We start from the raw sequence: 72,089 nt of genomic DNA on the forward strand, positions 1-72,089 counted from the left end.
TGGGCTGGAGGCCAGACGACCCACATTGGCCTTCAATCCAAGATGGAGTCCTCCTCATTCAACATCAGAACAGCTGTTGCTGTCCTCCATAGGGTAGTCTCTTCCTTTGCCTGTAGAGCACCATCTCTGGTCCTATGCATATGCAAAACATGGGGCAAAGAGACATTACGCAATAACACAAACTGCCATCACACACACACACTCAGATGCCTTTAGCTCATGCTAATCGCCCTCACACACACTGTTGGTGAGACTCTCATGCTGGCCTGCTGTTCAGGTGTGTGTGTGGCTGCTGGAATACACTGACATAAACAGCATGTGTGTGTGTGTGTGTGTGTGTGTGTGTGTGTGTGTATGTGTGTGGAGGAGATATTTCACAGAACAGCAGCACAAAGGACTGAACAGCATCTACTGCAGGCATTTCTCGTCCTTCACAACCACCCTCTCTCTTTCTCTCTCTCTCTCTTTCTTTCACTGTGTCTGTCTGTCTTTTTCACATAATTACTGAAGCTACAGCTGCCAGCCCTGTTGTCTCCACCTCTCTGTCCTCCTCTCCTGTGTGTGTGTGTGTGTGTGTGTGTGTAAGAACTTGACAGGTTGGGTTTCTCACCACCTTTGCCAACCTGCTTCATGAGATTCCACACGAGGTGAGCAAACAGACAAACAAACAAACAAACAAACAAACAATGTCCAACCTCTTGCTCTCTCTCTCTATCTCTCTCTCTCCCCCCCTACCTCTCTCCCTCTCTGCGCTCATGGACTGAATGACTGAGTGGAGCCGGAAGTGTTGTGAGTGAGTGTGGAGCGTGGCCGCTGTGCCACTAACAATTGTGCTCTTTGCTCCATCTTTTTTCTATTTCTATGCTTATTCGTTTTCTGTGTTTTAGTTTTCTTGTGTGCTTTAATTTCTAGTACATAGAGTAGGGTAAGATCATATATTGCCTACCTGGGAGTGCCCATGGATGGATGGATGGATGGATGGATGGATGGATGGATGGATGACTTAAGTTTTCTTACACGGCGTCATGCTGTTAAAGTAGCATCAACTGCCAGCGTTGGGGACTGTAGTCTTGCAATTGGGGAGATAATTGGCCATGTGGCACGAATGAACAATGCCACTGTTATTTTTCTGAGATCGGTGGAAATGGCAAATTCTGTGGTTGAAATGAATGGCGACCATAAACCCATCCTGCCCTTGTCAACACCTTCAAAAAAGTTACCCTAATGTGCAACCCTTCATCAATGATTAGGTTTTGGTTGAGACCCCTTTCTTGGAATGGTAAATTAGTTTCGCCAATGAATCACCGCTTTTGAAGCATATAGTGTCTTTCGGACCTTCTGTCTTCATGATACTAAAAATTATTAATTAGATCTGACCTTAAAGTTGATAACTTCAACAATGTAATCTATGTTATGACAAACATGATTAAATGTTTTGGCTGTGGACAAATGGGATATGTCTAAAGAGCATGTCCTAAAACACGAAAAGACCCTGATAGTTTAGGTGCAACAGAGAAGAAGGGATTATGCTAAATCTGGTGTAGCCACGAAGGGTGAGAAAGTAGAAACAAGTCATGCCCAGACCACAGCAGTGGAAGATGATGTGCCGAAGGACAAAAGTGTTAATGACGATCAAGACACTGTGGAAGAGTCAGTGGGTGATGAGACATCTGGTGCTGATGAGACAGATGAGTGCATGCAAAACACCCCAAACAGCACTAACTCAATAGCTGATATTGAAAATGTTTTGGTCAATGTTGATGAAGAGAGAAGTTTTTTTTAATGGTAACTGAGGAGACTCTCTTCAAAGTACCGCAAAAGAAGGAGATCTCTTGCTAAGGATATTGTCACAAACTGGAAACTTGAAACAAAGAAATAGGATGCAAACGCTCAAGGCGTGTTTTACCGAGATAAATCAAAGTGCCACGATGGGCAAACAAGGCCGCGATCACAGGACTGGAGAACAGCACTTCTTGCTGATCACAAACAATTACACACAAAGACAAAGGAAAAAACCCAAGGCTTACATAGGAGTTCAGTGAATACATTGGCTACAGGTGAGAACTAAACTTAATTAACACACAGGCTACAGGTGAGAACTAAACTCAATTAACACACAGGCTACAGGTGAGAACTAAACTCAATTAACACATTGACTACAGGTGAGAACCAAACATGGAGGGAAAACTAAGTGAGGGAAATACTAAAACACAGGAGAGGATGAACGGACTGGAGTAGCATATGGAGCAAGAGCAGGAACAGGAACAGAGAAGTGAGCAGCAGAGGTTGTGACAGATATTAAGTCCTTTCTCACAAAAACCAAACATACTCATCATGTTCTTATTGATGATCATTTTCCCGATGTTGAAAAAGATTGATATTTTTTTTGCAACAAACAAATACTGACATTATGAAGTCTGCTGATTGTACAAGAGAATTTAACAGAATCCATTCTGTATGATCAGCAGACTTCATAATATCAGTATTTGTTTCTTCTAATACAGAGACTAATGGTGGGGTTGCCATACTTTTTTGTGAGGATGAGTCGAGGAGGTTTTATTAGGTAGACATTTAAAAGTCAAAGCACAGTTTTGTTTTTAGAAGTTTTAAAGTAATGTAAAACAGATATTTTTGTAATAAAATTCAACAATGATCTGCCTCTCTCTCTGTCTGTCTGTCTTTCTCTCTGTGCCTCCCCCTCTCTCTCTCTCTTCCTCCCTGTCTGTCTGTCTCTCTGTGCCTCTCCCTCTCTCTCCCTCCCTGTCTGTCTGTCTCTCGGTGTCTGTCTCTCTGTGTCTGTTTCTCTGTGTCTCCCTCTCTCTGCCCTTCTCACTGTTTGCTCTTCCCCCATGCTCTCTTGCTTCCTCTTTCAGAAGTTGTGCCTTCACCTGTGTGTGTGTGTGTGTGTGTGTGTGTGTGTGTGTGTGTGTGTGTGTGTGTGTGTGTGTGAGAGAGAGAGAGAGAGCAATGCTATTGAGATGTTAAGTGAGATGTAAACTCTTGTTGCTAGTTTTGGTAAATATGACTGATGAGACATGTTGATCAGTTGTCTGCTCTGAATTCATGATTGCATTTTTTTCTTCTGTGTCTACGTGTGTGGGTGTGCATGGTTAGCACTGGAGAGTGACTCTGAAGCTCATCTAAAGCCCTTTAACCGTATTGGATTTATTCAAGGGAACTGGCTGCGAGTCAGACAGACCTGCACCCGCACTCCCCAGGTGGTAACCACAGAAGGGGTTATAGGAAAAACCAGAGTATTTATATATATATATATATATATATATATATATATATATATATATATATATATATATATTGCCACTACACTTATCACCATATCCATTAAGTACATATACATGTATTGGCAGTCAAACTCTACCCACTCACTTTGTCTCTTGAAATTCTCAGTTGATGTGTATTTTGGTAGGTAGCGAAAGTGTCAATCTTGTCAAATGAATGCAATTAAAATGCAAACATCCAGCAATGATGCTTCTAAAGACTGGTCTCAGGCGGTCATTACGGTTCAAAAGGCTTGTTGGCTAAACAATCCAGAACAACTTCACTCAGAAACAGAACTCAGCATGTTACAATGGAAAGTTTTAGTTGACAGTTGTGAACTACTGTCAAAGGTAACATGATGTCATTTCTTTTTCAGCAAGACAACGTCAACATCGTCAGAACTTCATAGTTGTGTTGGGCAGACAGTGGAGAGATGGACGTTCGGACCCAAAACCACCTCAGTGCCTGAAAGAGCAGATCAACAACACTTTAATCATCAGCACCCCAGACGTTTTAAAACTGAAAGGCGAACACATGTTAGACCTCATGGCCCTCACCAACCCTGGCCCTCACCTCTTCCTGGTGGTGCTGGAGGAGGGCAAGCAGCCAGAGGAAGAATTGAGAAAGTAGAACGAGGTTTTTGGAGAGGACATCTCTCACAACATGATATACATCACAGATGGACCTTAAGATGATAATAGACTTTCTGGTAAATGCAAAGAACACATAATAGAAGGCTGTGAACATATCATCAACAAAGACAATCATACTACATACAGTTTTGGAAAATTTCTAAACAGGAGGAGGAAGCAGATTGAAAACAAAATGTAAGACCAAAATATTAATTTAAGCACATAATCAAAATTGCCAGTGTTCCCATTTCCATACCGGTGATATTAAATTAAATCAACTATATTTCTATGGCAGCAGAGATGGAAACAGACCAAACCAGTAGTCCTCAGGTTTCTCCCAGTCCTGTTCCAGGTATGTCTTACTGTGGTTTCTTCCAGTCAGAAGTTTTATTTTACTGTCATTATTGTAGATAACGACATTCTGACTGTCAGACTCTGTCAGTGTAAGAAACATTATTATTAGCCTAGAATTATTGCATTGTCTTTGGTTTAGAATTCAAATATTATGGATTGTCAGACATTGTCATGACATGTGGACAGGATAGTTTTTTATTTGCTATACAGAAGGCCTATGTTCATCATTAATAATTTACTGATCAAGAGAAAATGTATTTCAAAACAGGAAACATTACATGCAAGGTTATTCCCAATGCGAGGTAGGCTTAGCCTAACATGGCATTCGAACAGGTCATCATGCTTTGAAAAAAGATTTTTCCCCACATTTGAATGAATGATAAAAATTGACCGCCTTAGAATGGGTCTTAAAGGACAAAACTTTACAGAGAGCAGAGAGTTTTTCACAGTGATGTTCCTCTGCACAGGTGGCCCACGGAAGAGGCCACAGCTGACCCAGGTGCTTCTTGGGGAATCGGGCTCTGGGAAGAGGAAGCAGATTGAATGCGAAATGTAAGACCAAAACATTCATTTTTGCGGATAATTAAAATAGCCAGTGTTTCCATTTCCATATCCGTGATATTAAATTAAATAAAGTATATTTCTAGGCCAGCAGAGATGGAAACAGACCAATCCAGTAGTCCTCAGGATGTTCCAAGTCCTGTTCCAGGTATGTCTTACTGTGGTTTTATTTTACTGTCATTATTGTAGATGACATTCTGACTGTCAGACATTATCAGTGTTAGAAACATTATTATTAACCTAGAATTATACCATTGTCTTTGGTTTAGAAGAAAAATATTATGGATTAATGAATATGATTTCAGCCCTCTGTCAGTACTGACCAGAGGCTCAGGCTTTGAAAGATAAAATGTCCTACAAATAGTGCAAATCTCTGAAGAATGGGTTACAGCTGACACTTTTGCCAAATGTCAAGTTTGAAAGAATTAGAAAAAAAATCCATAAATCACCAAATGAATTCAAATGCAACCTTAGCCACACACACATAGAGACAAATGGCTGAAATGTTATACATTTAGAAAGTTACAAATTCTTCGTTGTTCTCTGATCTTGTACACTCGACAGCAGTAAAAAGTGCTAGGACAACGATCTCGTAAAGTTAGGGCACATTAGCGATGTACAGGATAGTTTATGTTCGTCATGAACAATTTACTGATCAAGAGAACATTTATTTCAAAATAGGAAACGTTTGACATAAGGTTATTCATAAAGCGAGGTAGGCTTAGCCGAACATGTCATTCAAACAGGTCATAATACTAAGTAATTTTTCCCCACATTTGAATGAATGACTGAATTTCAAATAAAAAGCGACAGTCTTAGAATGGGTCTTTAAGGACAAAACTTTACAGAGAGCAGAGAGGTTTTCACAGTGATGTTCCTCTGTGCAGGTGGCCAACTGAAGAGCCAACAGCTGACCCTGGTGCTTCTCGGTGAGCCGGGCTCTGGGAAGAGTGCCAGTGGGAACACCATCAGAGCCCAGCTCCATGCCTGTCACCACTGAGTGTGAGACGCAGACAAGGTCTATCTGTGGTACAGAGGTGACAGTCATCGACACTCCAGACTTCTTTGATGACACTCTTAAGGAGAAAAGCACAAAGCACATTCTGAGATGCAGAGAGCTGTGTGAGGGTGGTCTGTCTGTGTGTGAACTTGCTGGTCATTCAGATTGGTCGCTTCACTGAGGGAGAGAGAGGCATTTTAGAGAGGTTAGAGAAAGCACTGGAGACCACAGTAAGGGACAGAGCCATCTTCCTCTTCACACGTGGGGATGATCGGAAAGAGGGTAGTATTGACAGTTATCTCAAGAACACAAATGCTGACCTTCAGGAGCTCACTAATCATTGTGGTAACAGATATCAGCTGATGAACAATAAATCAGCTGCTGCTGTGCAGGTCAAAGAGCTGAGAGAGAAGATAGCTAAACGGATACTGGACCTTGATAAGGCCACAGTCTTCGATGATAGGAGAACTCCTAATAGTTGCACCATCGCTTAATAAATGTTAAATGTAGTCAGGAATCATATATTGCATTTTTCCAATATGTTAGGGATTGTGAATTTTACTAACAAAACTCTAAGTATGTTAAGCAGGGTGTCTGGCATTAGGGCTAGATTAATGTTTTAACAACAAAATGATATGCACAAAAACATGCTTAAATATGATTATGATTAAATGTATTTAACTTGGCTTATTAGCAAACTTGTTTGTATTGTACAGTACACTAAGAGTGACAGCTGGCCAAAGTTGCAAACAACTGATGAATAAAGGGCGTTCTACTCACTTGCAGTAGCACCCTAAATATGTGGAAAATGGTATAGATATTATTATCATTACAACCTGTAGATATTACTACACCTTCTTTATGAGAACGGTTCAAAACTAATGCAATACATGGTAAAAAAAAAAAAAAAGAAAAAGGATCGGAAAACGAATTATTCCTTTCCTAGAAGGGCCGCAAAAGCCAAATACCATATCGCAACGTTAGCAAAAGTGAATCTAATTTCGTCGAGCTAACCCTTTACAGTGCCGCCGCTCCCATAACGAGAACTACGCGCTGTGCGTAGGGCACCAAGTCCTGAGGGGGCACCAAAAAATAGGCAACAAAAAAATCATCATAGTTATAATAATTATAATGCCGATATTATTTCAGTAGTTCAGTATTATTTTAGGCAGGTATATCACAAAACAGGCAGAACAAGATATATTTAATTGCTCAAAAAAAGTTACGATGGTCCCCCCCCCCCAAAAAAATGTAAACACACACTCAACTTCCCAAGCTCGCCGTGGGTGCCCTTTCCTATCTCAGTGGCCTGACGAATTTTGACAGTAGGCTAACTTTTCGAAAATAGCCTCAAAAAGACAACAGGAGTCAGGGGCACAAAAAAAGAAAGAGAAAGAAACTGCGAGATGATCTTGTGCATCACTTTCAGGTAAGTCCATGTTTAATCATTGTTAAATACGGGAAATGTGCTGCTAATTTAATGGTTAGTCTATGCATACACCCATTATAATTGTAGAAGTTAAATCGAGGAGACTATAACATTAGCTAGATAACTAGCTATCATTTCCTGCAAACGGAAATCTTCCATTTAAATAGTTTAAGGTTATTAAAAGTTTCCTTAGCTAGCTAGCTAGCACGTTTGCATTTTGCACATCCCAATACTTGTGTGTATGTATGTTTTGGCTGTTCTGTGTACTGTGTTTACAAAGTAGATTTTCCTTTTTCGTGTTAATGTTAAACTGGCAGAAACAAACGGTTTTTTTTTCTCGGGGGGGGGGGGGGGGGGGGGGGGGCATCATAAAGGAGTTATGCTTAGGGCATTAAAATGGCTAGCAGCGGCACTGAGGATAGCAAAACAGATTGATAAGCATAGAATGAGAACGGCAGAAACGCAGGCAGGACGTCAGACGACGAAACAGATCACAGTGACACAGGCTGTTTTTTTTCCGTTTTATGTGAAGGCTGAGATATTCATAACATTTTATTCAGTCTTAATTGTGGTCCTTTTGTAATACCAACAGGTGCACTTCGTTGTGGATAAGTAAATCCTATGTACTGTTCCCGCTACGTGTTTAGCATAACATGGCATAACTAGCTATGTTTCTAGATAACTGTCTAACAGCTGTTGCCATTCCCACGAGATGAACATTTGAATGATGTCAAAGTGAAATCCTATACTATACTGTGTTCGTTTCCATAACAACAATACAAGCAATATACGTACATTTTCTGACCTAAATAAGCAGAGGGCAGAACAGCCTGTTTTGCTACATTTTTGTAGTTCTGGTAATCTTTTGTTTGGCATGTTGGTAAGGTTATTTAGAGGACCATTTCTCAATGGTTTTGTTCTTTAAAGAATGTTTGTTTATTAATTATTTATTTTTCAACAAATAACTCAATTATAATTACAAAGAGGGAAATTCGCAACTTTTATCGCAACTTTCACTTTCAATTTCATCGCAACAAACACCTAAAAAACACAGCAACTTTCACCGCAAAATCATTAATTTCAGGCCGCAACTATCACAAAAAAGGCCCACGAAATCCTGGGGGGACTGGGCTATGGTAAGATGCTATGCAGTGTACAGCCAGTGATTTTATCCATTTTTTTTTTGTGGGGGGGGGGGTATATTTCAGCCTTCTTGAATATCTCTCTCTCTCTGTCCTCCAGGAGGCGAAGGATGACTATGATGGCTTTGTCATCCTCCATGGGACCGATACAATGGCCTACACATCCTCTGCTCTGTCCTTCATCCTGTGGGACCTGAAGAAGCCGGTCATCCTGACAGAATCCCAGGTGAGACCGCCATACCCAGTCTGGTACAACACTGTAATGAACAAGCACTACCTGAGCTGGGATGGCCCACAGAGCCAGAGCGTCTCCCTATTTCTGTGGTGTGAGGAGTGTGATATACAAGTATACCCCTTAGACAGGACACCAGTCTATCAGAGGACCGTCACCCACAGCGCTGAGCACTAGGCACTAGGCAATCATTTTTAAAGTCTTCAGTTTGACTCCACTAGGAACTGACCCAACAACCTTCCAGCATCAGTGCATCTGCCCCGGCTACAAGACCCATGAAAGCGTTTAGCTGGCCATTTAAGGTCTTCTGAGTTTATAGTTTACACCTATAGAATATTACAGGATGTAATTAAATGTTGCTGTTGCTGTTGTTCCTTATGTATCATTGCTCTGCCCTCCTACATCCTGTTCGTTTGTCTGTCGTTCTGTCCATGCAGACGCCGTTATTTCACCCACGCAGCAATGCTGAAGACAACTTCATCTGAGCTTTACTGATGGCCAGCTGCTACTCAAAAAATCTATTTCTGCAACAGGTCAGCAGAGGGCGCTCCAACAGGACTTTTCCCTCTACCTCCTATCTAAGATGCATCTGTCGGTAGGAAAACTGTATGATCAGGGAAAGTGTATTAAAACCGGATGTCGTCACTTTAAGCCGGTCTCTGGTTGGATAAAGCTTTTCAGCAGAAATGGACAAGGACCTTTACTTTTTAGTTGAGAAGTTGTGTTGATCGCCTGGCATGCAAACGATCGGTTTTCTTTAAATTATTATTATTTTTGTGAAGTTATACGGCTTATGTGAATAAAGCTATCTACACAACTTTTCATATGTCTACATTGACTCGTTTAGTTGTTCATGTGGTACACGTAGGTCTTAACTGAAGCTAACGCTTAGACCAACAATCCATTGGAACACATAGTAGCTAGCTAGCCTCGCTGCTAATAAGTTTAACGTTAGCATGCTGATATGAATAGACCCATTATAGTCAGGTGGCTTAATGCTCAATTGACTTGTTAACCGAACTTTTACGAAGTCATACAACTAAACACACAAGTGACTTGTTAACCTATGTCTACATTGACTCGGTTAGTTGTCCATGTGGTACACGAATGTTGCAGAGTATTGTCCTATTGTAGGACTTAACTGAAGCTAACGCTTAGACCAACAATCCATTGGAACACATAGTAGCTAGCTAGCCTCGCTGCTAATAAGTCTAACGTTAGCATGCTAATATGAATAGACCCATTATAGTCAGGTGGCTTAATGCTCAATTGACTTGTTAACCGAACTTTTACGAAGTCATACAACTAAACACACAAGTGACTTGTTAACCGAACTTTTACGAAGCTATATGACCAAACACAAAGCACTGTTAATTCCGCTATAGCTAGCCAGGTCAATTAGCTCGCCTGAGATACTGCAATTTAAGCTAACCAATTACCTCATTTCCCCCAAAACCCATCGATTACATGTGTTTGTGATGTGTAACATATATCCTTAATCAGTCATTCAAGTTATTAACTTTTATTTACCGCTAGCGATTACACGACACAAGGGTAATTCAATCGCTATTAATGTTGAACTTGAACTTCAACAACGTCACACAATATTAAAAGTCAGGCATCGGCATGGTTCCTACAGAATAAATCAAAGGTCCTTGTCCATTTCTGCTGAAAAGCTTTATCCAACCAGAGACCGGCTTAAAGTGACGACATCCGGTTTTAATACACTTTCCCTGATCATACAGTTTTCCTACCGACATCATCACTGCCATGTCTCCCTCTCCTTTCTCTCTCATCACTCCCTCCTGTTTTCTGACACTCTCCACTTGAGTTTTGTTGCCATTTTGTTTTATTTTTGTCATTCATGCTGCTGAAAAACGCACTGCAGGATTAAAGGGCAGTGTCTTACTGGAATAATTTACCGCAGGATGAAAAGGCAGTGTATTAGCTGAATAATTTACTGCAGGATGAAAGAGCAGTGTCCTGCCTTTGATTCAAATTCTAGATCTGAGCGCAGTCATGTTCCCTTCTCATGTCATGTCTATGAAGTGCTGTTCTGGTAACTTCTCCAAACTGCTACCCTGACCTCTTTGTTTCTTTATGCCTGGACAGGTGATGATCTATGATGACACCAAGCTGTATCAAGGCAACAGGGTGTGCAAGTACGACTGTGACTCCTTCAGTGTGTACGACAGCCCCAACGCTGAACCTCTGGCCAGGCTGGAGACTCGGATCAAGGGTAAGTTTCTGCCAGGTAGTGTACGAACAATAAAGATTAACCCTGAGTTGAATCTGTAATGCTTTACTTGAAAAGCAGAGCGAGTGAGTTTCAGATTGATTTAACATTGATTCACTGTGTAGCTATCGTTGTATTGTTTTCAGGAATTACTAAATAACACTGTTATAAATAATGTCATTTCTCACTTCTCTGTCCTGAAGTGCGAGAATGCAAGCCCATTTCGGAGCCCAAAGAGCTCAGAGTCAGAGCCTCCATATCTGGATTCCCCGATGTAAGGTTGCTGAAGGTCTTCCCAGGGATTAAGGCTGAATATGTAAGTGTACCTGGATTCTGCATGGGAAGTGACATGAACTTGTAGGGGGAGAGTGGAGTATGTTGAGCCAGTGGGTAAGATGAACCACCTCTTGTTTCGAGGAAATTAACCACAAATTTGGTCAATTAACCACAGATGTGGGAAGAGATCATTTCACTCTCACCATGAAGTTTTCAAGCACATAAAATAAGTAATAAGTACGCCTACATTAATCAAACATTTTTGCTGTCCAGAGTGAATTTTTGATGTTGTGATGCCTGTGTAGATGTAAAAGTAGATACGTCTGAGAATATATTACAAATGTGTTTATGCATCATAAAACTCAGAGCTCAAATCATGCCACACAAAACAAACACAGCTGCAAATCCACTCAGGGCTAAATTGCAGAAGGTAATATCTTAAGGTAACTATGTTAATTACGTTTAAGAGATACTTAAAAAATAACGCTGGTTAACCTTACCGGTGTTGCAGGTAAACTATCATTAACTGTTACCTTTGTACCAGGTTAACTCTTGCTTACTCTTACCTGAATTCCAGGTGAGGTCTCCCTAACTCTTTCCTCTGTTCCAGGTCACATCTATTCTGAATGGAGCAGATGGTCTCATCCTTGAAACCTTTGGTTCAGGCAATGCGCCGGATGACCCCCATCTGATCGCTGCCCTGAAGGATGCCGATGAGAGGGGTGTGGTCATTCTGAACTGTACCCAGGTCTACAAGGGCACTGTGCTGCCCATCTATGATGTTTCCTCTGTGAAGTTCCCAGTGCACATGCTCATAAGCTGCTCCCCTTCTCTCTCTGTCCCTCACCTTCACTCTCCATCTCTTTCCAAGAGCAGCAGTGAGCACGTCAGATTACCTGGCTTTATCTAGTACTTAACTTGCACTTACAGCAGTTACATTTCTCCACTTTTTCTCTATTCTTAAGTAAAATAGTATTTATTGATACACTAGGTCTCTATTGCTCGTAGCTTGATTGTTCTCTCCCTTGTACGCATGGACGGATTAAGAAACCACGGGCCCCTGGGCCTGGACATGCTGAAGGCCCCCCCCGCGAAAAAAAAAATTGTGCGCCCGCAAAACAGGCACGCACACACAAACACAACCAATGTGTTGGATTTTACGGTCGAAATTAGATACTTTGGCTAATGTATTGGGAAAGTAAACAGGTCAAAGTTTAACATCCACCTTCGGTGAGGTGTGCACTGCCCCGCTATTGTTTCTGACATTACATGTGACAGGGCAACAGCCGAGTGATTCTTTTCCAAATTGAAACTGATTAAGACCTACCTGAGGGGCAGCATGGGGCAGGAGAGGCTGAATGGGCTGGCTATCCTGTCCATTGAAAAATCAAATAATGCATCACCACTTTTATGTTTGAAAGGCGTAGTTCGGCAGGTGTAGCCTACTGTGCCTGCTTGTAGGTCTTGACTTTCAGATTCTGCGCCTAAACTAGCTATATCGTATCGTCTCATCACATGATCAAATAGAGACTTGACATTGGACAACAAGATACATATGACCCAGCAATCATCATTGCATATCTGTATATGACAAAAATATCAAAGAAAATAAGAAATGATTCATTTAATTGAATCGGTTTTTTAATAGCCTAGTTTCTATAGTGCATGTACGATAAGCATATATTTTTGATATAGATTGCTACTGACGATTTCCCCCTAAAAATGATGAAAACCATGACAGAGACAGGTTTGCCATTTTGAGGGGATATATAACATAAGGTATCTTTAACAGTCCCAAAAAGGTCATGCGTGATCACTGTCGCGTTGATCTGGCTTTTTCTAACACAGCACAGGTACACTCGATTAAAGCCATTAGCAAATGAATAAAATACACCTTTTTCAACCACAAATAAGAGATACATAACAGCGACTTCACGCAGAGGCTCTGGCCTAGGGGCCCCCTGAGCTCATGGGCCCCTGGGCCTGGGCCCGGTAGGCCCGTTCGTTAATCCATCCCTGCTTGTACGTCGCTTTGGATAAAAGCGTCTGCTAAATGACCAAATGTAAATGTAGATCACACTGCAGAGTGCACAGTGTCTCTGTCCCTCACCTTCACTCCTCATCTCTTTCCAAGAGCAGCAGTGGGCACATCAGATTACCTGGCGTTATCTGGCAGAGATCCCACTGCAGAGTGCAGGTGAAGTCTGTCTCCCCTCTCTGTACTGACTCCTTTCCTTCCCTCTCTTTCCCCGTGTCTCAGGAACTGAGGGAGGCAGTTGTGTCTGGGTATGACATCACCCCTGACCACCCCTGGCCAAAATGGTCTGGACCCTGAGAACTTTCCCCGACCAAAAGACAAGGAAGGCGGTTGGTGACTTTTGTCCTCCTTGTTGGAATGTTCTATTGTGTTCTATATGAACTATTAAAGGTAGGGTAGCGATCTTGGAGAAACCAGCGAGGGTAAGCTAGATTTAACAGTATTCAACCAAAAAAATCCCTTCTCCAAAGCCACTCCTCCAAAACACATGGACGTACAGTGTCAACTTTGTACGTCGCTTTGGATAAAAGCGTCTGGTAAATGACTAAATGTATGTATATAAATGTATGTAACTGGAGCACTACTAGAGTGCTCCTAGACTAGAGCGTTGAGGAGAGGAGAGCAGCAAATTGTCATCCTTGCTACATCAGTAGCTATCCACATTGGCTGTATAGTTCAGGGAAATTACATATCCCCCAAAAACAAATCAGATAATTACCTGACCAACAGACACAGCAACCATGGCTAGTTATGCTAACTGCAACACCACCAACTACAAACCAACAACGGCCTGGCTTCCTGTCCCTATGGTGGGTGCTTTTACTGAACTGGCTTCTAGAACCCTTCGTCCTTATCTCCTTTGCTGCCCACAGGCTTCTGTGGCTGAGTGGTCGGTCTACTGTCAGCTAGACTGAGAGGAGGCAGCATGTTGGGAAGTTTCTTGTCACAGAGTTGGTGTTTCTGAACTATGGAGGCCTTTTGGTTCACAGCCCTTGAAAATTGTGGTTCTCCTCCACCAAGCTGTGGGAATGTGGTGAACCTGGGTTCAATTCCTGTCCATAGTAAGCTTTTGTAAATTGCTTTAGATGGTGCCATGGTGTGGATCTGTACAGAAGTGTGTGTGTGTGTGTGTTTCTGTTCTTTCCCTTTAACTATCTCGCTAGCTTGAGCAATATGTCTGCCTTGTAGGTAGGTAGAAAGGCACATAGGCCATCCGATCATTTAATTTCGGGCTAAATAAATTGATTGGACGAGCATTTTACAGCACTGCAAAGGCCACAGATGATGGTTTCTCTCTGTTTTTATTGCATTTGACTTATTCTGTGCTGTCGATGTAAAGAGAATTTCAAGAAATAGAAGAAAAAACACTTCTAAAAAAATAGCATGTAAGCATGGCATTGAGGGGGACAATGCAAAGGTTTTTCTGTGGCATGGTTAACCCTGGCCATCTGTACAGAGCTCCTTGTGGTCAGACATATAATAGGTGGATATGTGTCATATATGGTTTCGTTGTTGATTTAACATCATTTTGACAATGGTGTCATTTTGATTCTATGTTTTCTCTTCACAGGTGTTGGAAGCCAGTATCTGTGGAGAGACGAGTGCACCTCCAGTCAAAGTGAGTAAAACAGAACATCACAGAACCCCTGTCATCCCCTTTCACTCTTCATTCACCTTACCTGCTGACCTGTACCTTACCTGTATCTTACCTGCTGACCTGTATCTTACCTGTATCTCACCTACTGACCTGTATCTTACCTATTGATCTTTATCTTACCTGTATCTTACCTACTGACCTGTATCTTACCTATTGATCTTTATCTTACCTGTATCTTACCTACTGACCTGTATCTTACCTACTGACCTGTACCTTACCTACTGACCTGTATCTTACCTATTGATCTTTATCTTACCTGTATCTTACCTACTGACCTGTATCTTACCTACTGACCTGTACCTTACCTACTGACCTGTATCTTACCTATTGATCTTTATCTTACCTGTATCTTACCTACTGACCTGTATCTTACCTACTGACCTGTATCTTACCTGCTGACCTGTATCTTACCTATTGTACTGATAGTATCTTTATCTGCCACATATTTATCCGCCCCTTGACTGACATGTTTTCTCTTCCCTTCAGCTGATATTTGAGTAGAATCTGAAGATTGACAACCTGGATCCCACACACATCCTTCCGGCATTTATCTCACTGAGGTCACTCTTTAACCTAGAATGAAATACTCTGATCTTACCTGTATGCAAAATACTGCTTTCTCTCTCTCTCTCTCTCTCTCTCTCTCTCTCTCTCTCTCTCTCTCTCTCTTTCTGTGCAATCACAGACACATCAGCCGTCCTGCTGAAACGCAAAAATAGACAGTGAAAAGATCACAATAATCTTAATAATGATATTGACATCATACCAGCAACATTACATAAACTGACACATTTCACTGCAGTTTTGATATTTTTGTTAGTGCTTGTTAAATATAATATGTTTTTAACCATTTTAGCAATTGAAAAGTGGAGGCTACATGTGTACTATATAATAACCCAACGTAGGCTTTGATTACATTATATTGATAAGTTAGAAGTTTCCCATTGTGCTCTCTCCCTCTCACCCTGATTCTGAACGAGGGTATTAAAAGTCATGTGACTGATTCCTGGTTACAACTGGTCAACTTTCTGGTCTTCACTTTTTACTTTTTTCATCCATCAATGATGGATGATACCAAACTGATTGTGTATTGATGCAGTGTGTGCAGTGTGTATTGAACTCAATGCAGAAAGACAGGGTTGGCAGTAGCAGCGCCGCAGCAGAAACATCAGTGGTGTGAATACACACACGCAACTGAGACGCAGCAGTACCGCAACGCAACAGCCAGGCATACGCAACGCAGACAGTGTGACACAGGCCTTACCTGCTGACTTCAAGTTACACTGAATTTCTGTTATGAAAAGTGAATGATATGAAAGATTAGAAGGACAAACCCAGTGTCACAGACCTCAAGAGACACCAGGATGTAGAATAAGTAATAGTTTATTTGGAAAACCAAAGCCGAGGGAACGGTGAGATAATTGGGAATAAAACAAAATTACTGGATACTAAAACACGAGATCTAAGCACAAATCAGGTAAAGCACAGAAGATAATGTCCACAAAACGTGAAAACGCACAGACACACATACATGCACACACACACACATATCAAGTGAGAATACTCACATACACAGACACACGCACATATCTCACAAAACACTCATTCTCGCTCTCTCTCTCTTGTTCAGAACCATATGATTTTGTCCAGAACTCTCAGAAGCATGTACTTGTATCTAGGCCTTTCAGAACCATATGATTGTGTCCAAACTATTCAGAACCACAGTAGTGTGTCCAGAACCGTCAGAACCGAACAGCAGCTGTATCCCATGCCCCTGACACATCACCTGATGTCATTCCCAGCACTCATAGGTGGGCACTGGCAGCCGTGTGCATCCTAATTCACATTCTGTGTGTTCTTTACTTCATATAATCATTTTGAAATGAGAAATGAAATGTATAACTCCAAGCAGAGCCCTTGTGAACTCTGAGTGGATTTGAAACTAATCGTCCCTGAGCCTGACCCATGAGTCCAGCATGTGTGGGGACACCATCAGGCACCATGGCATGTGTCACTATGGAGAGTGTCACTATGGAGAGTGTCAGCCAGGCGAGTGTCACGAATAGAGAGTCACACCAGTGGAAATCACAAGGAAGCTAATCTAATTTTAGCTAAGCTAAACAAGTCCAGTATGAGCCGTGTGCAGGAAGTGTGAGTGCCAATGGAGATTAGCTGTCATTCTCACTCTGATCCTGAGGTCTGTGGACGTGAGCAAACATGACCACTTCCTGCTGTGTGCCACCAATCTGATGGCCACTAGATGACGGTAGAGAGAGAGAAATGAGATTGCCTGTGAGGCCTGCAGTTCAAAATGCTAGATAGAATACATACCAGTTCCAAAAGTTTCTATGTTTTGCGTATAGAGCACTTTAAACATCATGGACATAGGGTAATTTCTATGTGTTTCTCTATAGAGCACTTTAAGCATCATGGACATAGGGTCATTTCTATGTGTTTCTCTATAGAGCACTTTGGAATACTGGGTAGGCAAATGCTGTAAAAAGACTTTGATGTTCGGCTTGAAATGATAAGTCTCATACCTATGCTGCAGTAATGAAGACCTAGTTATGATCAGTCATGCTGCATCAGATCTGTTCGTCTGGTAGCAGACTAGCCGGCTGAAAAAAAAGTTTTAAAAAAAGAATTAAAAAGTTAAACGTAAACTAAACTAACTAACTAAACCAGCTAACATACAGCACAGAAATGTCAATATGTTTCAGCTGTTGGGAGTAAAGTGTTCTTTGTGTACCATTACGCTTACATGCACATTCTAAGGCATCGCTTTGGACACACTGGACACTTTTTAAAGTTTTTTGAGATTGCTTTACACACATTTTCTGAAATTAGGTCATTTTTTTCCAAAACCCCTTGCTCTTTTACGCCTATAACCTGTCCCCAAACTTATCCAAGAAAAGCAAAACTAAGCCACTATTTCTCATCCGCACCTGCCCTGCCTCATCCGCACCTGTAGGCAGCCTCATCTCCAGCCAGGGCCGGAGTGGGGCCACTTTTCAGCCCGGGAATTTCAGGCCCAAGACCGGCCCACTTTTTCCATGGTAGTGGAAATTGGATAAATGAAGCAACAGTTCAGCTCTTATTATCCTGTAGTTTTCTCTTTATTAATACCATGGTTCAACAAATAATGTAAAGGTTAAATAATAATCCACTTAAGCTGAGAAGTATAAAAATATTCCACTATTCCACAAGGATAGGTTGATAAATTAACAAAAGCAGAAATTAATAAATAAAGCATTTGAAACGTATCCCACTCTTCAACAAAGAGGCATATCGAACTAATGTTTACAGTTCAACTCACAGTACAGTATACAGTTACATTGCGAATAGCACCAACAGCATCTACAGCATCAGTTACCGCCTAAGCAGTGCACTGGTTTCAGCCACTTTATCTATAACTGTGTCGTTGCTTATAGACATGAGGATTTCCTTCTCTGTGCACATTAACATGAAAGCCTCCAAGTTGTCCTGACTCAATGAGCTTCGTAGCCTATTCTTCACAAATTTTAAGGTTGAGAAGCTTCTCTCACATGCAACCTGTGTGATGGACAAAGTCAACAGAAACTTATATGCTAACCCAATGACATGATAAGCATCTGTGAGGAGGTTGTACTGTGAAAGTATTAAATGGACACAAATGGCACAGTTTTTGCAGGAGGAACAGGTCCTGCTTTCAAGCTCCATCTCTGGTAATATTTTGCTTGCGAATAGGTTGAGAAGGCTACAACGATATTAACCAACGCTACAACGTTAGCCTAATAGTTACGTTGCTAATCATTAGGCCTATGTCTCTCTTTACCAGTTGCCAGGCCCGGGGTGGGTAATCGGGAGAATCGGGAGAGTTCCCGGTGGGCCGCTCCACTTCTGGGCCGGTCGAGAATGACATTTTTTGACATTTGTCACGTTAGTCCATCTTCTCTTAAAGTAGGCTACACACGTTCCGCATTCTGACAGCGCAGCCTCTGCATGGGTTGTACCATGCGAGGAAGTTCTCCCCTCCCAAATAGAGTTGGTTGGGTCCATAGCCCGTCTTTTCCCAAAAAAGTTTTCTCAGATAGGCTACCGACGATAGCCGGGCCGGCCCTACCGCAACGATACGCGTCAGGGTGGATGGATGGGAGGAAGGGGCCAGGAGGGGCTGGAAAAGCCAGGTTGAAAAAAAGAAAGGCATTGGAGGAGGATGCTGCCAAATGTGCCAAGCTTACCGATTTATTTTCAAGAGGACAAACACAAGTGGCAACTGGTAAAGAGAGACATAGGCATAATGATTAGCAACGTAACTATTCGGCTAACGTTGTAGCGTTGGTTAATATCGTTATCAACCTATTCGCAAGCAAAATAATAAATTGAATTAAAATATTAGCCTTTTTATATCACCCAATATATGGCGATCCATAGACTATGCAAATATTGATAACAAAACTCAAACTTGATCTGTGTATGCAGTAAAATGACTCTACAGTAAAATGACTTTTCTTTGTAGCTTCTGAGCAGCAGATAATCCAGTATCCTGCTGAAAATGAGGAGCCCGACATTTGCAATGAGGAGGCCATGACTTTAGGGACAGGTAGAGAGGATAACAGAGTAAACAATATGAATTAAAGTTATTTAATGTAAGAAAGAGCAGTATATGGCAGTACTTGATGAACCAATATGCATTGTTTGCTCAGAAGTGGGTGTAGTAAAGGAGTAAATCACCACAATATAATACCCATGCAGAAAAATGATAATGACCATGACGGCCCGGATGAGGTCTCATTCCAACAAATCTGGCCTACTACCTAATCTGAGTCTGACACCCCTGCTATATGCCCTTCTGCCATTTAATACTCTCACAGTACAACCTCCTCACAGATGCTTATCATATCATTGGGTTAGCATATAAGTTTCTGGTGACTTTGTCCATCACACAGGTTGCATCTGAGAGAAGCTTCTCAACCTTAAAATTTGTGATGAATAGGCTACGAAGCTCATTGAGTCAGGACAACTTGGAGGCTTTCATGTTAATGTGCACAGAGAAGAAAATCCTCATTTCTATAAGCAACGACACAGTTATAGATAAGTGGCTGAAACCAGTGCACTGCTTAGGCGGTTACTGATGCTGTAGATGCTGTTGGTGCTATTCGCAATGTAACTGTATACTGTACTGTGAGTTGAACTGTAAACATTAGTTCAATATGCCTCTTTGTTGAAGAGTGGGATACGTTTCAAATGCTTTATTTAGTTATTTCTGCTTTTGTTAATTTATCAACCTATCCTTGTGGAATAGTGGAATATTTTTTGTTAACTTCTCAGTTTAAGTGGATTATTATTTAACCTTTACATTATTTGTTGAACCATGGTATTAATTTTAAAAAAAACTACAGAATAGTAAGAGCTGAACTGTTGCTTCATTTATCCAATTTCCACTACCATAGAAAAAGTGGGCCGGTCTTGGGCCTGAAATTCCCGGGCTGAAAAGTGGCCCCACTCCGGCCCTGCCAGTTGCCACTTGTGTTTGTCCTCTTGAAAATAAATCGGTAAGCTTGGCACATTTGGCAGCATCCTCCTCCAATGCCTTTCTTTTTTTCAACCTGGCTTTTTCAGCCCCTCTTCCTCCCATCCATCCTCTCTGACGCGTATCGTTGGGGTAGGGCCGGCCAAGCTATCGGTAGTCTGAGAAAACTTTTAGGAAAAGACGGGCTATGGACCCAACCAACTCTATTTGGGAGGGGAGAATTCCCTCGCATGGTACAACCCATGCAGAGGCTGAGGTGTCAGAATGCGGAACGTGTGTAGCCTACTTTAAGAGAAGATGGACTAACGTGACAAATGTCAAAAAATAAAATTCTCGACCGGCCCAGTAGTGAAGCGGCCCACCGGGAACTCTCCCGATTCTCCCGATTACCCACCCCGGGCCTGTCTCCAGCAGTAGGCAGCCTCATCCCCACCTGTAAGCAGCCTCATCCCCACCAGAGATGACCCCTATGAGGGTGGTATAGTCATGCAAACTGCAGCCAAAACTAGTCGTAAGCAAACAGAAAATATTGGAAGACCAAGGGATATTTTGACACTTGTATTTTTCAGCAGGTCCGGGATGATGGTGTTGAATGCGGAGCTAAAACCCACACATAATCAGTCAGCACTAGTTAGCACAAAACCTGTTACTTATCGGTTAGCACTAGTTCGCATAAAGCCTACAATTTCTTCTCTACCTCTTCACAGCGACCGGCATGTACTTGAATCATAACCATTCCACAACCATTAAAGGGACAGAAAGCATATATATCTGACAGTTTGTTGCATTTTTTTTTATAAGCAACTAGTACTGATATCATCTTTAAAATAATGTCCATGGTATATGTGGAGGACAGATAAATACACCCGTCGTTCCTAGGCTTAGGCTATGAACTACGCAGTTCTGTAACCACCTCACCACAGACATTTTATAACAGACATCACCAACTATATCACCAAAAGACACGAGTTGGCATGCTAGCAAGCGTTTTATTAGTGACAGCTGTGCTGTTGCTGGTGTTTGTAAGGTTTTAGCATGATTTTTCAGTGGTTAAAATGACACTTTCGCGTTAACAGCCATAAATCGAAATCGTCACTTAATCATAATTTAAGTAACTGGCACATTTCTGTCTTGCAGTTGATGAAAAATGCACACATGTCCCCTTGTCTTGTCTAATCTAGTCACTCGATTTGCAAAGGACCACCCCGTTTTCATACTATAAATAAGCAAGGTGTAGGTCGTCAAAAGTAAAAGCTGTTGAAGGCTGGCTGCCGTTTCTTCAGCTCCCACTGAAGGAGTAGCGTAAATTGTCTGCTGCGGAGAATGTCACAACGTAAGTGTTGGCATACTTTTTTTTACCCTTTATGATTCATTCATCTGTTAATTATGTGATTTCAGATTCTGTTAGTATTTGCTGTCTGGCCTAGATACAATGGTCATTATTGTAGACTTATACAGGTAATCAAATTGCGGCATGGTAATAGTGTAATCGTTGAAGGAGTTGGAAAAAGATTACCATTGGACATGCACATAAACAAATAACAATGGACCTAATTCCTGAACGAAGTTAAGAAAAAGTAAAGAAGTTAACTGGAGTGCGCCCATGTTCTTAAGGGCTGAATCTGTGAGAAATCAATTCTACAGACATCCTCGGATTTAGATAATTATAATAATAATAAATATGAGAATATTTTTACCATTAACAATTACTTTCCACGTGTATAGTGACGATTCTACGTGGCGTCGTGATGTCCTAAAATAAATAGGATGTTGAATAGCGCAAAGCGGGCACGACAGGGAGACAGAAGCAATGTGGTCAGTGAATGTTAGTTGGTCATCGATAAAGACACCTAGATTTCTTGCTGTTTTGGAAGGAGCAAGAGATAGAGTCAATTTTGATACCGATGTTGCGGTGTATGGCCTGTTTGGCTGGCAAGACCAACGTGTTCCGTTTTAGTCATTATTAAAGCAACATTATGCAACTATTTGTCATTTTCGAGGTATTTATAAAAGGCAATTAGTTTTTGTATTATCCAAATTCTTTTTGATGGCACATGGTCAATGACAGATACAAACATGTGTTGTTCCCAATATGCATTCAGCTGCAAAATGATAAGAAATGCTTTCACAGTGTGGGATATGTGAGGTGGCATGGAATGACCTTTACATTATACTGTGATGTTTTTTTCTCCTTTTGCACTCAAGAGAGCATCATCAAGACATTACCACAGACTCCAGCCATGCTCACAAAAAAACCTTTTCCAAGGCCAAACGTCCGTTACATGCAGGTACATTACATTAAAATCATACTTTACTTATTATATTATCTTGGAAGTACATATAGACTGTATTTATTTAACATATTTGTCATAAAGACAACAAAGTGACACTTAGTCCTATTGCAGCTATTGACTTTGCAGACAAGTGCAATATCTCTCTATATATCTATCCTTCTCTCTATCTATTTATCTCTCTATCTACCTATCTCTCTATCTATTTATCTCTCTATCTATCTCTCTATCCATCTCTATCTATTTATCTCTATATCTATCTATCTATCAATCTGTCTATCTATATATCTAGATCTGTCAGGCTGGAGTCAGGCATTGAACCCGGGCCACTGGATTTCTAAAACAATGTTGAAAACGCTGAGCAAAGGTAGGACCCAAGTGCAGACCTTTAGGGCAGATAGGGTGGATGTAAGCTCCAGAACGAGTGAAAAAAAAAAAAAACATCTAACTGCTAAACAATAAAGAAAGAAACAGGAACATCCACATAAAAAAGAGACAAGCTGTAACTTCAGCATGGTGACTTCAGATACACAGACCACTAAGACTCAGTGATGAGTCTGCCACAGGGCCAGGTATAAATACTAGGGTCATTGGTCATTGGTCACTTATCACTGGGAACAGAAATCACTGATCACTGGGAACAGAAAATGGCGCGAAAAACAAACAGACTAGAAGTAAACACAAAAGGTGTAAGGTCAGAACTAAAGCACACAGAGTTCTTTGGCCTATATATATATATATAGTACTATGCAAAAGTATTAGGCATGTTTGAAGCAATGCTGTACTGTAAAGCAATGATTATTTCAAAATGACATGAATAGTTTTTACTTATCAATTAACAACATACAAAGTGTGGACCCTCCATGTGACAAGCGGAATGGAAGAGGGTTGGCGTGTCAAGCTTAGTTTCTTAGTTCGTTTTCCTTGTGTTGTCATTTGTTCTTCGGTTTTGTGTTTGTTTACCCATGTCTCCTTGTGTCAGACTCCTCATGCCCTGCCCTTGTGTGTCCCCCGCCTTGTTGATTGTGTGCCCCGCCCTGATTGTCCCAGCGGTCCCTCTTTACCCATTGTATTTAGTTTGTGTGTTCTGGTGTCTTGCGTTCTCGTCATTGTTTTTTACCAGTGTTTCTAGTGATCATTGTTATCATTGTATTGTCATGGTTATTACCCCTGTGTTCCTTGCGTTTCTAGCGATAAGCGATTTCTCCATGTTAATTGATTTATTTGTGTTGCCGACCTCTGCCTGTATTACGGATTACCCTCTTACCTCTTCTCTTTGGGATTGTTTGCCTATATATGTTGATTGTCTACCCGTGCACCGTACCCCTTGTCACTAAAATGTATTGTTTTAATTCTATCTTTGTGGCCGAGTTAGTTGTGAATTTAACTGCTCAGTAAACTTGCAAGCTTGTGAATTAAACTAAGTGTCAGGTGTACATCGAATACTCCCAGAACCCAGGCAGCTGTGATAATTGTATTTTTTTTAACACGTGTTAAAAATATTTCAAATTAATTGCAAAAATGTGCATGTTCATTTTGAAAGCACTTAAACATATACACACATACAACACACACAACCACTCAAAAGGTTGGAATCACCCTGTGAGACGAACCATATGCAAGTACAGACAGAACACTAATCATTTTGATGAGGACTGGCAGAGAAAGTGGATTATTAAAACGCGGAAATATACTGCCAACATAAACAGCAATATTCTGACCAATCTTTTCTCATATTTTTTATCTGGAAGATTAGACATTGTGATAGTATTAGATTTGCATTGCTTAGTCAGTGACCTGTGTAAGCCCTCATTTTTATTCTTTCAGGCCACAGGTCCAGCAAACCATCACTGAATATCATTCTTTTGGGAGAGTCGGGCTCTGGGAAGAGTGCCAGTGGGAACACCATCCTGGGATGGAAGGCTTTCACATCAGAGCCCAGCTCCAAGCCTGTCACCACTGAGTGTAAGATGATGAAAAAGCGCATCCGTAGAACACGTGTTAAAATTATCGACACTCCATACTTCTTTGATGACACTCTTAAGGAGAAAAGCACAGACATTCTGAGGTGCAGAGAGCTGTGCAGAGAGGGTAGTCTGTGTGTGTACCTGCTGGTCATTCAGATTGGCCGCTTCACTGAGGGAGAGAGAGACATTTTAGAGAGGTTAGAGAAAGCACTGCAGACCACAGTAAGGGACAGAGCCATCATCCTCTTCACACGTGGGGATGACCTGAAAGAGGGTAGTATTGACAGTTATCTCAAGAACACAAATGCTGACCTTCAGGAGCTCACTAAGCATTGCGGTAACAGATATCAGGTGATGAACAATACTGATCAATCAGCTGCTGCTGGGCAGGCCAAAGAGCTGCTGGAGAAGATAGCTAAACTGATACTGGACCTTGATAAAGCCAGAGTCTTCAATGGTAATAGTTGCATCATTGCTTAAAAAACATGTTAAAGACCGCAATAATAATTGTGCATGTAGTCAGGAATCATATATATAAAAAATGTGTATGTACGATTAAATATATTTTGGTTGGCTTTTTAGCAAACTCGTTTATATTGTACAGTACAGTAAGAGTGACAGCTGGCCAAAGTTGCAAAAAACTGATAAAGGGTGGTGTTTGTTCTAAAGCACGCAGTGTTTACTCTTTCAAATGTAAACATATATTGAATGTTTATATATATGGGGATAATGTTACATCTGTGTAAATTACTTGATAATCAGCAACCGTGCAGTGAGAACCTACATTTGCTAATTTCTTTCACACAACAGGGTGCAATCAAGCATAAATGGGTTCAGCAATTAATGGATGTGGCAATAAAGTATTTTTTTATCAGCCAATCACAATGATTCAACCATACCTCATTGATCTTTGCATGGAGCTCAGTAATTGATCTACAATAGAGCAAACCACACAGTTTACACCAGAGACAACGGAAGTTCTTGTGTGGGAAGTCTGCCCGACATGAAATAATTTAGAAGTTTCACAGAAAAACTACAAAATGTTGTGTATGATGTGTGTCCTTACTGAACAGCGAAGTTCTACATTCTAGCACTTAAAATACAATGTGCAATTCTTCGGTCCACTGTTTCGGAAACCTTTAGAAAAGCGTGTGGTATTGTAATTGTGTATTTATATATTCAGTCTGTTGTGACCAGTTTTTTCAGATTGCTCTCTGAGGTGCACTGTAACACCGTAAACTCTAAAGGCATAAGCCAAACAAATACAGGAGGGCTTTTGAACGTTTGTCAAGAGCAATTCCAGAGGGGGAATACTTTACAAGTAGCACCAAAAGTAGCTGTCATGATAGCTTTAAAACACCTTTCAAGCAGTGCTGGACACCGACTCTTGCCATGGTAATGTAATGATCTGGTGGAGTCAGGTGTATCTTTGGCTTACCTGCCGTTTATTAACCAAAGTCAGAGGCATTCTAATACAGAATGGTAAATGGAGAGGGCATATACACACACACATTTTACAGGCTCAGGGTAGACGAAGACGCTACACCAGTGAAATCATACTACATCATTTATACACACTGACTCCCAATCACCAAACAAAAACACACCAATCACCACCACACCACATTATAACATCAACATTCGCGCATGGAACCCTGGGAGACACCCCATAACAAACACAACAAGGTAGTACACAGTTATTCACACATCATCTGCTACACGTTCCACGCTACACACCTTTCAAGCATTGCTGAACACATACTCTCTCCATTATAGCATTAAACACATACACTCCTAACAAGTGATTCTATTACCACATATTACCACACTATTATCACTAGACTGTAGTAACATTACTGAAATGACATGCTTGTGCTTGCAGTGATATATTGGAGGGGGGGGGGGGGGGGGGGGGGTCACTTCATAGCCCCAAGGATTGGGGGCATCCCAACCCCTGTCCACACCTCTCCCCATACAACCATCCCACCCATAAAAATACAAATGTTTGATTATTCCTCTTTTATCATTACAGTAAATAAGATGCATAAACCTATAAAACCAGCATCAGTAAAATATTGGATATTTCAAGTCCTTCTTTCCAGCATGGTATCTCTTAAGGCTGCAGAGATGTCTGCATTTCAAGTTTTTTTTTTTCTTTTTTTAACATTGTTTTTCTCTGATCATCAGTTGATCTAGACTAGGACTTTCCTGTGATGAGATGCATGACTTGCAGATATACTGGAATGTCCAGAATGTCTTTCAGGGTTGGGTAGGCTAATCAGATGAGAACTCAGACAGGCAAGTGAACTCTGTCCAACTCCTCAATACCAGCATGTCTTTATGCACGAATGCCTCTGAACTGCCTGAACTGCTATTTCCTTGCTGACAACAACTAGTGGCACGCAGTGGCGTCACAGAGACAGGGGGAGGTGTCACACCCCCAGTAAAAATGTTAATCCCCACTTCACCCATGCCCCACACCCTGCTCCCTACAGATAAGTGGGGAAATAAAATAAACAAACTCAGAACTCAAAAAGCAAACATGACCCAACAGCGCAGATTCAGAGAAACACACTCACACTACATGTGTGCAAAACTGGACATGACTAAGCTTTCGATCTTTATTTGTTAATCAATGCGTACAGACTGGGTTTGCTTGGAGGATTTTCTCCTGATATCCTCCCATGAGGTTGTAGGGATGCAGTCCATCTTTTGATTATCAAATGCAGCACATGGTTTTCTGAACCTTTCCAATGACATGACACACATTCACATCATGATGGCCGCTTCATAATCAAATATTAAACAGTGACAGCAGAGTAAAAGGAACATGACATTCTTCTGTATGACAGATGAGTAGAAGTTAACCATAAGCTACCAAGAAATGTGTTTCTCTTTCAATATTTCTTTCTGAATTATTGGTGTTTCACAGTTTCTCTCTCTCTCTCTGCATTATATTAACTTTGGGGGCAGGCAGCAGGCCGGTTTATGAAATAGCTGTATGTAATTTAAAGCAACATTATGCAACACATTTGACACTTTTTGAGGTTCATTGTTCTGAGCAACTACATTTGGTATCACTTTCAAATGAATGTTGATTGTATGTGGTCATGTGAAGGACAGATAAAGACACCTGTCGTTCCCACTAGCTATCCAGGCTGTGAACTACGTAGTTTCATTGTTCGGGTCGGAACATCCCGCATAAATGTGAGAAAAGACATGGAGGCCCTAATCCAACTGCAGCAGCTCATTAAACAACAGATCAATTATAGTGGGTCTTGGTAAATGGATTACCAAATTGATATACCAAATAATCAATCACTCTGCTGCTTGTTTATAAGTAACTAAATCGGACTAAATTACCTCTCATGAATGTTTCAGCAGTATACACCTGCCAGATCTCTTAGATCACCGGAGAGAAATCTTTTGTTAATACCTACTGTTAGAACTTAACATGGTTGTTAGAGCCATAAATACGATGTGTATTATTTCTGGAATAATATTATTTTGTATTACCTTGTTATTATAATGAAAATCTCTGTAAAGTAGAGACTCTTATTTTGACACGTTGTTTTGACCATGTGAAGAGAGCACGCTTAGTTAGAAGGAACGGAGAAGCACGGAGGTTCACAGTTTTTGGACCGTGCTAGATTAATTGTGTTAAGACAGATATATAAGAATCATTTATTTATGTATGTACATGGATACCTGAATCTTTAAGAAGATAAAGAAATTTAAACTTTTAAGCTTTTGCACGCGTTCAATACTTTCCCCGAGTGCTTTAAAAGATGATACAGATATTGGATCTGCTGCCATAACAATGGTGAAGCAGCTTTAGCTGCTATGCTGCTCAGCTCTGAAACCAACTTCCTGATGACATCAAATGTATTCCAACTGTAACCAGTTTCAAATCTAGACTTTAGACCCAACCGTTCTCAGATGCTGTTTGTTAACTGGCACTCTACTTTTCATTAATTTACTTTTTTTTTTAAATAAACTTGCCTTGCCTTTGCAACATCCATGAAGTTCTAGAAGAATGTGTGTGTTTTTCCCATTTGAGCTTAGAGAAGAGATAGAATGAGGCCTAGTTTTAGAAACACGTGTGAGCTTGTAGCTGCAACGTGACTTAAGTCCATGTTGTTTGTGTTTGTGCGCTTGATGAAACGTAGGTGACGGATGTGGTTGATTTCCCTTCCTTACAGCATTGTCTTCTACATTCCCCAGTGGGGAGAGGTTCACCTTGTTTGAAAAATGTATCTCCTTATCTGTTCATCAAATTGATGTCTACTAACCAAATGTTCTCTCTCTTATAGCGTGACCTTCGCTCGCAAATGTTGACGGCTGTGGAAACATTGTTTCTCATCACCATATCCATTCAAGTACATTCAGTGCCTCCCATAAGTATTCACCCCCTTGGATGTTTTACCCTTGTATTGCTTTTATAAATCAATCATGGTCAATATAAGTTGGCTTTTTTGACAAGATTTATAAAAGCAATAAAATGGTAGAACATCCAAGGGGGAGAATGCTTATGGGAGGCACTGTATACACGTATTGGCAGCCGAACTCAAGCCACTTACTTTGTCTCTTTCTTCCCCTCCTATAAAATATTTACACTATCTTCGCTGTGGAATGCTGCTGTAGTCTCTCCACCTGATCTACTTGTAGAAACCCTCGTCTACACCTACCCACCCCCAACACAATGTCATACACTTATTCTACCCCATACTCTATGCTAGCATTTTACTGCAATGTAAATAATTGCCACCATCAACATACTGTAGTTTTCGGTTCCATTACTATACTTCCCCTTGTAATAGTAACCTTACAAGCACACTGTGTACCACTAAACTGTTTTACAATACTTGAATGCTCCCTCCCCACCTTGCAATGGATGACTGGAACTATGCTTTTGAGAAACTGAACGATGGTTGCAACGCTTCTGTTACCTTTCCTAAATTAGTTTAGCTTGTTTCAGTCTGTCATTCATCTTCTCCATGCAAATAAAGACACTCAAAAACATGGTGTCAGATGACTCATTTATTTTGAGTCAATACGTTGTTTGTATTAAAGATATGTACAAAATCATATGGTATTTTAGTTTTTGTGAGCTGTGAGAACCCAGGGGTATGTTTGTAAATGAGTTTAGCCATTCTGCTACTTGTTGATAAATAAAACACTCAGTTTATTCAAGGTGTAGCTCTCTTTATGTGAATCAACCCATGGAAGTCATTTGTGTCAAGGAAGCTGTATCAATGTGAATTTACTTTAGTCACAATGGCATGCTACATGATGAAGCTGGACCAATGAGAGTTTACTTTAGTCACAGTGACATGCTACATGATGAAGCTGGATCAATGAGTTTACTTTAGTCACAGTGACATGCTACATGATGAAGCTGGATGTGCTATTGACAGTGAGAAGTAGTGCTGAGAGAAAAAGTCAGTATGTTTTTAAAGAATGTTTTAATATACATAGTAGAAATGCATTACATAGACAAAGTTGTTTATTTATCTCTAGAAAATCTGTGTCCTTTTACAAGTGTTTGTAACCATGCTACATGATAAAGCTGGATGTGCTATTGACAGTGAGAAGTAGCGCTAAGAGAAAAAGTCAGTATGTTTTTAAAGAATGTTTTAATATACATGGTAGAAATGCATTACATAGACAAAGTTGTTTATTTATCTTTAGCAGCAGCTGTCTCTTAGTTGGACAATAACCATACTGAGCAGTCCTTTACGGTGCCAGTGTGGTTAGTACGTCATTTCCTGTTTATTTATCTTTAGAAAATCTGTATGTCTTTACAAGTGTTTGTAATCCCCCCCCCCCCTTTTTCCTCCTGGTATGAAATACGCTGTACAAATAAGGTTTGACTGATTGATTGATTGATTGGTTGATTGACGTAGAGATCATATTGACGTAATTCTAAACACAGAATTTTGCATTGGTTATATAAGTCAAACAAGCAAACTATAATCACTTTAAGATATTTCAGTCATCATTAGCTCATTGGAACATTTGGATACCAAAACATCACCTAATTCACCATCAACAAGTTATTTTAAACATCTTAATGAAATACACACTCATACAACAAAATAATCGAGTAAAATGAATAAAATTGAAAAAATAAAATCAGCTATGAAAAATGTACTTGGATATTGCAGAACAATGTGTCAGACTTCAGTAAGTGGATTACCATAATCTTACATCAATATCATAAAACCTTTTAATAACCACCTAAGATGCCCAACCATATTACAGAATCACTTGATGCATGATCAAATTATCCTCAGTCTTCAGTCAGAACCTGTAGAAAGGCTTTCACTGTATTCCGCAGGAGCGGTAAGAAAGGAAGATACCTGTCTAACTCAGGTGAGCTAGAGGAGAGATTTCTTTCTGTCATGACTCTCTGTGTCTCTTCGTACATCTCATCAGTGAAGTGACCTCCCCCATTTGCTTTCACCATCTCATCTATTTTCTTCACCAGCTCAACAACCTGAGTGCGGTTACTGCTGCTGTTGTTAAATGCATGGAATCGTCCACCACAGCTCTGTACCACTTCTCTCAGTTTGGTGTGACCTTGGACCACATAGTCATTGATAGTCTGATCCCTAAGTTCATCAGCACGAGTGAACAGGACAATCATGTAGTCTGCAGCCTTTTCCCCAAAGATCTTCTGTAAGGCCCTGACTGCATTCTGCTCCTCCTTAGTGAAGCGGCCCACCGCAATCACCAGCAGGAATGCGTGGGGCCCTGGACATGAGTATTTAATGCACTTCACTATCTCATCTTTAACATCATCTGGATCTCTGTCAGTTTCTAAAATACCAGGTGTATCAATCACCTCAATCTTTCTGGGAGAAAACAAAGCCTCTCTGTTACAAGTTTGTGTGACAGAGTTGGCAGAAGGCTCTGAGGTAAACTCTTTTCTCCCCAGAATGGTGTTCCCCACAGCACTCTTCCCCACTCCAGTCTTTCCAATCAGCACAATCCTCAGGGGTTCACCTATAAACAACATACATATCAACATACACACTCTATCTCATTTACCTCAGTAATACTGTATATAGGTTGATATACTGCTGCAGTAGCTGTTGCAGTGTTATTTAGATTGAATGTTAGATTTGCTACAATTGCACATTTAGAAGATAAAGTTGAATTTGAAGAGAAGGGGAGAAGTTATTGTTCATTTTCAACTAAACCACGGAACAACAAACAAGGTTTACCTTTGCTATATGGTTGAAAAATGAAAAATACACAAATGTACTACACACATCTTGTGGAACATACATATCTTTTTGTGTGGAATAGCAAGAATACCCAGTATTCTCAACATCATAGCTATGGATGCCTATGGCTAAAACCTCATACTCTCACACCTCATACTCTCACAAAAAAAACATTAAGCTTCTGAATGTCTAAAATGTATTTTTTAACAAATGTGTAGCATTATGCAAAAAAACTAATCCTAAATCTCTAAATGAACCAAAATCAACAGTGAGTAGTAAACTGATACCTGTAGGGATAGATGGGGTAGGTGGAGTAGATGGAGTAGATGATGTAGACGGGGTAGGTGGGGTAGATGGAGTTGATGACGAACCTCCCATTTTCTCTCAGTGTCAGATGAACGTCTACGCATAAATGAAACAGGTCTTGGTGTGCTGATCCTTTTTTATAGAATCCCCATAGTGGTTGTATTTGCATAATGGTCCGCCTACTTCCTCAGCAGTATAAACTCTGTTCTGCACGGTAGAACTCCAGTACTTCAGCAGGGCAGCCTGGAGATTATTTTAGAACACAGAAGTGCTCTTGGTCTAGAACAGCATCATGTCAAACAGTAAGTTTGCCTTCCTAATTATGGTGTTATTACTTATTATCATCTTCCATGACCATATGCTAATCTTAAATTAATCAATTAATTCAGATAGAGAGATTTTGTCTTGCCCTAGCAAGCTAACTAACTAAATAATTTCCTTGCAAACACCACCAATAGTGCATTTGGCACTGTTAAATCTAGTTAGCTTGCTAACTGATTCATTCTTGCTAACTGATATTATTTGAAATATTTGGCGAGGTCACTCTGTAAAACCTATTCTTACATTTGATCTGATCTGATGTGATAGAACAATTTTATCTTTATGTGCAACCACATATAGCATGTGGGCAAATCAGATTATTTTCTTTACATATCTTTAATGTTGAATACCCTTCCCTTTACAAGTGTAACGTTTATTTTCAGAGAACTGTTGTTGTGTTCATACAGTGACATCCTGCCATACCGTTGAGAAATGTTGTGTGTCTTGGTTTCAGTTTTTACTGGTATCTAGTGGTGCATTTGCTGAATTGCAACCTGCTGAATACCTTTCCCTTTACAAGCATAATCGAGTTATACATCCATCCTGCTCTACTGTTGTGTGTGTTCTTGTCAGTACACAGCCTTCTGGCTGGTCGCTCTTTATATGACACACACATCTTTCTGAGAGTCTTTGTGCAGCTGTATTGTTATTGGTTTGTTTGAATTGTTTCATGACTTCTGGCATTAACTTGGTTTTAATACAAATTTCTTAATATTCCACATGTTTTGTTTTTAACAGAACTCAGCATGTTACAATGGAAAGTTTTAGTTGATTTAGCTGACAGTTGTGAACTACTGTCAAAGGCAACATGATGCCATTTATTTTTCAGCAAGACAACGTCAAGATTGACAGAACTTCATAGTTATGTTTGGCAGACAATAGAGAGATGGACGTTTTGACATTTTTTTTATTGATTATCATCCGTATTGGTGGTATCAAATTAAATCAATTATATTTCTAGGCCAGCAGAGACTGATCTGATTTCTCCCAGTCCTGCTCCAGGTATGTCATACTGTGGTTTCGTCCAGTCAGAAGTTTAATTTTACTGTCATTATTGTAGATAATGACATTCTGATTGTCAGACATTGTCAGTGTTAGAAACATTATTATTAGCCTAGAATTATAGCATTGTCTTAGCATGGGTCTTAAATGACAACATTTTACAGAGAGCAGCAAGGTTTTCACAGTGAAGATCCTCTGCGCAGGTGATCAACAGAAGAGCCCACAGCTGAACCCAGAGCTTCTCGAGGAGTCAGGCTCTGGGAAGGGGAAGGTGACTGAATGCGAAATGTAGGACCAAAATATTCATTTTTGCGCATAATCAAAATAGCAATTGGTCCCATATCCATATCGGTGATATTAAATTAAATCAATTATATTTGTAGGGGAGCAGACCAATCCAGTAGTCCTCAGGATGTTCCCAGTCCAGTTCCAGGTATGTCTTATTGTGGTTTCTTCAAGGCAGAAGTTTAATTTTACTGTCATTATTGCAGTTAGGCATTGTCAGTGTTAGAAACTGTCAAGGCTGCTGAGGCCAGATAAAGGTAGTACAGCAGTACAAAGGGACTTGGCTTGACTCACGTGGCTGAACAGAAAAAACAGATAGGCAAGACAGAGCAAAGGTTTCCTAACCGCTAGTCAAAAGTCCAGAACAGCAAAACAGCGAGAATCCGGAAACTGACACGATAATCTGGCGGTGACTGTCACTGTACGTGCACACAGGCCATATGACCAGGCGTAATTCGTTTCACTCTCATTGGGATTGAATGGGAGAAATTCTGACTGTTTGCCTGTCACGGCGAAGAATACGCTCTTTAGCTTCCTAGCCGCCAGCGCTGGCAGCCAGGCGCTGCACTGCAACTGAACTTGCTACTTGACAACCAAACTTTATTTTTCTGAGCACCCTCCCAAGACAAAATTTCACCTGACGAAATACGCCTGGGCCCCGTTCCTCGAACGTGGTTCAACTAAGTCGATCAAATGTGCTAATAGCCAGCTTAAATTAACCAGATGATTGAAGTCAGGCTATCTCAGTTTCTCAAAGGCTGATCCGCGCTCAAACAATCTCGTTAATTCGAACCAGACTCGATCACCGAAACCAGGATTTTCCAACAGTACAATGGCAAATAAACTCAAAGAAAGAGCCTCTTTTTTCTCCGCTGGCAAGTAGGAGATGATCATGAACGCATATGAGGAGTTGAAGACCATAATCATGGCAAAATCTAACACCACCACCGCTGTGAGGGCTAGACAAGAAGCATGGCAAAATATTGCAGACAAGTTAAATGCGTAAGTGTTGGGAAAATGTATAGGCTAATTTTAAGTGCCTCATCACCCCAATCAATCAGATTATATTTCTTTAAATGTATGCATAATCAAATGAGTTCTTGCTAGCGAAAATAATTATCTCAACACTTTCAGAATAAGTAGATAAAAACAAGCCCAAAGAGTATCTATACGAATTAATAGATACTTATGAGGATATATGTACTGTATGCACTTATGTATCATGTACTATATATGTGTATATACATGTATGTCTAGATGACCATATAGAAGTAGGAGTTTGAATATGTGTGTGCGAATCTGTGTATGGGAGGATCAGTATGTATGTATGTATGTATATTCATAATCAGATATTCAATCAATTGAGGCAGTGAAAAGAAATTGTGTGTGATTCTCTCTATTCTTATCATGAGTCCACCTTAATCATTTTCTACAATAATGATATGCTCTGTAACAGTGGCGATTTTAGCCTGACATTTCTGGTGGGGCAATTTTGTATGACGTCATGTCACCGCCACAAAAATAGAGGTAGCTGATTATTATAAGCAGTAGGCCTATATAGACCAGTTTAGATTAGATAAGATTCAAATTTATTGTCATTGCACAGAGTACAAGTACTAAGACAACGAAATGCAGTTTAGCATCCAACCAGAAGTGCAAAATAGCAAAAAAGTGCAGAGTTTGTGCATATGTAAAGTGGAGTAAGTGAATAAATACATATGTACAGTAAGAAATAGATATGTAATATGAACAGAATTGGGACTAGCAGCAATTGAGGTAAGAAGTGTAGATATGATAAGTATATAAAAAGTGCAGGTGTAAGTATTAGTGGTGGTAATAAGTGGAATGAAATGAAGTGAATGAGGTAGTAGTAATACAATGTTTAAGAAGTATTGCATGGTGTAAGTACGATTACAGTAAGATATGCTATGGGCTGCATTTTGAGTGCCAGCAGGGAGCAGACATCCTATTTCAAATACATGTCACATGCTTCAGCGCGACACAAAGATGTTGCCTATAATACAGAATTAAAGTAAAATGATTGCAACAAAGTAAAAACATTTGACAGACACATAGCTCAAATAACTTGCATAATTTATTAAGCTTGTGGCACACGTGTGGTACACAATATGAAGCAAAAGGCACAACTGAAACAAATAACAGCAACAAAACATGCTGCTAAATTAACGAAACTTTGTTCTTGCAGATTGCATTGATACATCCATCAGCTCCAAAAAAAAAAGTTTGACTCACAGAATCGTAGTGTCTTTGCAGCCTGGTGTTGCCCTCGCACATCGTCTCAAACTTCGCACTTCCCACAGAGCTTTATGCACGATATCAGCCTCCCCAGTACATAACGATTCTCCACCGTCTGTTTGTTGTGCTCTAAAATGTTTCGCTGATATGCACGATCTAGCTGTGCCATGATGTTGACCTGCCCCAATATTCCCAATTGCAGGGCGCAATTGATTATAGGGTTTATAGCTTTCGTGTTTCACTGTTCTTTCTTCCAGATGCTTCAGGTCTTTGAATCCATCCGTTGTCCGAACTGAGTCTGCATTAGTACCAATTCGAAAAAGAAGGCATGGGAAACAGAACAGTGCTCGTTTTGATGTGCTAGCTGTTAGCCATGTCTTTCTGTCATACCATTCCGTCTTGAAAGTTCGAGTCGCTTTCTGACCAGGCTGCAGCAGGATCAAGTCGTCTGGTCTGTGTGGTCCCAAACGTTTCATTTCAAATGTTTCTTCCAGCGGCAATGTACTAAATTGCACCCTCAACAAATAATCTACGTCATTCATTGTATGAATTAAAAACCACTTCCAAAATAGTCGAAATCTAGCGATAGCTAATTAGCAGTGCTGTTACTGGCATTAATCTGACTGTATGTTTTTTTTCTTAGTCACGGTGTACAGGTCTCGCGGTTTTCGCATTATTCCAGTCTAGTTGCCAGGCAGATTTCGTGGGGCACATCTGAAAGTGCCCCACCCATAGATATATATAAATATAGATATAAATATATCTATGGCCCTGTCATGGTAAAAAGTGACCGGGAGCCAAAAACAGCCCGGGTGATGTAATATTGGCTTTCGAACGACTCTTGAGTGACAGTTGCTATCAGTGCCGCTGCTAGTCATTTTGGTGCCCTAAGCATAAGTCCTTTATGATGCCCCCCCCCCCCCCCCCCGAGAAAAAAAGTTTGTTTCTGCCAGTTTAACATTTTATTAAAATGAAAAAGAACAACTTCCTCAACCCCAAGTGAGGGGCACTTTCTTCCAGGTGTGCGCGCGCGCCAACAGCTGACCAACAATAATGAAAATCGCAAGGTTTCATTAGCCATACCATAAACCTATTAATTTCAGTGTAATTTTGGCAAACCACTACTGTACTTGCTTGGATGTATTGTTCATAGTAATAGTCATGACAATTATTACAAGTTTCTCTCAAATTTCATGTTGTTTTCTTGAAATAGCATTAGACCAAGGCTGCCCAATTTGGGGCCCGCGCTCCGATCAGAATCAGAGTCAGAACGTCATTCGTTAATCAGCATTTTAACCCATTTCGAACAGGGCCTCTGTCTCAACGTCCTATGTAACTCAGACTGGTTGCAGTTCACTGCCTGGCCATAATTTTAACATTGTTTTAGATGGGTCAAGGGGGGGCGCTATTTACCTCTTGCCAGATCCATAACTTTGCAGCTAAAGTTGTAATTCCTGGTTGCTATGGTTATCTAGCTAAGGCTATGGTTAGCTAGCTAAGGAAACTTTTAATAACAAACGATTTAAATGGAAGATTTCCGTTTGCATGAAATGATAGCTAGTTATCTAGCTAATGTTATAGTCTCCTCGATTTAACTTCTACAATTATAATGGGTGCCTGTGACACTTCGTATGAACGAATTCATATTCATATTCACACATATTAACACCAGTTCATTATGTGTAAAGAATGCTGATATGAAATATGAAAACAACCAGTAGTCAATGTGCAAGCTTCCAATTTAATTTGATTTAAGATACTCTATTTGAGTTGGGGCAGTCTGTCCTTCAGTCGAGGCATGATGATCTCTCGCTACAAGTTTCACCTGTTCGTGTTGGCGTAACAAATGCTTGTGGAGTCAAGTGCAGTTGAGAGGCGCTTGTCTCCAGGGCACAGATTACCCTTAACTGTTATATTTTTCTCTTTTCACGGATAAAAAATAAAAAAGGCTGTGATTGGAATACGGGACTGGAGCTGTCCCTGACGGGACAAATCAAAATCACCCATAATATTTCGGGATGTCCCGGACAATTCGGGACGGTTGGCAACCCTACTTGCACCTAACATATAACATATTTGAGTGTGCTAACATTAGCAATAACGTCAGCTAGTTCGAGGTGTATGCATAGGCTAACCATTAAATTAGCAGCACATTTCCCGTATTTAACAATGATTACACATGGACTTACCCGAAAGTGATGCACGGGCATCATCTCGCAGTTTATTTATCTTTCTTTTGTCTGCCCCTGACTCCTGTTGTCTTTTTGAGGCCATTTTCGAAAAGCTGACCTAGCCTACTGTCAAAGTTCGTCAGGCCACTGAGATAGGAAAGGGCACCCACGGCAAGCTTGGGAAGTTGAGTGTGGGGGGGGCACCAGCGTAACTTTTTTTAAGCAATTAAATATATCTCTTGTTCTGCCTGTTTTGTGATATACATGCCTAAAAGGTCCCTAATATTTCTATACTGAAATAATATTGGCATTATAATTATTATAACTATGATGATTTTTCAGTTGCCTATTTTTTGGTGCCCCCACAGGAGTTGGTGCCCTACGCACAGCGCGTAGTGTGCGTTATGGGAGCGGCGGCACTGGTTGCTATACCAACGTTAGCATTACGTCACCCGGGCTCTTTTTGGAAGTCAGACTACCTCAATAACGCGATTTACCCCAGAGCATCTCGCATTATACTTCGCTACCTGAGACCAGCTTGCCTGTATTTTACTTGCAATAAACCATGTGCTTGATGTTTGACTGTGTTAGGAAAGTTGTTGACTCACAAGTTTGTTATAGTGTCAAAGTAAGTAAATTTCAACCGGTTAAATCGCCGCTAGCATCTCATTAGCGATTAGCAATTCCTCCGTTAGCTGGGGCACATTATTTAGCTTAGTGTATAGCTAGCAAGCTAGTATGAACTCTCCCAAGTCTTTCTAAATAGGCCTACTTCAACAAATAATGGTAGATCTTAAATTATTTAAGATGTTAGCAAATGAACTGGCTGGCTTGCTAAAAAGATAGATGAACAAGCACCGTATATTATTTAAGATGTTAGCAAATGAACTGGCTGGTTTGCTAAAAAGGTAGATGAACAAGCACCGTATAGTATTTAGGATGTTAGCAAATTAACTTGCTGGCTTGCTTAAAAGGTAGATGAACAAGCACCATATATTATTTAAGATGTTATTAAATTAACTGGCTAGCTTGCTTAAAAGGTATATGAACAAGCACCGTATATTATTATAGGGCTCTTCAGAATGTTCCAAAAAGTTCCGTTGATTTGAATGGGCCATCCCAACGTTCGCAGGTGAATATTTCCTGATATTCACCGCTGCGAAAAGATATTGACCGCTGTCATTGGCAACGGGTTTTGTGCTTCTAATTCACATCTTTCATATCATTCCGCAAGTAGTCCGGTCATTTAACGTAACAGACTCATTGTAATTTGAAGTCAGCAAGTAATGGGTTGCTACGCAACACCTGAAACTTAAAAGCTCTATTTGCTTGAAGAACTATTTATTTCTTAGCGTAAATCATGAAACGGCAACTAAATCATTAAAGAGAGGTATTTTGGCGGAATGTCTTCTATCGTTTTTGGCAAGAAACCGTATAATAAGCAGGATAATGTATTGTCCGTCGGTCATTATCCAAAAATAAATCCCTTCAGTACGAAACAACACCCCTCCGCTGCGAGTCGGGGTGCTGTTCGCCCCGTCGGGATTTAATTTTGGATAATGACCTCCGGACAATACATTATCCCTTACTTATTTAAGATGTGAGCAAATTAACTGGCTGGCCTTCTAAAAAGGTAGATGAACAAGCACCGTATATTATTTAAGATGTTAGCAAATTAACTGGCTGGCTTGCTAAAACAGTAGATAAACAAGCACCGTATATCAGTATATTTTCTCCTTTTTATAAAAACGAATTTCTACTCTAAACAATTTCAATTGAAATGCAAATGATGATGTAAACGGCTAAAATGGAACACTTTATTTACCGGGTAAAAATGTGTTTAGCCACAATATATAGCGATTCAAAAAGTAGTATTGACTGCAAATGTTGATGTACAGGATACCGGCAGGTGTAGCTAAAACGGAATACTTAATAGTTTTAGGCACAATATTAAGTGACTAACAAGTAGCTGATGGCTTTCGAACGACTCTCGAGACTGACCAAAAAGTGCCCGGGTTACGTAGTGTCCGGGTTACGTAATGCTAAGCGTTGGTATAGCAGCTGTCACTCAAGAGTCGTTCGAAAGCCAATATTACATCACCCGGGCTCTTTTTGGCACCCGGTCACTTTTTGCCATGACAGCCCCACCGCTCAATGTTAACTTTGGCCTGTGTGGTTCACGCTCATTGGTGTTTCCATGGTAATGGTGGGGCAGCATGGGCCGTTGCCCCACCGGAAAGGGAGGGACAGCAGAGAGCAGCATTCCACAGAGCAAGCACACAGACAGAAAAACACACAAATCAAATTACTCCAAAACAAGACTATAATGCTTGTGAGTCAAGTTTATTCACACACATATTCACGCTACTTTTTATTTTTTTGCCGCGAAGTACGAATGTATTGAGCTTTCTGCACAACAGCGTCATCTGGATCTGGTGGGGCAGTGCCCCACCTGCCCCTAATGTAGAAACGCCACTGCTCTGTAATGAATAGTGATAGGAATGCATTTTCATTAAATGGTAAAATATTGAATAATTCAATTACCTGCAATTCCTTAAATGCCCTCTTTGATTGCATTTACTCGGACATGGCTTAAGCGCCAAATAAACTTTACGAACAGCACGGCATGCAGTGGCTTTCCCGATGTTCTCCGCATCGCCGACACTACAAAAATGTACCACTCTTAAAAAAGCGCAAGGCTATGCAGACAGTCTGTGAGACAGTCAATGCTCGGCTGCAGCGTGTGGTGTTCGCAATGTATGGCTCGAGAAAGTTTTGTAAATAAGTGATTCCTTGTCGGCAGAATCGATAGCGCTCATATAGGAAGTCATCATGATGTGATAACGGATCTTTGCGATCTCGAAGAACTCTCTCCCTATAAAACGCTAATCTAACTAATATCGCTCCTTCATCAATGGGATCTCTGCCATTTTTTTCCGGTGGAGTGGCAAGCTTATCCAGCTAACTTAAGTGCTCCAGGTATGTCATACTGTGGTTTCGTCCAGTCCGAAGTTTAATTTTACTGTCATTATTGTCGAATGCTGGTTTATTGGAGGTTCCCAGCAAAAGCCGTAAGAAAATCGGGGACGCAGCATTTGTCAATTACGCCCCAGTGCTATGGAACATACTGCCTATAGACATCAGGGAAGCCAGCTCGCTTAACATCTTTAAAAGAAAACTAAAAACGTACCTCTTCACATTAGCCTTTAACTAGCTACCACTTCGCACTATATATATATATATATAAATACTTTTAATTTAATTTAAATCTCTACTGGTGATATTAAGGGGTTGGATTAAATATATCCCTATAATTATAATTATAATTTTTTTTTATTTTTTATTTTTTTGCACTATATTTTTGTTATGTTTCTTTGATGTCTATTTTTATGTGCATGTCATTTCTTTGTGCATATTATGTATTTGCTGTAAAGCACTTTGAGCTGCATTCTTTTGCATGAAAGGTGCTATATAAATAAAGTTTTATTATTATTATTATTATTATTATTGTAGATAATGACATTCTGATTGTCAGACATTGTCAGTGTTAGAAACATTATTGTTAGCCTAGAATTATAGCATTGTCTTAGCATGGGTCTTAAAGGACAACATTTTACAGAGAGCAGCGAGGTTTTCACAGTGATGTTCCTCTGCACAGGTGACCAACAGAAGAGCCCACAGCTGAACCCAGAGCTTCTTGGGGAGTCGGGCTCTGGGAAGAGGAAGCAGATTGAATGCAAAATGTAAGACCAAAATATTCATTTTTGCACAGAATCAAAATAGACATTGCACCCATTTCCATATCGGTGATATTAAATGAAATCAATTATATTTGTAGGGCAGCAGAGATGGAAACAGACCAATCCAGTAGTCCTCAGGATGTTCCCAGTCCTCTTCCAGGTATGTCTTACTGTGGTTTCTTCCAGTCAGAAGTTTAATTTTAGTGTCATTATTGTAGATAATGACATTCTGATTGTCAGACATTGTCAGTGTTAGAAACATTATTATTAGCCTAGAATTATAGCATTGTCTTTGGTTTGGAAGAAAAATATTATGGATTAATGGATATGATTTCAGCCTTCTGTCAGTACTGAGCAGAGGCTCAGGCTTTGACAGATACATTTCCTTCCAATAGTGCAACTCTCTGATGAATGGGTTACGGCTGACACTTTTTCCAAATGTCAAGTTTGAAAGAATTAGAAAAAATCCATAAATCACCAAATTAATTAAAATGTGATCTTAGCCACACACACATAGAGACAAGTTGTAGAAATGTCTGCCATTTAGAAAGTAATACATTCTATGTGTGTTCTCTGATCTTGTACACTCAACAGCAGTAAAAGGTGCCATGACAAGGATGTAACGTTTTAGCTTGTAAAGTTAGAGCACATTAGCAATGTGGAACGGATAGTTTTTAAATTTTTTATACAGTACCGTCTATTTTTGTCATTAACAATTTATTGATAAAGAGAAAATGTATTTCAAAACAGTACCAGTAGTCCTCCCAGTAGTCCTCAGGTTTCTCCCAGTCCTGTTCTAGGTATGTCTTACTGTGGTTTCTTCCAGTCAGAAGTTTTATTTTACTGTCATTATTGTAGATAATGACATTCTGATTGTCAGACTTTGTCAGTGTAAGAAACATTGGGCCTCATTCTCGAACGCAGTTGAGAAGAATTTAAGAAGGAATTTCTTCTGAACTGGATTTAGGAAAACATTTGGCATTCATGAAAATGTTCTCATCTGGGATTTGTTCTGAACTTCAGAAGACTTTCCAAACGCGAAATAGCAGTCGTAAATCGGCCAGAGTTTTCTCAAATGCGATTCCTCAAAAAACCACAAGATGCCCCACTGGGCCGCTCCGTGTTAGAAGTGTTTAGGGCTGAATTTGTGAGAAATCGTTGGTGATTGCGTTCACATCAACTCTACAGACATCCTCGGATTAAAATTATTATAATAATAATAAATACGAGAATATTTGTATCATTAACAAATACGTTTCACATTTAGAGTCATGATTCTACGAGGCATCGTGAAGTCTTAAAATAAATAAAAGGACTACACGAACACTGCAAATGTAAGTGTCGCTTTCCGCTTTGACATGACTCGCTTTGGAGTTGCATTCGCGTGGATTCAGTCGTTTCCGACTGCACACGTCACTACGGTTGCGTGCCCTTATAAGGAGCTGGCTGGGCGTATATGTATGCAAATTTAGGTGCACGAGAACGAGCTTTCAATTTAAGAAACCTCTTCCGGGGGAGCACAGCTCAGAACACTTCTGCTGCATAAGAACACATTTTCAGGCGTTCATGAATCTGGCAGAGATGTTTTTCTTACGTTGGTTTTCCGAAGTCCGTAAGGAACATTTCAGAAGACACTTCAGAAAATTTTCGAGAATGAGGCCCATTGTTCCCATTTCTGTATCTGTGATATTAAATGAAATCAACTATATTTCTAGGCCAGCAGTGATGGAAACAGACCAATCCAGTAGTCCTCAGGACGTTCCAAGTCCTGTTCGAGGTACGTCTTATTTTGGTTTCTTCCAGTCAGAAGTTTAATTTTACTGTCATTCTTGTAGATAATGACATTCTGATTGTCAGACATTGTCAGTGTTAGAAACATTGGGCCTCATTCTCGAACATTTTCTGAAGTTTCTTCCGAAATGTTTCTTACGGACTTCGGAAAAACAACGTAAGAAAAACATATCCGCCGGATTCATGAACGCCTGAAAATGTGTCCCTACGCAGCAGAAGTGTTCTGAGCTGTGCTCCCCCGGAAGAGGTTTCTTAAATTGAAAGCACGTTCTCGTGCACCTGGATTTGCATACATAAACGCCCAGCCAGCTCCTTATAAGGGCACGCAACCGTAGTGACGTGTGCAGTCGGAATCGACCGAATATACGCGAAAGTAACTTGTAAGCGAGTCATGTCAAAGCGGAAAGCGAGCACCGGTCGAGTAAACGCAGATCTAACTTCACCGGTGCAGAGGTGGAGGTACTGTTGGATGTAGATGTGTCCATTCTATTCCACTATAGCTATATCAACGCGATTGAGTTTAGTGCCTATTTATTTGTTCACTTACATTTGCAGTGTTTATGTACATTTACATTTAGTCATTTAGCAGACGCTTTTGTCCAAAGCGACGTACAAGGGAGAGAACAGTCAAGCTACGAGCAATAGAGACCTAGTGTAACAATAAACACTACTTTATATAAGAAATAGAAAAAACGAAATAGAAAAGAAAAAAGAAGTGCAGGAATGTAACTGCTGTAAGTGCAAGTTAAGCACTAGTCGAAGTGCCAGTTAGGAAGGGAGGTGCTCTCTGAAGAGTTGGGTCTTCAAAAGCTTCTTAAAGGTAGAGAGGGACGCGCCTGCTCTGGTAGTGCTAGCTAGGCAGTTTGTTCCACCAACGTGGATCTACAAATGAGAATAGTCTGGATTGCCGTACTTGCACAGACGGCAGTGCCAAACGATGCTCACTAGACACTAGCATCCTGGTGTAGTCCTTTTATTTATTTGATGACATCACAATGCCTCGTAGAATCATGACTATACATGTGAAACGTAATTGTTAATGATACAAATATTCTCGTATTTATTATTATTTTAATCATTTTAATCCGAGGATGTCTGTAGACAGTGGTGATTTTAGCCTGGAATTTACTGATGGGGCAATTGTGTATGACGTCTTGTCACCGTCACAAAAATAGAGGTAGCTGATTATTATAAGCAGTAGACCAGTAAGATATGCTATGGGCTGCATTTTGAGTGCCATCAGGGAGCACAAATCCTATTTCAAATACGTACATTTCACATGCTTCAGCGCTCAGTGCGACACAAAGATGTTGCCTATAGTACAACATTAAAGTATAATGATTGCAATAACTTGCATCATTTACTAAGGTTGTGGCACACGTGTGGCATACAATATGAAGCAAAAGGCACGACTGAAACAAATATCAGCAATAAAACATGCTGCTAAATGAACAAAACCTTGTAAAAAGACGATGTCCTTGCAGGTTGCATTGATACATCCATCAGCTCCCAAAAAAAAAGTTTGACTCACCGAATTGTAGTGTCTTTTCAGCCTGGTGTCGCCCTCGCACATCGTCTCAAAAATGCCTGGGTTTACTGAGTCGGCTGACTCGTCGTGACCATGCAGGCCCAGTTCGCACTTCCCACAGAGCTTTAGGCACGATATCAGCCGCCCCAGTCTGCTTATTGTGCTCTAAAATGTTCCCCTGATAAGCACTATCTATCTGTGCCATGATGTTGACCCCTCCCAATAGTCCCAATTTAATGGCGCACTTGATATGACTTTTACTACCCTCATGTTTCACCGTTCTTTCTGCCAGATGCTTCAGGTCTTTATATATTGTCCAAACTGAGTCTGCATTGGTAGTATTTCCAAAAAGAAGGCATGGAAAACAGAACAGTGCTCTTTTTGTTGTGCTCGCAGTTAGCCATGTCTTTCTTTCAAACCACTCCATCTTGAAAGTTCGATTCGCTTTCTCACCAGGCTGCTGCAGGATCAAGTCGTCTGGTCTGTGTGGCCCCAAACGTTTTATTTCCAATTTTTCTTCCAGCGGCAATGTGCTAAATTGCACCCTCAACAAATAATCTATGTTTTACTTAAAAAACTCTTCCAAAGTTGTCAAAATCTAGCGATAGCTAACTAACCCGTAACTGGCATTGATCTGACTGTATGATTTTATTTTTTTCTTGGTAATGGGGTACAGGTCTCGCCGTTTTCGCATTATTCCAGTCTAGTAGCCAGGCAGATTTCGTGGGGCACATCTGAAAGTGCCCCACCGCTCAATGTTAACTTTGGCCTGTGTGGTTCACGCTCATTGGTGTTTCCATGGTAACGGTGGGGCAGCTTGGGCCGTTGCCCCACCGGAAAGGGAGGGACAGCAGAGAGCAGCATTCCACAGAGCAAGCACACAGACAGAAAAACACACAAATCAAATCACTCCAAAACAAGACTATAATGCTTGTGAGTCAAGTTTATTCACACACATATTCAGCTACTTTGCATAAAAAAAAAATATGTATATTTTGCCGCGAAGTACGAATGTATTGAGCTTTCTGCACAACAGCGTCATCTGAATCTGGTGGGGCAGTGCCCCACCTGCCCCTAATGTAGAAACGCCACTGTCTGTAGAGTTGAGTTCAACAACGATTTCTCACAAATTCAGCCCTTAACAATTCTAACACGGAGTGGCCAAGTGGGGCATCTTGTGGTTTATTGAGGGGTCGCTTTGCCAATTTACGACTGCTATTTCGAGTTCTGAAAGTCTTCTGAAGTTCAGAACAAATCCCAGATGAGAAAACTTTCATGAATGCCAAATGTTTTCCTAAATCCACCGGAAGTGGAGTTCAGAAGAAATTCCTTCTGAAATTCTTCTTAACTGCATTCGAGAATTATTACCCTAAAATTATAGCATTGTCTTTGGTTTAGAAGAAAAATATTATGGATTAATGATTATGATTTCAGCCTTCTGTCAGTACTGAACAGAGGCTCAGGCTTTGACAGATACATTTCCTTCCAATAGTGCAACTCTCTGATGAATGGGTTACGGCTGACACTTTTTTACAAATGTCAAGTTTGAAAGAATTAGAAAAAAATCCATAAATCACCAAATTAATTAAAATGTGATCTTAGCCACACACACACACACACACACATAGAGACAAGTTGTAGAAATGTCTGCCATTTAAAAAGTAATACATTCTATGTGTGTTCTCTGATCTTGTACATTCAACAGCAGTAAAAGGTGCCATGACAACAATGTATCATTTAAGCTTGTAAAGTTAGGACACATTAGCAATGTGGACAGGATAGTTTATTATTTGCTATACAGTAGGTCTATGTTCGTCATTAACAATTTATTGATAAAGAGAAACAGGAAATGTTACATGTGAGGTTATTTATAAAGCGAGGTGGGCTTAGCCTTACATGTCATTCAAACAGGTCATTATACTTTGAATAGTCATTTGTCCCCACGTTTGAGTGAATGACTGAATTTCAAATAAAAAGTGAAGGCCTTAGAATTGTTCTTAAAGGACAAAATTTTACAGAGAGCAGAGGGGTTTTCACAGTGATGTTCCTCTGCGCAGGTGACCAACAGCTGAACCTGGTGCTTCTCGGGGAGTCAGGCTCTGGGAAGAGTGCCAGTGGGAACACCATCCTGGGAGAGAAGGCTTTCACATCAAAGCCCAGCTCCATACCTGTCACCACTAAGTGTGAGACAAATACAAAGTCTATCTGTGGCACAGAGGTGAAAGTCATCGACACTCCGGACTTCTTTGATGAAGACCTTCAGGAGCAAAGCACACACATTAAGAGTTGCAAAGAGCTGTGTGAGGGTGGTCTGTGTGTGTACCTGCTGGTCATTCAGATTGGCCGCTTCACTGAGGGAGAGAGAGACATTTTAGAGGGGTTAGAGAAAGCACTGCAGACCAGAATAAGGGACAGAGCCATCATCCTCTTCACACGTGGGGATGATCTGAGATCCCATATTGATGATTATGTCAAAGGCACCAACCGACATCTCCAGCGTCTTATTGAGGAGTGTGGTGAGAGATATCAGGTGTTCAACAACACCACTCTAGTCACTCAGCAGCCTAATGAGAAGGGTGGTACAGGGTTGAAATGGAATCCGTTTGTCAGTAATACCACCAGTCATAAGACAGAGGTAGAGAAGCAGGTGAAAGAGCTCATGAAAAAGATAGCTGATTGGGTGCAGAAGACTGATAGGGTTACAGTCTTCCCCTGAATGTGATGCAGACGACTGATGTGTTTTCACTTAATTGCTGTGATGATGTAAACGATGAAGTAGATTTAGTAAACCTATACAGTAAACAGTATATTACTCAGTTTAATGTTACAAGGGAATGTACTTTTGTGTTTATGGTGTCACTTAGCATTTGCCAAAGAATTATTATAAATAATAATTTTTTAAATAGCGAATCATTTACATTTTTATAACCCCCATTGAATTGGTATATGTATTAAAATCACACTGATTCTACATGATGATACATTTTGTTATAAGTTCATGATAATCTCTTAAAACATTACAAATAGTTTTTTCAATTCATTACTTTATTCTGAAAACGAGTAAAAACTTTGTTTTAAATTAAATATTAATGAAGACCGTGCATAGTGAAGAGCACAAACATACTGTAGTATAAACATGTGGACTTCAACCTCATGTTACCTACACAAGAGAACATTTACAAAACAAACAAAGACTTTTACTCAACTTCAAAAAAAGTCATGAATTGACAGACTGGAGGGAGATGTGCTTATGTACGTATGTTGTCTGTTTGGGAATAACTGTAATAAGCCATTAGTTAATGAGATGTGTGAAGAGTGGGGTTGCCACCAGTCCCGATTATCCGTCCCAAAATAAATATTCTTTCAAGGGACACGAATTGACCCTGGACACATTTTTGGTGAACTAGTAGAACATAGTTTCTAATAAAACTTAATTTGGTTTCCTTCTACTGGTATTATGTTTCCTCCTGGCCAAAATAAAACACTTTTCACTTTACAAACGATATACTTACTGTACACTATTCTCAAAAACAAATCTAGCTCACTGTATTAGCTGCTAGCTTTATTCCATTGCACCTGCTGCACTGGTATCACGCTGCAGTGTGGAAAAACGAATGTGGAAAACCAAAAGAAACTAACTGCATGTTGACTAATTGGCAATATGCAAACACACACAATCTCAATAATCAAATAAATAAATACGACAAGACTGGCATACCTAATTTATAACATAAAACCAAATAGGAAAGTATTTGCATGGAGCGAGCTCCTGCCAAATAAAACAGGTAAACCACATTTCAGTCGCACAACTTGCTTACAGTACACAATATTCACAAAAACAAACACGTTCCACTTTACACACCTTTCAGAACATTGCTAAACACATACTCTCTCCATTATATCATTAACACACACACTCTACACACTACACACATTTCAAGCATTGTAATTATTGTATTATGATTATTGTTATTTCATCATTGCAGTAATTAAGATGTATAAAACTATAAAATCAGTATCTATCTGTAAAATATTGGCTATTTCAAGTTTCAGTCCCTGAAGAAGTAAACAATGTTTTTCTCTGGTCATCAGTTGATCTAGACTAGGACTTTCCTGTGATGAGATGCATGACTTGCAGATATACTCCAGAATGTGTTTCAGGGTTGGGTAGGCTAATCAGATGAGAACTCAGACAGGCACGTGAACTCTGTCCAACTCCTCAATACAAGCAAGTATTTATGCACGAATGCCTCTGAACTGCCTGAACTGCTATTTCCTTGCTGACAACAACTAGTGGCACACGGTGGTGTCACAGAGACAGGGGGAGGGGTCACATGCCCAGTGAGGTGGTTTTTCACGGACGTTAACCCCCCACTCCACCCACACCCCACCCTCTGCTCCCTACAGGGAAATGGGGAAATAAAATAAACAAACTCAGAACTCAAAAAGCAAACATGACCCAATAGCAGGGAGATTCAGAGAAACACACTCAGCCTGCTACTCTGGTCACGACTAAGCTTTCAATCTTTATTTGTTATGGGATCAACATGTACAGACAGTATGAGGTTGACTCCTACTGTCTTTTCTCCTGATATCCTCCCAGGTATGCAGTCCACTCTTTTGATGATCAAATTTAGCGCATGGTTTTCTGAACTTCTCTAATTCCATGACACACATTCATATCATGATGGCCGCTTCATAATCAAACTGTTACAACAGTGACCGCTGAGTAAAAGGAACATGACATTCTTCTGTATGACAGATGTGTAGAGGTTAACCATCAGTCACCAAGAAATGTGTTTCTCTTTCAATATTTCTTCCTGAATTATTGATGTTTCACAGTTAGCACTCTCTCTATCTCTATCTCTCTCTCTCTCTCTCTGCATTATATTACCTGTGGGGGCAGGCAGCAGGCCGGTTTATGAAATAGTTCAATGTTTTTTAAAGCAACATTATGCAACACATTTCACACTTTTTGAGGTACATTGTTATGAGCAACTACATTTGGTATCACTTTTTAAATTAATGTTGATTGTATGTGGTCATGTGGATGTGTAGTAAATCGCCTGGGGCGTAAACACAGAGAAGACCTGTGCAGGCAGAAAAGGAGGAGGGAGAGTAGAAGTGGACTGAGAGGGAAATATAAAAATATATAAAGATTTAAAATAAAATAAAAAAAGAATATATATATACATATATATATATATACAGTGGGGAAAATAAGTATTTGAACCCCTGCCGATTTCGCAAGTTTGGCCACTTGCAAAGAAATGTGTGATCTATAATTGTAATGGTAGGTGTATTTTAACAGTGAGAAATAGAATATCAACAAACAAATCCAGAAAACTGCATTTTATAACATTTATGACTTTATTTGTATTTGATGCAGAAAATAAGTATTTGAACTCCCAAGCAAACAGCAAGAATTCTGGCTCCCAATGACCAGTTATGCGCCCAAGAAGTACACAGATTAGTCCTCATTAGGCCTAACAAGGTACACCTGATCTCAACTGGTGATGTGTATAAAAGAAACCTGTCCAAAGAATCATACTTCACACCTTTAACCTCACCACCATGGGCAAGACCAAAGAGTTGACCAAGGACGTCAGAGATAAGATTGTAGACCTGCACAAGGCTGGAATGGGTTACAAAACCATCGGCAAGCAGCTTGGTGAGAAGCAGACAACTATTGGTGCGATTATTCGTAAATGGAAGCAACACCAAACAACTGTCCATCGCTCTAGGTCTGGGGCTCCATGCAAGATATCCCCTCGTGTGGTATCGGTGATCATCCGAAAGGTGCAGAATAACCCCAGAACTATACAGGGGGAGCTTGTGAATGATCTCAAGGCAGCTGGGACCACAGTCACCAAGAAAACCATTGGCAACACACTACGCCGTAATGGTTTGAAGTACTGCAGAACTCGCAAGGTCCCCCTGCTCAAGGAAGCACATGTACAGGGCCGTCTGAAGTTTGCCAATGAACACTTGAATGATTCTAAGGAGGATTGGGAGACAGGATATGTTCAGATGAGACCAAAATCAAGCTCTTTGGCATCAACTCGACTTGCCGCGTTTGGAGGGGTAAGAATGCTGAATATGACACCATCCCCACCGTCAAGCATGGAGGTGGAAACATTATGCTTTGGAGCTGTTTCTCTGTCAAGGGTACAGGACGACTCCACTGCATCGAGGGGACTATGGATGGAGCCATGTAATGTGGAATATTGGGCTTGAATCTCATTCCCTCATTCCCTCCCATTGAAAACGCAACCTTAAGGATTTGGAGAGGATCTGCAAAGAGGAGTGGACCAAAATCCCTCCTGAGATGTGTGTAAACCTGATGACCAACTGCAAGAAAAGTCTGACGTCTGTGCTTGCCAACAAGGGTTATTCCACCAAGTACTAATTCATGTTTTGCTAGGGGTTCAAATACTTATTTTCTGCATCAAATGCAAATTAAGTCATAAATGTTATAAAATGCAGTTTTCTGGATTTTTGTGTTGATATTCTGTTTCTCACTGTTAAAATACACCTACTATTACAATTATAGATCACACATTTCTTTGCAAGTGGCCAAACTTGCGAAATCGGCAGGGGTTCAAATACTTATTTTCCCCACTGTATATATATATATATATATATATATATATATGTGTTTGTGTGTGTGTGTGTGTGTGTGTGTGTGTGTGTGTGTGTGTGTGTATATAACATAACTGTCGAGATCAGTCAAAGGTAATAAGTGAAAGTATAAAACATAACGGATAGCATTTTCTTCATAGAAAATAATAATAAAAATAGCAAAATTATTTAAAATGGGAAATTGTCAAAGCACTAAAACCAAGGAACATGGAGAAGGTGTAGACTATTCCAGTCCGAATGTACATTTTATGCCACGAAATTATGGGGAACTATCGATAAGACAATATGACATATGGGTAAAGGAGATGGGCTTTCCTAACGGAGGCAGTTTTAGTATGAGACAACTCGATCAGCTAAAACGAAGTCTCATTGAAAATGAAAGAAAAAGAGGGAAAGATTTCAGACCCGACTGGAGAAATAATGTAATGTGGATAAAAGAAGCTGAAAGCAGGGACAAAAGACAACAGGCAAGGAGAGACTCACAAAACTCTGCTCAGTGTCTTATAAAACAGGTCGATACGGACTCGGACTCCCCGCCGCTACAACTACAGGCCCTGAATGAACCCCTTGGAGCAGCAAAAAAAAAACTTGCCTTGCCTTTGCAACATCCATGAAGTTCTAGAAGAATGTGTCTAGTTTTCCCATTTGTGTTTAGAGAATAGATCAAATGAGACCGGAAATGCATCCCAGAAGTTTCCTAAAAGTGTAAAAGTTTCAGAAACACGTGTGACCTCATAGTTGCAACATGACTTCAGTCCATGTTGTTTGTGTTTGTGCGCTTGATGGAACTTAGGTGTCAGGTGTGTTTGAATTCCCTTCCTTACAGCATTGTCTCTTCTACATTCCCCAGTGGGGAGAAGTTCACCTTGTCTGAAAAACATTCCATTTCCTTATCAGCAGCATATTTGTGATTGAAGACATGTAGGCACATATTCATGTTTGTCACATACAACAACTTCACGGCAGTAACTACATAGCCTAAGGATTCTCTTGTTCTTCCAGTCAGGAAGTTTTAGAGGCCATCTTACAGAAAACCTTTAGATAATATAGGCCTGTTAATATAGTGTAGTTTCACAAACCCATATTGCGGCAGCAGATCTTATCTTGTTTTTGCCAAAACTTGTCTTGGTAAATGATAGGTGAAAATTCACCCTAGTTACCTCAGGACTCCGGAGCTGCATATAAGTATATTTATTAGACAAACAACAATTGCAATTGGGCTCACTCACAAAACAAGTATGAAAGTGAAGCAATGATAAACACATCGCACAAGGTTTATATAGACAGAAGTTGAACGTTCAGCAGGGAAAACCACGTGGTGGATTTCTGATATCCGAGGCAAGGATGGAAGTTTTGCAAGGTCGGAAGAAGCACAGTTCGAACCTTCTTATCACCTCTGGTCTAAACATGCTCTTGTACATGTGCAGACTAAATGGCACCTAATATTCTAAGTTACACACACGCAGAAACACAGAAAAGCCATGTTCCTGCTTACATAAGTACATGATTCATATAAGGTAATTAATAATACAAGGCACTTGATTATTATATTCTTAAGTCATTAACAGTGTTTGGAAATTATCTCCATCAGTAAATTACTCTAAAATTACTTTGTTGTCATTCCAACCAACAACAGTGTTAGTGGCATGATGCAGCATGTAGACGGTAGAGATGAGTCCCACGCGTTTACTAGAGCAGCTGATGGAGCGGCCTCATATATACTGAAGAATAAGTTCCTTTGTGTCCGCCTATAGATACAAATTGAGTGTTTTTACACGTGAGCTTTCGAATGCTTTCACAATTAATCACTATGGCTATTGGCCACACTTATCTAAACCAGGCTAGTTTGGAATATCATGTCATTCTGTTCATCTCCCTATAGAGTGTGTTTCAGCCCCAATACAAAAAGGAATCACAGTCACCCTAATTGTATCCTTTTCCTGAAATGGAAAAGCACAGGACAGTCTTACCTGTTCACACCAGCCGTCCACTCGATTCTTTCTTCAAGGAGCTTTGGCTTCTTGCGGATAGCTCGTTTGAGATGACGATCTGGATTCGTGGCTGGGATACTAGGATAAGGTGGTCATCTTTTTCGGGGGTAGCTCAGTCCATAGTAAAGACGCAGACGCGGCTCTTGGTGTTAATAAAAAGGACCTCTTGTATTTACTGTCAAAGAGGTAAAAAGTTACAAAGAAATAAAAAAGTTCTCTAAGCAAACAAGCAAAGACAAAATAAGAAAAGAACACTGAAGATTCTATATAGACAAAGACTGAAGACTCTCGAACACAAACTGCATACGCCTTTTAAATTACTTGCACATGCATACAAGTTCTAACACACCCCCTTCTTCCTGACGTCTCCTAGCAATATATGTTCATCTCTGACCCATGTGTCACCTCCTCCCAGGCCCTCGCAAGCCCAGAGGCCTCTTCCTGCCCCCCTCCGCCATTACACAATGCAAAGCACACTGAAGTTCGAAAACTCTCTCACATTGTTCTGCTTTACATTCTCGTTGGTTAAGTACATTTCATATTTCACACTTTTTCAGCAAGCATATATGGATATAGGTTTGTGTAAGCATAACTCAAGCAATTTGCACACACAGTTATTTAGCATGTTTCACACCACTTATTAGGAGAGCACACAGTGGTTATATCATTGCACGACATGAGTCAAACATTATTCAGAAAAGCACATATAGTATATATGTTTATCAATCATTATCAATTGCATATGGGTTGGTACGGGTTGCAGGTCCACTCTCATGAGCCATATTCATCAATATGTATATACTAGAGCAGCTGATGGAGGGGCCTCATGTATACTAGAGCAGCTGATGGAGGGGCCTCATATATAGTATACATATATGGGTCATTCTACTGAATTGGTGCAAAGTGTGGTCCCACAACAAGAAAAACTATTTACAAAACAATTAAGTATTCAGACATAGATATTTACTAAAAATATGTTATGGTCTATTTAAACCCAAGACATTAAATGAGATAGGGATAAGCTAAATATCTACAAAATCATCATTTATAGGGTACTTTCTATTGGGAAGTAGCTGTCCCCAACCCTGAGATTGCAGGGGAGACTAGTATTACATGTTTTTAACTTCGCGGTTAACTCCCTTTACTTTCCATCTGCTGCTGGTTGGTAAATAAATGCCCACTGTATTCTTTCTGAGGATTTATTCTTCACACACTGGTTAACACTGTTACAGCACATATATTTTTAGCTACTGTTGCTAAATCCAAACTATTCATAAGCATCACCGTTCTCTCTCTAGCACGCCCACCCTGTACGTGCTGCTCTTAAAGGAGCCGCACCATTTTACAACACGCTCTTGCAATGAGAATCATTTAATTTAAATATGCTTATTGGCCTTCTTGTGCACGCTTGGGCGTTTAACAGCGCTTGTTTGTGTGAGCGAGCATTTATCTGTTGATGCCCGAGTTTAATAAAGCCAGGCTATTCATAAAAAACGTACGTAAATGTGGCATTAGTATGAACAGTTGAGAAATTGATTCCGTCGGGCTCGGTTCGGGTTCAGAAAAAAATATTTGAATGGCTGTCGGACTCGGGCCGGGCTCGGTTACTACTCTGTCGGACGCGGGTCGGGCTCGGACAGAAAAATTCGGCCCGATCCATGCTCTAGTGTACACCTCTTCAAAGATTTGTTTGCTAGCCATGTGCTTGCTAGAATTATTTATTTAAGCTCAAAGTTAGCTAGAATTGTCACTACCGAAACAGTCACTACCAAAACATATGGTAAAGTTTCGGTAGTGACATGATTGTTTCGGTAGTGACAAAATGGAATGGTAAGTAGTTCAATCCCATCATTTTGAAATAAATGGGTTATGTGGACTAAATGGTAAACATGTAGATAATGCTAATTTCTATCTGAAATTGTTCAGGAGAGAAAGAATCACAAGACACCAAAATGCCAAAAGGAAAAAGTGGAGCAGAGAGGCTGAGAGAATACAGACAAAGAGTGAGGGATGACCCAGTGAAACACCAAGAATATTTAAGGAAGGAAAGAGAAAGAAATAAGAAACGAAAGGAAGAAGGAAAGTTGAAATGTATAAGTGATTTATCCAACAGGGAGCAAAAGAAGGTCAGAAAATCATGGAGGAAAAGACAGCAAAAGCACAAAACATTATGGCTTCCGGAATGCAACGTGCGGAGTAGACGTGTGCGCAGCTCGCTCCCACAATTACACTTTTCATGCTAGCCTTTTTAAAGAATATTCTTCTGCAAAAAGTTTTAGAAATAGTGTTGACAGGCAACCTCATAATGTCCAAACCTAAGGGCAAAGTAGATAAAAGCCATCCTGCACTGTCTTCTGCGTCTGCTAGCGCTAGCATCAGCGTGGCAGAGATTAGCTCCCTACTGGAGGAACACAGGCTTGCGCTTGCTGCCGACTTCAAACAATCTTTCGATTCGTTGAATACAGCCCGGACCTGTTGAAACAGCGCGGCGAGTTCAAAACCTGCATGTCTGAGCTCTACCAGCGGGGCTACAAGCCTGCTCTTCTTTATCCTGCCAAGCTACGCGTTACCCTGCCTGATGGAGAGAGAGCATGGCTACCTACTATCGCAGATGCTACTAAATTTGTCCATGGTTTTACAGGTGGATAAACAACACGTAAGGGACTGAACTTTGCATTTGCTATACTTTGCATTCACTGAGCGCAAGTGCCCTTTTTTTGTGTGTGTCTATTTGGCGGCATCAACCAGCACAATGCGTTTTATTTGTCTCGTTAGCCAAACAGGCTAGCACTAGCTTGAAGTTCCTGCTCTATTAACAACGAGGCTAGCTTTGATTTGCGTAGCCTACTATTCAGCCGTTATACTGTTTTATGCTAGGTTCGTTGGTTTGGGTTTCTGACAATGTTTGTGCTTGGCTTGCACGCAATTGCTTAATCTAAGCCTGTTTGTACCTGTTGCAACTGTTTTTTGTTTTATTTGTTACATTAGAACAATCAGAAACATGAGTTATTTTTTATATATATTTACTTCCATTACTGTGGGAGCAGCGCGTTGACGTTAGGAAGTGTGGAAAATATGCAGATCAGAGAATCAGAGTGCTCCATGTTGCTGCGTGTCAACGCAGTAGCGGGACTTATGGGAGGGGAGGTGGGGTGGGGTTTCGGGTTAATGTAATCTCAGTTAGTTTGTATGTGGTTTATGTGTATTTTCTTGTATGCTGCGTGCATGCTGCTCTTAAAACTTTATGTGCTCAACTAAGTCAAGAGTTTTACCTCTCATCTGTGGTGCTGGGATGGGAACAGGCGTTGTCTCTGGCGGACGAATCAATGAGTGTCATTCGTACACACCCCCAAAAATACCCTATCATGATGGCGAACACAAATACCCTGCGTACACCTGGTGGCGCTTTAAGGTTTGTTAGTTGGAATGTTAAGGGTATGAACTCCCCTGTCAAACGCAACAAAGTGTTTAACCATCTTACACATTTAAACACTAAAATAGCCTTTTTACAAGAAACTCACCTTCTGCCTTCAGATCACCTTAAACTCCGGAGGGGGTGGGTGGGCCAACTCTTTCACAAGTAAAGCCAGGGGGGGTTGCAATTCTTATTCACAAATCAGTGCCATTCTCCGTGACCAAAAGTAGTGTCTGACACAAATGGGCGCTATGTCATCTTCACAGGCAAGATAGGAGGTCATGACCTGATTTTGGCAAATGTGTATGGCCCAAACTGGGACAATGATAATTTTTTAAAAAACTTTTTTTTCTCTCTCTCTGACTTGAACTCCCACCAACTCATTCTTGCCGGTGATTTCAATTTCTGTCTTGACCCTTCACTTGATCGATCATCCAATAAGTCCTCTGGTCTATCTAAATCATCAAAAGTAATTCAGATGTTTATGGAGCATTATGCAGTCGCAGATGCCTGGCGCTTTCTCAACCCTAGTACTAAACAGTTTTCTTTCTTTTCTCCTGTCCACGGCACATTCTCCCGTATTGATTACTTTCTCATTGATAGCAAACTCCTACCATCTGTCAGTTCATGTTCCTACAATCCCATTGGGATATCTGACCATGCAACAGTGGTTGTCGACATCTCTCTTCCTGGTAGATCTGTGAAACGCTCCCCCTGGCGCTTTAATTCTTTATTGCTTTCTGACCCAAACTTTGTTTTGACTATTAAGAACCGCACTGATCTTTTTCTCTCTACTAATGTTAACCAAGATACATTGGCAGCAGCCATCTGGGAGGCATGCAAAGCTTACCTGAGAGGAGAGATAATATCTTACTCAGCTTATCAGAAAAAGATCAACTCAGAGAAAAGTGCTAGCCTTGCTAAAGATATATCAGAACTTCAGTCTAAATGTGTGGACTCACCCAATGCAGATCTTTCAAAAGAATTACTCATGAAAAAGGCTGAATTTGATCTCCTGGCTTCCAACAAAGCTGCAGAGTCACTGTTAAAATCAGGTCATCAATATTATGAGTTTGGAGATAAACCTAGTAAACTGCTTGCACACCAACTCCGACAAGCATCTTCATCACACCATATAACTCAGATCAGTTCTACTGATGGGACAACTATTGACCCACAGATAATTAACAACCATTTCACAGACTTCTATGCCAAATTATACACATCTGAATGCGTGGCTGATGAGGAAAAATATGACGTTTTTTTAAACTCTTTAGAGATTCCCTCCATTGACAGCGCAACATCATCTAGACTGGATGAACCCTTTTCGATTGGTGAACTCAGTAGTGCTTCAATGCTGATGCAGAGTGGTAAAAGTTCTGGCCCAGATGGCCTCCCGGTGGAGTTTCATAAAACATTCTCAGATCAATTAGCTCCAATTTTACTTAACATGTTCAATGAATCTATGCAAAATGGCAATCTTCCCCCCACGTTAAGACAGGCCACTATTTCTCTCCTTTTAAAAAAGGACAAAGACCCACTTTTTTGTGGTAACTACCGCCCCATCTCTCTGCTATGTGCAGATGTCAAAGTCTTGGCCAAAATGTTGGCTAGGCGTTTGGAGACTGTACTACCAACTATTGTAGGTACTGACCAAACAGGGTTTGTTAAAGACCGACATTCTTTTCATAATGTTAGACGTTTATTTGATATTGTTTATGCACCGACACCCCTGCGGTGGTTATCTCCATTGATGCAGAGAAGGCATTTGACCGTGTAGAATGGCCCTATCTGTTCTCTTTGTTAAAACGTTTTGGCTTTGGTAATACCTTCATATCATGGATTAGGCTTTTGTATACGTCCCCCCAAGCTTGTGTTCGTACAAACAATGATTATTCTGACTACTTCCCCCTCGAGCGTGGGACCCGTCAGGGGTGTCCACTCTCTCCACTCTTGTTCGCCATTGAACCATTGGCGGTGGCCGTAAGGTCAAGTCAGATACCAGGTATTATGAGGGGTGGTGTCGAACATAAAGTGCCCCTGTATGCGGATGACCTCTTACTCTTTGTCTCTGACTTAGACAGAGCTTTCCCTCTTGTCTTAAACTTACTGGAGGAGTTTGGTCAAATTTCAGGCTACAAACTAAATTTCCAAAAAAGTTAATTAATGCCGATCAATGCTGCAGCCATGGCATATCCATTGTCTGACTTACCTTTCAAAACATCTCTTGAACATTTTAAGTACTTAGGTGTTTGTATAACCAAAAAATACTCAGACTTATATAAATTTAATTTCTCCCCTCTTCTGACAAGACTGACTCAGGATCTTCAGCTGTGGTCTCTTTTGCCTCTCTCTCTCGCAGGGCGGATAAACTGTGTTAAAATGAATGTGCTCCCGAAATTTCTATATCTCTTCCAATGTATACCCATTTTCCTTACTAAACGTTTCTTTCACTCACTTGACCACACAATCTCCCATTTTTTATGGAACAAGAAGCCCCTAGAATTAAAAAAAGACACTTTACAAAAACCTAAGGAGTTGGGTGATCTAGCCCTCCCCAACTTCTTACTCTATTACTGGGCAACAAACATTAGAGCCATGTTACACTGCTGTTGCCTGCACCGTCTGGGGTCACAACCTTGACGTGGTGGTGCAGCTTGCGTGTTCCAATAACCCCTAGAGCTATGTCGGCTGGAGCTTCAGGCTCCTGGCAGGGACACCCATGCCGAACAGGTCGACGGATAGGAACCAGACAAAGAGTGATCCCCCTGGTCCTCCAGGTTGGGGGTTGGGCTTAGGGCTGATAACCCTCTCCCGTAAAAAAAAAACGACTTATTACAGAAACCAGAAACAGAGAAAATCCATTGAACCTCTGGGAAGCGGTGGCCACTCATCCTAGCAATGGAGAGCCCATGACGCATGAGGGCCAAAGCCAGCAGGACGCCATCAGGCCGACTAGGCCACTACTACACCCGAAGAACGTTACTAAGATTGGGAATTGGAATGTTAGAACACTGTACCAGAGTGGTAATATTGCGCAAGCGACGAGAGAGATGGTTAAAAGAGATATAGATGTAATGGGCATCAGCGAAACTCATTGGACAGGTCAAGGGAAACTATGGCTCCCAGGGGGAGAGACCATAATCTACTCTGGAAGAGAAGATGACATTCACAGAGGAGGGGTAGGTATACTAATGGCGAAGAGCGCTACAAGAGCCCTGATGGATTGGACCCCGATCAATGAAAGGATTATTCAAGCTCGATATCATTCCAAGCACATTAAACCCGCACCCACAGAAGACGCTGATGAACAGGTCAAAAACGAGTTCTACACAAGACTGCAAGACATACTAGATAAGCGCAACACACATAATATGCTGATAATCACTGGAGACATGAACGCAAAGGTCGGCGCAGACCACCGGGACTATTAAAGACTGATGGGCAAACACGGTTTAGGAAGGCGGAATGATAACGGGGAAAGGCTTTGTGAAATGAGTGACATGAATGAGTTAGTAATAACTGGAACACTATTTCCGCATAGAAAGATACATAAAGCTACATGGACATCACCGGATGGGACGACCAGAAACCAGATAGACCATATCCCTATTAGTAGGCGATTCAAGAAATCTGTGAAAGACACCAGAGTATTTAGGTCTGCTGACATCGGAAGTGATCATTATCTTGTGTGTATGAAAGTCAAGTTAAGATTAAGAAACCAACCAAAGGATAAAGACAGAGTAAGAGTTAAGTACGATACCGCTAAGATGAAAAATGAAGACACCAGAAAAGTTTTTGACATCGCCCTGAAGAACAGGTATCAAGTACTAGAAGAAAAAGAGACAGGATCAGTTGAAAACGAAGACATAGAGCGACAATTCAATGTAATGGAAAACGCATACACAGAAGCTGCAGAAACAGTGCTTGGCAGACCCCGGAAGAAGAAGAAACCATGGATCAGCGATATATCGTGGGGGCTTATAGAAGAGAGAGAAGCGATCAACAAGAAGATATCTGACTTGATCTCTCTGGTCAATAGGCACGGAGAAGAAACCATTACTGACATCCAAGGCAGAAAAGATAGTAAATGAGGGGTTCAGTTGTGATAACAAGGTAGTTGGATTAGCAACTATTGCATGTCTGGGAGTTGTAACCTTGTTCAAAGCAGTATAATCAATTGTTAGGCACCATGAGCCGTCCGGCTTTGGCACAGGCCAATTTGTAGGAGAGACACATTTCTTAATGACACCCTGTATTTCCAACTGATCAACAATTTCTTTTGCACCCTTTTCAGCCGTTCTTTTTAAAGGATACTGTCTGACTGGGTTATGCATGGGGCCAGAGACACGTACTGGCTCTATGGGTATGTGACCTACTGCCAGTTTATAAGTGTACCACAAGTTGGGAAAAAGAGACATGAGTAGCTTAAGTACTGTGTTGGTCTCTGTCAGAGCTGCTATCCCTTTGTGTGATCCTGACATAATGGGAATAGGAGTGGAAAACTGAGAACCCTCTATCACCTGGTTAGGGAGGAGGATTGAACATACTCATTAAGTCCATTCTTAGTATACTACCTATATTAGAAGGACCCACCCAAATTTGAACCCAGAAAACTTTAGTTAGAGGAGAAAAAGTCAATGGAATGGGCTCAGACAAATGAAAGGTGACACAACCACCTAAGCCTTCAAATGTGTTAGTCTTATTTGTGATTGGTAAAGCAAGGTCAGTTATTGAGACAGACGCGCCTGTGTCTAAAAGCATAATGCAATCCCGGCCTCCAAGAGTTGCGCAAACGAAAGGGCGAATGTCTGAATATGATCCAGCCAGGGAGGCCACCTGGCGCTATGGATCAGTGATGTTAGATTTTGCCAAAGTTCTGAGAAGTTTTAAAATCTCAGAGTTTGTTTCAGAGTCCGTGCCCCTCTGCTGAGAAGGCCCAAGGTTCTCTGTGTTTCTCTGTATATTTCTACAATTCTTGGCCCAATGGCCTGACTTCCCACATAGGAGACAATTTGAAGGTGTGGGTGTATTCGGCCTTCTTCCCTGATATCTATTGTGAGAGGGTACATCCTGTACTGCAGCTATCTTGATCTTATTGTCATTAAGCTGAGCTACACTTGCCTCAGCTCTCTGTCCCCAAATCAAGAATTCTCCCCAGTCTCTGATTACTGGCAGACCTAAAGTCCACATCTGTTGGTACCTTTCATTCATGTTTCTAGAAGCTGTATCAATTATAAAACTTGACCCGAGAGTGGGAGTGTCTGTACGACAGGCAGCCAGGGTCCTGTGTTTCTCTGTGAAACGGTTGATCCAGCAGTTAAAACTCTCTGTTGGTCCCTGGATACAGGTTGACAGAGAAGTAAATGACTGATATCCTCTACCTAGGATTGCCTGAGTTATATTTTCACACTGTACAAGATGCACTTCCCAGGCCACATCATTATCTGGCATAAGCCGGGGCCACTGTGCATCAGCTAAGCGTGAGGCATAGCCCAAAGGGGCTTTGGCTTTAATGATAGTAGCTACCTCACTATATTCAAGAGAAAAGGTAATCACGGCATCTTTCAACTTTACCCAAAAATCAACATTTGGATCTTGTGTTTTAAGTGGCGGCAGAGGCTGCAAAATATGGCTAAGCGCTCCAGGTGTAATTGGAGTAACCATTCCCAAGTCACCTCGTAGTCCAGGCCCTTTATCCGAACATCTGCTGGTGTCACAGGTCTAATGGGAGCCATCTGAGGTATCTGAGATAACACATTCTGTGAAACAAACGGAGCAGTGGAGTATAAGTTCACCTGTGGCCTCAAATCCGCAGGCGGGGGAGGGGCTGTAGGCACATTAGTCTCTGTTACAGCGGCAATTTGAAATGATCTCTCCTCTACCTGTGAAACGGCTTTACCCACACTGGCCACTAGTTCAGTTATTAGCTTGGCATAATCTGCAATGCCTTTAGGATCCTTTACATCAGTAGGTGGGATTTTTCCCAGTACATTTTTAACAATTTCCTGAAGTTTGTCAGCATTCTGTTTCATACTTTCACGCAGTCTAGGAAGGGCCGCGGGCTGGCCATCTGATTCCACCAAGAAACCCTGTGAACGCTGTGTCCATCTGCTCATGAGATAGCGCGAACATCGCTGTCTTTTCTTTTCAGACTTAATGTCTAAAACCCATTCACTGGCTTTCCTGACTCCCCAAATTAGCTGAAAACCATCTTTTATCATCTCAATTTTAACTTTCTCATGTTTTATATAATTTCCCACACTGGCCATTGCAATCTGAACACTCAAAGGGACCATACGTCTTGAATCTTTGTTTTCCATCTCAAAAAGACTGAATCTGCACAATCTAATGTAAAATAATTTACAAATTAACTTAGAACAATTTCTAAATTCAAATATTAAAAATGCTGTAGATCCCTTTTTCAAACACCCATTTATGACCACAACACTGCTATCCTCTTGGGAAATCTATCTGAGCGGTAAGTAAAATAAATAGAGTATGTCAACAAGCACAGCTCAGACTGCCTCGGACCAATACCCGAAAAACTAGGTGTTTTGTCAACTTCTAAGACAATCACTGTGTGTGTCAACTTCTAAGACAATCACAATAAAAGTAAAATAAAATAAGATTTCTGTTATTACACAGGACTCTACTTCCTATATTTCCCAAGATTTAGGTAAGTTTACTTACCAAAGCGTTGTGTCAACCGGGGTAAAGAGGATCTTTACAGCAGAACTGAAATCTCAGCAAAATTCCAAGAAGTAATATCTCGGTGGGACCTCCAATTGACAGGAATTATTTCTATATCCCAAATGTATCGGAGACTCAGTCAGATTGTGATGAAAAACCAAGTCCAGGTTTTATTCTTTCAATGGTGCGCACCAGAGGAGGAACAGAGAGTTAGATTTCACTGAGTGTGTTCACCTAAATCTCCTTCACTAACTGTCTTTTGGAAATCACAGTCTTTTAAACTCTGGAAAGCAAGGGATGGGTGGATACCTAAATGCTAATTATTATCTGTCTCTAGTCGGGGGGGGGGGGGGCTGTGACGGCTTTCTCACACCTCATGTAGGCCGGGAACAGAATACACATGAGAAGTTTAGAATAATCTCACAAAATCCAAATAACACTAACATGACCAGTAGGTCAGATATCTTGAATTATTGCCTAGGGAATATATTTATTAAACTAATTATCAAATGTCGGTCCCACACAGCAAGGAAAAGTGAGGGGGGGGGGGGGGGGGGGGGGGGCTCCACCACCTGGGGGCCAGCCTGTCGCTCAAGTGAAACCCACTGCACCTGTCCAGGGAGAGAGATAGAGGCACTGGGATTAGCAAAACACTTGACAGTAAAGAGGCAAGGAGAGGATTTGATAGTTTGGCTATCCTACTGAGGCTACTTAGCTTTGGCGGAGGGACTTAGGACGTGGTGGACCTCTGACGGTCAGCGGGGAGTAGCGGGCTTTGTCACAGCAGTAACCTGGGTTACCTTAGCTACACGCACACACCCACACACAGAGGCACACGCACGCACTTCAGCAAAGACACGGTTAGGCTAGTTAACAATCACTCAGAATTACCACCACTATAGTTAACATAGCAGCAGCACAAAACAACAAAACATGCAGGCCAAGCAGAGAGGGAAAGCAGCAGCCCACTGCACAGCCCCATGCATCAAATCAAAAGAAACCAACAAAACGATATCAGGCAGAGCAAGCGGAGATGGAAGGTAGCATACCCAGCCTAGCCCCATGCATGCAGGAAATCACAGAGAGATACAAACCAAACATGAGCATGCCGGTCAATTCTTAACATGCATTAGACAGTACAACAGAACGGCAACCCTTCCCGGGCGGAGGCAGTTGATGACCCTCAGCTCAACGTGCCGAGCTGCAATGACTGCACACTCAGGGACATTGAGTCATGGACGGAGCTATGATAGCTCGACTACAGCTAACAATGAAACAGAGAGGATAGCATTGTTATTCATAACTAATGCGCATTTAAAAATACAGAGCGGTGCTGGTAACTAAACCGGCATATTAAAATACAGAGCGGTGCTGGTAACTAAACCTGCATATTAAAATACAGAGCGGTACTAGTAACTGAACAAGCCTACCTCCAGCTGATTCCCACCGACCACCCGGCGTCAGAGCAACCGCTACACCGGCTTTGTCGCGACAATGAACTCGTGCTAAACAGAAAAGTGAACGAGTCGTTTTAGAAACAATAAGAAGGTGCCGCAATGGACGAAGTGGCTCAACGCCAAAGTTGCTTACCTTTGTTAACAGCATTAGTCCAAGTAGTGCAATTTGCAATCCCACGCCATCATACAAACTGATGGGCACCCGGAAGCAAAACAAGGTTAGGAGGACGTGTCTCCCCGTGACCTAAGCTGGGCTATATATCAAAATACAAGCCCGCCCAGTAATCAGTGTTTCTTATTACACCTGGGGGGGGATGGACTGTGGAGGCGTAGCCCACTCTTCCACAATGACAATGGCTTTGAATTCGAGGACATAATTGAAGAGATTGCTACTGATGAACCAACAATAAGAGAAGTGAAAGCAGCCATACAAAAACTGAAGAACGGGAAAGCGCCAGGAATCGACTCAATCACAGCCGATTTATTGAAAGCGAGTGTAGAATTTTCAGCCATGAAAATACACCAGCTAATGATGAAAGTTTGGAGGCATGAGAAGATTCCAACAAAGTGGAAGCAGGGACTGATCATCAAGCTAGCGAAGAAAGGAAATCTAAAGGAATGCAAGAACTCTAGAGGAATAACACTTCTTTCCGTCATAGCTAAAATACTTTGCAGGATAATTATTGACCGAGTAAAAAATGGAGTGGACAAAAGACTGAGAAAAGAACAAGCAGGTTACAGAAAGGGTAGAGGAACAACAGAACAAGTTTTCATACTACGGAACATAATTGAGCAAGTGAACGAGTGGCAAGCAACGTTATAGCTAGGCTTTGTAGATTTTGAGAAAGCTTTCGACTCCATCCATCGGGAGAGTCTGTGGAAAATAATGAAAAAGTACGGGATACCGGAGAAGATCGTGAGGATGGTCAAGCTTTTCTACGATGGCTTCCGGTGTGCAGTCCATGATCAAGGAGATACACACGAGTTTTTCGATATCAAGACTGGAGTCAAGCAGAGATGCAACATGTCAGGATTCTTATTTTTGATTGTAATAGACTGGGTTATGAGAAGAGTGATTGGCAGCGGCGAAAATGGCATCAGATGGAAATTCACATCGAAACTTGATGATTTAGACTTTGCAGATGATATAGCACTACTCTCCTCCACTAAACAGCAAATGCAGGACAAGATAAGTAAATTGAATGAAGAAGCCAGACGTGTGGGGCTGAAGATAAATACAGAGAAGACGAAGATGATGAGAATCAACTCCAGAAACCAAGACCAAATAACCATTGAGGGACGAGATATCAATGAGGTTGAGGAATTTGTTTACCTAGGAGCCACAGTCTGTAAAGAAGGAGGTGGCATGAAGGATTTAAAGAACCGTCTTTCAAAAGCTAGGGGTGCATTTGTGAGATTAAAGAAAACCTGGAGATCAAACAACATATCAAGAAGAAATAAATTGAAATTGTTTAAGACGTTAGTAGCGCCAGTACTATTATATGGGAGCGAAACGTGGAAGATGAATAAGAGGGAAAACAAAGAAGTAGACGTTTTTCAAAATAAGTGTCTGAGACAAATCCTACGAATCCATTGGGAAGATCATACGAGTAAAGAGAAACTGCTTGAGAATGCGGACATGAAACCACTGAGTGCAGAGGTGAGATATCGGAGATTGAAGATGATCGGACACATACTCAGACAGGATCGGGAAAACCATAATAACACAGCGATGACTTTGGCACCAGAAGGGAAGAGAAAGAGAGGAAGACCAAAAACCACATGGAGGCGTACAGTGGAGAAGGAGCGGAGAGAAGCGGGTTGGAACTCATGGGACGAGGCACGAGTGACTGCAGCGGATAGGAAGAGATGGAGAGAATCTGTGGAGGCCACGAAAGAGACTAGAACTAGAACACTGCTGTTGCACTAATGACCAACCCCCACCCTGGCTACAGGTTGAGGAGGCCTCATGTGGTTCATCATTTCTGAGGTCCCTCCTGTGCTTCCCCACAACGATTTCATCATATGTGCATTAAGACAGTGTTGTTGTGAAGAACTGTCTTAAAATCTGGACACAATTTAAACAACAATTTACATTGCAATCTATACCTGGTCTGGCTCCTGTTTACTCTAATCCCCTGTTCACTCCATCCATTATTGATAATGCTTTCTTAATCTGGAGAGACAAAGGAATTCTATCCTTTAACCATCTTTACATTGATGGTAAATTTGCTTCTTTTGGTCAGTTAGCGCAGGCTTATAACTTGCCCTCAACCCACTTTTTCAGGTATTTGCAGATAAGAGATTTTGTACTAACCGTTTTCCCAATTTTCCCACCATACCGTCTCCCACGCTTATAGACACCATCCTCAAAATGAACCCTTACCGGAAAGGTACCATATCAAGGATTTACTACACTCTTCTTGCGCACCAATCTTCAACCTCTGATGCCCTGCGTACTGCATGGTCGGTTAATCATAATATAGAGATAGACCCTGCGGTATGGGAGCATGCTTTGAAACAGTGGTGGAGGAAGTACTGAAGTTTAGTACTTAAGTAAAAGTACAAGTACCCAGGAAAATAAACGTAAAAGTAAAAGTAAAATACGGTGGCCGAGAGGTGCAAATCAACATTACAAAATCTGAAACACTTTTACAAAGCTTGAGACAAATTTACATTTTGGAAAACATTTTTACATATCATAAAACAAAATGACATTACCACAACACATTTACAAGTGCCGAAATAAATTAACATTTCAGAAAACAAATTAACATTTCAGAAAACAAATTAACATTACGCGAAACACTTTTACAAGTCCCGATACAAATTTACAAGTGGCGAAACAAATTTACAAATTACATTAACCGGAAAGGGAATGTACCAACTCCGTGATTGACGTGGAAGTGATAACGGAAGTGCTCAATTTGAGTTGATGGATGGAGTTCATGGTGAAAAAGCATGCCCGGTTATATCGCAGAAAGGATTTATCCTCTACAAACGTCATAATTAGGGCAATACGACTGGAACTTCGTGGACCTAGACAGCTGTTTGGTTACCGCATGATGTGGCAGGTGCTCAAAGAAAAGTAGCCTACAATCTGCGAGTGAAAAGGGATCATGTAACGAATTTGCTCCGGGAGCTCAATCCTCGAGGGTGCCAATGCTCAAAAAAAATAAAGTCTTTTCAGAGACCTCAAGCTGATGTGTACACCGTGTAAACATGACACCATGTCCACGATTACAGCGTACGAGTGTCCCTCATTAAAATATTGTATGCACTGCTGCGGGATATCTGGTCTTTCAGTCTGGTCTGCTTCATTTAAAAACTCTAAAGACCACACGAAAAACAAAATCGCGTTAATCGGCTCATATGGTTGCCACAAAACGGGCAAAACACCACTCTCGCTGTCAATCTTGGGTCACCATGAACTCCATCAACTAAAGTTGAGCGCTTTTGTTATCACTTCCATAGACATACCGTAGGCCTATATATGTCTATGATCACTTCCACGTCAATCACAGAGTTGGTACATTCCCTTTCTGGTTAATGTCGTTTGTAAATTTGTTTCGGGACTTGTAAAAGTGTTTTGCGTCTTGTTAATTTGTTTTCTGAAATGTAAATTTGTTTTCTGAAATGTAAATTTGTTTCGGGACTTGTAAATGTGTTATGGTAATGTAATTTTGTTTTATGATATGTAAAAATGTTTTCCAAAATGTAAATTTGTCTCAAGCTTTGTAAAAGTGTTTCAGATTTTGTAATGTTGGTTTGCACCTCTCGGCCACCGTAGTAAAAGTACTACATCAACAATCCTACTTAAGTAAAAGTAAAAAGTACTTACTTTTAAATTTACTTTAAGTATTAAAAGTAAAAGTACTCACGCAATGGGTTGTCTCTCAATGTATAGGGGCTGTGCCATTTTGATAAAGAAATAGCTACTGGTAATAAATGCCTCTACAGATGTCACAACTAGTAATAATTATAAGCAACAACATTTGTTAATTGGAAAGGTTGGTGTACTTATTGTGCCTACCATCTGTAATACTGTTCACACTATATCTTACAATTCTGCGGATGACAAGTTATATACCAGGCATTATTTGCAAAGTTAATACTGATAAACCAAACCAATGACACCATTTGATATCTATAAATCTTTTATTTAATTGTAAACGTGTAAAAAAGGGAAACATGGAACATGAAAAAAAAATGTAATTGACAGAACAAGGCACGCTAGCCTACCAGCTTTATCGTACCACTACGTTAAATATATAATGAAGATACAATCATGTGTTTTGATGCTATTGCTGTATGTCAACATGCATTTCGCTAGATAACATTATAATATCATGTCAGTAAACGAATTAAATATATCAATATTCAAAAGTCAGGGACATTAACTTAGCATAGCAATCACTCTGCTTACCTCGATATGCTAGTTTAAATTTGAGGGCGAATTATTGAAGGCTAGCAACTCCTTTTTTTGAGGGAGACAGGAAACGCATTGAAACCTCCAGGAGTCATTCTTGGGGCCTTTGAACTCGAACATATCTTTTAAATAGGGCCAAGGGTGGTTCATATCAGAGGGCTCAGTTCAGGCCGACTCTGGATCCATGTTGAATAGGCAGTAGTCAGGCTGTCAGTTGAATGTTCAGATATAACAGGCAAAGCTACCGCTAGTGCTGCTGCCAAACGCGCACTCTGATATCATTGGAGTTGATAGAGCCACCTGATTGGTTTAAACTTCCAAAACAGCAACGCAATCCATAGTTTTGTGTAGGCAACATTTTGGCGAATCTGTGTTCATAAAATGTAACGAGTAACAACAGATATTGTAGAAATGTAGCGGAGTAAAAGTATAGATAATAGCTAAAAAATGTAATGGAGTAAAAGTAAAAAGTATGCACTATTATTTTTAAGTACAGATACGTGAAAATTTACTTAAGTACAGTAACGAAGTAAAAATACTTCATTACATTCCACCACTGCTTTGAAATGGGTCCACTCATCCTCTGTCTGTGCCCGGCATGGAGTCTTACAATGTAAAGTAGTGCACAGGTCCAAGAGTAAACTGGCTCGTATATTCCCAGGTGTAGACTCACGCTGTGACCGGTGCCATTTATGACCGGCCAGTCTTGGCCACATGTTCTGGGCTTGTCCTGTACTTGCGCCGTTTTGGAAGGGTGTCTTTGACACTCTTTCAGCTGTCACTTCTACCAATATCTGTCCCTCACCATTAGTTGCCCTGTTTGATGTCCTACCTTCTGGGAACTCACTACCATCTTACTTCTGTGAACTTGTGGCCTTTCTCTCACTTTTAGCGAGGCGTGTTATTTTGCTACATTGGAAGAACCCCCAGCGCCCCTCCCACTCTCAATGGCTTAGAGATGCCCTTCATTTTATGACACTAGAAAAAATTAAGTACTCTTTGCGAGGCACCTCTTCTAAGTTCTGTAAGGTCTGGGAACCCTTCTTAGATCACGTCAGGTCTATCCAACTAGATATCGCCACCATCGATTGATTCGCCCCAACAACGCACCAGTGCCCTGTTTTAACTAGCTTATTGGTAGCACATATTGGCAGCATGCAGCAGGACTATTGTTTTTAGTGAGGACTATTGTACATTTAAGTCTTGTTTTGAAATGTATACAAATAAATCATATATAAAAGCACAAAACATTTGTGTTTTTAATATTCCCAACCTAAAGCAAGGTATGAGTTAAGATTAAGCAATAAGGTTGAGGAAATATGATACAACCTTGCAAACAAAATACTGTGGTCACTACCAAAACTTCTATCCTTGTGCTGTGAGTGAGCCCGATTGCAATTGTTATTGAATAAATATACTGATCTACAACTCCGGAGTCGTGAGATAACTTGAGAGTGAATTTTCACCTAACACCATATATGCCCTAAATGGCCAATCATTTATATGTTGATGGAAGTTCTTCAGTAAGGTATAATGAGCTCTTTCAGCGGATTATCGGAGGACGCCATACTCTTTTATATATGCAAATTCTGTACTTGAAGATAATTGCATTTCTAGGGGGAAACGATGTCCAGTGACTTTTTGCTTTGCACCATGGGTTACTTGTTTTTGAAGACATCATCCACAGGTTTTAAATATGTCACACAAGCACAGGGGGGTTGGACTGTGAGTCACTTCTTGCTGTGCTCACACATCCGTGGTTTGGGGCCCAGGAGGCTTTCATGGTCTTTATTTCAAAATTTAAACATGGAGTCAGATGACTCATTTATCAGGCAGATGTCTGTTTGCACCATGGGTTTCTTGTTTTCTAAGATGTCTAAGTTTATACTTTGTACTCGTTCCCCACTTTCTCCCAATTTAAACCCTTCTCTCCCAAGGGTCCAGCACCCAAACCACCCACTCCACCCCCCCTTCATTCCATACTTTCACTCCCTCCCATGTCAAACCCCCCTCTCTACCTCCAGGATCATGCCCAACTATCACAGAGATTAAGAAACTCACAGAAGAGACTCACAGACAACTCTGAGAGTTACCACGCAGAAGTGACAAGTCTCGCAGAGGCAGCTATATTTAATGATTTTGATATTGTTATTGATTTTGATTGTCTTAATATATCAGGGGATTTCAACTTGCATGTAGATAATCCAGAAAACAGTTATGCTGA

General features: G+C 40.8%; 3 protein-coding genes and 1 long non-coding RNA gene across 4 annotated transcripts in view; 2 read left to right on the top strand and 2 right to left on the bottom strand.

Moving 5' to 3' along the window:
* The first annotated feature begins 13,449 nt into the window (after positions 1-13,449).
* Positions 13,450-15,480, top strand: LOC116225286. Its single transcript, XR_004166030.2, has 3 exons — positions 13,450-13,508; positions 14,750-14,797; positions 15,323-15,480. It is a non-coding gene; the product is annotated as an uncharacterized LOC116225286 (long non-coding RNA).
* Positions 15,481-16,812: 1,332 nt separating this feature from the next.
* LOC116225157 (GTPase IMAP family member 4-like) lies at positions 16,813-25,086 on the top strand. The gene is made up of 3 exons (XM_031586989.1): positions 16,813-16,885; positions 19,335-19,418; positions 24,467-25,086. Exons 1-3 carry the CDS (start codon positions 16,813-16,815, stop codon positions 25,084-25,086), a joined length of 777 nt encoding a protein of 258 aa, XP_031442849.1.
* Positions 25,087-30,898: 5,812 nt separating this feature from the next.
* LOC105898882 (GTPase IMAP family member 9-like) lies at positions 30,899-32,168 on the bottom strand (the record flags this gene model as incomplete). The annotated part of the gene is made up of 2 exons (XM_031586990.2): positions 30,899-31,614; positions 32,126-32,168. Coding segments are annotated over 2 exons (759 nt in total), but the record flags the coding sequence as incomplete, so codon positions are not given.
* A 33,283-nt stretch (positions 32,169-65,451) lies between these two features.
* Positions 65,452-72,089, bottom strand: part of LOC105896672 (GTPase IMAP family member 8-like) — an 11,506-nt gene continuing 4,868 nt past the window's right edge. Inside the window, exons 3-6 of the mRNA XM_031586991.1 lie at positions 66,342-66,437; positions 65,775-65,828; positions 65,570-65,627; positions 65,452-65,484 (exon numbers count right to left, since the gene is read on the bottom strand). Of these exons, the coding sequence (XP_031442851.1) occupies positions 65,452-65,484; positions 65,570-65,627; positions 65,775-65,828; positions 66,342-66,437 (241 nt within the window). The remainder of the gene's footprint in view (positions 65,485-65,569; positions 65,628-65,774; positions 65,829-66,341; positions 66,438-72,089) is intronic.

This window comes from Clupea harengus, chromosome 20 (genome assembly GCF_900700415.2).
Source record: "Clupea harengus chromosome 20, Ch_v2.0.2, whole genome shotgun sequence".
NCBI lineage: Eukaryota > Metazoa > Chordata > Actinopteri > Clupeiformes > Clupeidae > Clupea > Clupea harengus.

Excerpts from the sequence above, each read along its gene's own strand:
- LOC116225157 (XM_031586989.1), top strand. The coding sequence starts at position 16,813 with ATGTGTGGGGACACCATCAGGCACCATGGCATGTGTCACTATGGAGAG. Across the intron at positions 16,886-19,334 it reads CTATGGAGAGTGTCAGCCAG|CTTCTGAGCAGCAGATAATC; the intron begins GCGAGTGTCACG and ends TTTTCTTTGTAG. Across the intron at positions 19,419-24,466 it reads GGCCATGACTTTAGGGACAG|GCCACAGGTCCAGCAAACCA; the intron begins GTAGAGAGGATA and ends TTATTCTTTCAG.